Source organism: Cavia porcellus, unplaced genomic scaffold (assembly GCF_034190915.1).
Source record: "Cavia porcellus strain 051 isolate PalLab524CR breed Dunkin Hartley unplaced genomic scaffold, mCavPor4.1 scaffold_16, whole genome shotgun sequence".
Lineage (NCBI taxonomy): Eukaryota > Metazoa > Chordata > Mammalia > Rodentia > Caviidae > Cavia > Cavia porcellus.
Genome location: NW_026947499.1, coordinates 10838514 through 10905541, shown reverse-complemented (window position 1 = coordinate 10905541; position 67028 = coordinate 10838514). Strand labels below are relative to the sequence as shown.

The window sequence follows — 67028 nt, the reverse complement described above, 5'->3', positions numbered from 1 at the left end:
GGGAGAGTCACCAAGTCTCTCCTGCTGTTATAAATTTTTCTACCCAAGGGGTTAACGTGCCAGGCATCTGACTGCCCAAAACAAAAATTTCAAAACTAAACCCTTGGCTTCTTCATCAGGATAAAACCACAGGGCAGAATCGTGGTGTTCATTGTGGTTAATCCGGTTCTTCTTAAACACAAACCCCAACTTTCTGAAGAGTGGAAACAACTACACGTTTCTCTTGCAATGTCCAGTTACAACAAACCTTTATTACAGCATCTATATGAGAAGGGAGAGATCGTTTTTAATCAGCCGCCACAGGTCTGACACGGGCTCCAAGGCGAGGCAAAGGAAAAAAGAAAAGAAAAAGGGAAACAAACGCGTAAAAAGTCAGGGGTCACCGTGAAGGAGCCCTAAGAGGGGAGAAGAGACCGCCTGTCCCGGGACCCCTCCTCGGCCTCCCCGCGGGTTCAGCACCGCGGACAGCTCCCGCCTTTGTCTTGTGCGATTCCCGCCGCCGGGTGCGAGCAGGTACCCAGGGCTGTGTCCACCGCCTCCTGCGACAAACCTGCTTGGACAGAGAAACACAGAGGGCAGAGCAGAGCAGTCACCGAGTGCGGAGCAGAGCGGTACAACTGTCCTATTTTCCCCGCATCCTCCGAACTTGGCCCTGATCCCACCCCATTACAACTGGTTTCGCTTGGGACCTCGATTCTGTCTAACAGGTCTTGGGGCGATTGTTGAGGGCCGGAGATAGTCGCCTTGACAAGCTCAGATTGGATTTGGGGTTCATCTCACTGTCAGTGCCCGAAGCCCCAGCCACCCACCATCTGCCCTCAGACTACATCTTGTCTTTGACAAAACTAAACATAAAGTACACGCAAACAAAAAAGAAAAACACAAACCACACAAAGAAAAGAAAAGAAAAGAAAAGACAGGGATGTTGAATGCTTGTCGGGGCCAAGTCCAAGGCTGTGGACGCACAAGGAAGGCCAGACGCAGAACCTCAGCTCAGAGGAAAGGAAACCAAAACTCAGACCGAGAAGCCGGAAAAGATCAGGAAGCTTTTCTTCACTGCAACCAGGAACACACAGAAAAGCAATAAAGCAGGATCTGAGTGCACACAACCCAGTTCACAAGTGCAAGTGTGGAGGGCGCCGCTTTTCCTCTCCTTGACCAGGAAAAGGTCTGACTCCGAGGTCAGCAGCCTGCACCTGCCCCGGCCACTCAAAATACTGTTTTTCTGGGTTCTTTCTCAGGAGCCAGGATAAAAAGGGATTTCTTCTCACGTCCTGCTCAGCCAGAAACCTTACTCCAGGGCTGGTGTAGAAAATGCCCAGTGAGCACGGGAAGCTCTCTCTCTCCAAATCCTACACACACACACACACACACACACACACCCCACAGCCTGGGGTCAGTAAAGTTACGGGCTTCCTCCAAGCTTAAGAAAAGTAGGCCAACCAAACTGCAATTTCATTCTCACACAATTTTATTCCAAAGTGGGGCCTCGGGCAGGGTTAAACTGGTAAAGTAGGTTTAAGAATGAACCTCCTGGTCATTGTGGGCCAAGCGCTCAGTGCTGAGAGGAAAAAGAAGAATCCCTCAAGACTCCTTCAAGCTTGGGGTCTAACTTGGGCATGGTGGTGGGGGGCGGGGAGAGACCGCCACCAACCAACCAGCCGAGAGACCCAGAGCCACTTCGGAGAATCTGTGTTTGCCTGTAAAACAAACAAAAGTATCTCACCAACCCCCACCCCCACCCCTCACAAATATTCCTGGCTCTTTTTTTTTTTTTTTTTCAAAACAGCATTCTGCCCTCCCCCCACCCCGTTCCTTCTCCCCAAGGAACCTGGGAGAGAAAGACCCCTGCTCCTCTCCTCTGAGACCAGCTCAGAGGTGTTTTGGAGAACGCACGATCCCTGCTGGGGTCCCCGCAAAGCATTAAGGGCGCCCAGCGGGGTAAACATACTCGCCTGGCAGGAAGGAGCTGGGGTCGCCTTCCCTGGTCCCCTCCCCCCTCCCGGATCCGTGGGGGTGGGCGCCCGAGGGGGTGGGCTGGGGGGTCGGCCTCCCACCGAAGCCCGCTGTGGCGCGCAGTGCTCAGCCGGCTGCTGTGTAAACGGCCGCTTTCCCATGCAGATTTCCCTTTTAACACCTTCTAAACAAAGGCTAATGAGGCCACTGCATTACTCCATCAACACACAATCATTAGCAACTGAGAAATACACACACACACACACACACACACACACACACACACACACCCGCGACGCACGCGCGCACGCACACACACTCACAGCTCGGGCTGCCAAAGTCAGGGGAATTCTAAAGGAACCCATATTAGGCTAACAAAAAGGAGGTGGGCTGGGGAGGGTGGGGAGGGAGGGGAGCCAACGGAGGGCGGAGGGGAGAGGAGAGAGACCGAGAGAGAGGGAGCCAGAAGCCATCAAAATCAGGAGGGGGGAAAGGCCAACAGAAAAGGAGCAGAAGCAAGATGCAGACTGAGACGAAGCCCGGCCAGCCAGTCACGGGGACAATGATGGGAAAGTCTGGGGACCCTAATTTTGGAGGTTAGGGGTGGCTGGCAGGCTTGCTCTTTGGGCTTCAGGGATGACGGGAACTGCAGGCATCACAGATACAGTGCCCAGGGGCAGGGAGTGGTCTCTAGGATCAGAGACACTCTGCAGGGCCAGAGGGGTATCGGGGACCACAGCCAGGCCTTGACTCCCCTAAGAGGGACCCAGGCAGCCTCCAAGCCTGAGCCCCAGGGCCAGGGTGAGGAGAACCCCCACCATGCTCGACTCAGACCCAAGGCAACGGTGCCTGGTTCACTTGAGGGGCCGCAGGCTGCTCTGCTGACCCCAGCAGCTGGAAGACCTCGGTGGTGCACTCCTGGAGTGGGGTGGAGAGGACCTCACACCCCGCCCTGGGCAATTGGGGCATTCCTGGGAATCACACAGACCAGACAACTCCGGAGCTAAATTTTAGGAGATACATTCCACCTGCTCCAGCCTGGAAATGTGGGGCCCCAACCTCTCTGTCCCCGAACCCCTCTTAAAGTTCCAGTCCAGCTATAGGGCTGGGATCGAGTTGAGACTCACAAATCCCCCTCTGGCATTGGAGGGAAAGTCTTGGAGTGTGGCGAAGCCTTTGTGGGGGGTGAGACACAAGGCGACCATTAATTCCTATCCCCAGCATCTCTCCCAAGGAAGAGAGGGGATGAGAAAGAAAGGACAGGAGGGAGGAGAAGGGGGAGGAAGCAGACCAGGGATTCCTTGCCTTTTTGATTAAACGTCCCGGGTCAGGCCTGCCCAGTTAACCAGACCGTTAATTAAGCCATGCACCATGCAACTGCCAGGCAGCCCGCGCCCCGCTGAGATGTTCCGCAAACACAGCGTCGCGCCCGCCCCCCTGGGTTCCACACAGGCAGGACTCTCCCTGCCCGCTCCGGGCTGTCCTCCAGCCGGCCACTCCGGTGTGACCCGGAATCCTCACCGGCTTCCAGCCCACCCACCCCAGCCCTCGCCGGCCGGACGCGCGGGCCTGAGCCAGCGCCCGCGCGCACCGGGGTCCGCACTCGGTGGGCAAAGCCGGGCCGCGGAAGGCAGCGGCTGCAGCCCGGGAGCCCACGCGGGCTCGATCGCGGAGCCAGCCGCGCTTCGCCCGCCTCTGGGCGGCCGGGCCCCGCCGTGGGCCGCTCCTCCTGGGGGCCGCGTCCTCTTGTTGGCGGGCCGGGCGCGGCGGGACGCTGAGTGTGTGTGCGCGGCGCGGGCTATATTTACACCCCAAACAAAATAATTACACTTTTGTCGGAGGGAGAAAGCCAGTGATTAGGCGCAGGCTCTTTGCGGCAAAACAGTTTCTCAGTGGTACACCAGTATAATTTTTCACGGCTGGCTGAAATCAAAGAGGGGAGGTAATGAATCCGGCGAGCAATTTAAATTTACAATTTGTAACGCCGCCGCCGCGCAGACCCGGCCGAGAGCGCAGCTCCGAGGCCTCGCTGCGTTTGTTTAATGTTAAAGCCGCGCGGGCTCTGGGGGGCGGGGGAGGGGATGAGATGTGGGGGGGCAGCACTGGTCGAGATCTGGAAGAGGCCGGCTGCGGCGCCCGAGATATTCGAGGGAGGAGAGGGCGAGGGGTGCGCTCCCGGGCGGCCGGGCGCGCACGCCTTCTCCAAAAAAGCCAGGCACTGCAGGCCGTGCGCGGGGCGGGACAGCGAGGAAAGGGACCAGAGCACTGCGGGCCGCCCGGGAAGCTCCTGCTCCTAACCCACCGCTGAATCCTCCGGGCAGGTTGTCCAGGAGGCGGCGGAAAGTGAAATCCTCTTTGGCCTGCGGAAAAGGCAGCTCCTAAAGCCGCAAGAGCCCTCTCTGCTGCTGCTGGTGCCTGCCCGGTGTCCCCGGCTGCAGACGTGGCCCAAAGCACCCCCACACCCAGCTCTGCTCGCCTCCAAACTCGCACTCCGGGTGGGTGCGCACCTCCTCGGCCGTAATTAATTACCGAACTCAAGGGGGAATATGCAAGCCGCATATTACTAACTCTGCGGGGCTTAAGTGATCGGAAACAGATTATTATCTTGTTTGTCTTTTGTCTGTTTTACTTATCCCGCTGCCGTCTGTTGAGTTGTAATGCTGATACTCTTTCCTCTAGGAGGAAGGTTTTTATACAGTAAATTCCATCAACATCTTGTATAAGTGACATTGTGTCTCCATGCATTACCCTGTTAAGACACAAGCGGTTTATTAGTTACATATAGGAGGGGATTTCACTGCCTGGTCGCCATCTGTTAGCGCTGTAGGGCGGAATAAAAGCTGGCAGCTTCCGAGGCTGGGCACCCTGAAGGTGGTGAGGTGTGTGAATTGCCCGGCTGCCCGGCTGGCAGAGGGGTGTCTACCGCGGGAACTGGGCGCGCTGAGAGTGAGGCCCTGGGTGAGAGGATGACAAGAGATGGAGGGGTCAGTCCAGGCAGGTGGACTCAGCCTCAGGTCCAGGGAGGCCCACACCGCCCACTCCAGGCAGGAGACCTGAGGCAGGTGGGTGCTCCAGCTGCTCCCTCCCGGTTCCTGCAGCCTCCCCGGCCTGGCATCGTGGTGGCCAAGGCCTGGCTGTGCTCTGACTTTTAAGCACAGCCAGAAGAGAAGAGAGAGTTTCTCAGGGAGTCAGATGGAACTGGGTGCCCAGGCTGCCAGTGCCCATCGGGGGACAGAGCCTCCGGCTGGGGACACGCACTGCTTTGGTTCCTGGAGTCCTTGTAGGGGATTGAAGGAGGATGGGCTTGGTGCATCCATACTGGAGCAGAGGGGCCACCATGTGGGGAGATCCGGGCACCCCAGAATGTGTGCGTGGGATGGAGCCTTCTACCTGCACCCCCAAAGTCTGCAAGGTGCACAATGAGAAGCATTGAGCCAGATGCTGGACCCCAGTGCCCTGGCCGAGAAGCAGAGGGAGAGAGACAAAAAGAGAGAGTGTGTGTGTAAAAGGAGAGAGAAACAGGGCAGGGGAACCAGGAAGGGGACAGATGCTGGGCGTCAGCAGGAAATCGGGCCGGACCACAGAGACTGGGGAGAACTCAGGAGCCGGAAAAGCCTCCCAGAGACAAAGACTGAGCGGACAGCGCGGTTGCCTTTGCCAGGAGCAGGCGCTGCGTCTCTGTCCCCTGCCTCCGAGGTCCTTGTCTGTCCACCTCTGCTCTGCCCCAGCTCGGAACCATTCACGCTGCAAGCAGGCAGCCAGAAACAGTTCCAGGCCAGGCTCTGGGCGCTGCTCTCACCGGGCCTAGGAGGCCAGGTGCGATCCAGCCTGCTTGTTCTTGGCTGAGCCGGGCTCTGAGGGCTCTGACTGGCCTGGCCACCATGTCCTGTGTCCTCTTACACCTGACCCCTGACACACTAGAGGCCAAGTGGCAGCACAGAATAGGAGACTCTGACCAGGTTGGGGAAGCCTATGCCTCATCAGAGACCACCACCCATGGGTTCCCTGTCCCCAGAAAGACCACCTACGCCCGAGACTATCGCCAGGTCCGACAAGAAACAGGGAACCAGGGAACATCTCTGCCCCAATGGAGGCCCCTACAAATCTTGCTCCCCACAATCCTGGCGAAGGTAAACACTGCTAGAAGTACGTGTCTGAATGTAAATATATTCCTTCCCTCAACCTGCAGGAGTCACATAAACAAAAATGGGTCTGAACAAATACATACAGGCAGGTGCACAAACACAGACCTACAAAATTCTGTGTTCTCAAACACATCAACCCAGCGCAGTTACACACAGCCTCCAGCATGCACACGCTCAGTCACACACATGCACACATGTTCAGATTTTTAAAGAACATTTCCTCATCCATGTTAGCACACACATGCACAACCTTACACATACGTGTACACACTTATGCATACAAACATCCTTACACTCCCACTGTCTCAAGCAAGTCTACTCACACACCAACGAAAATTAAAATGCACACACAAACAGCAGAATCATATGCAATTATAAGCAGGCACATTTGCATGCACACACACACAAAATATACACATCATGAACACACTCAAAAGATTGATTACTAACACAGTTTAAGCAATGAAACACTGTCATTTTCAAATAGCAGATATTCACAGAAAAACTCAGTCAACAGACCCAAACAAACACCCACAGCCAAGGCCTGGCACCAACGTGCTCTGCACTCCGCTCCAATCCTTGGGAGGCCCCAGCCCATCGGCACTTCCACCAGCAGGGGAACAAATAGCCTGGTTGCACAATCCCAGACTTGCAGCCCTTGTAGTGGCCAGGCTGAGCCCCAGGAAAGAAGGCCTGGTCCCTTCGCTTCCTCTTCAGGCCTGCACACTTCCCACCACACACACCTGTGAACCCCACAGCCTCAGCACCCAGCCCAAACCCAGACTCCCCAGACCACTCCTGCACTGCATAGCCATCCTGTCAGGGCCAGTTCCCAGTGAGCCTGCCCACAAAGTGAGTGTGAACCGTGTGCACCAGCACTGGCCGCTGCCCCACCACTACTGCCACGGCTGTGCAACCCGCTCGCCACAGTGCCCACGCCAGCTTGCCTGAGACCTGGAAAGTGTGGCCAGGAAAGCAGAGACAGGGAGGGCCCTGTTCCAGCAGCCTCAGATCAAAGTAGATCCCCCCCCCCATTTCCACTGCTCCCCCAGAGCTTGGTGAGCATGGCTGCAGGCCGAAAACTGGAGTTCTGGACCAGACTGGCTGACCCCCGCCCCCTCCCCAGCTTGGGCTGGACCTGAGTCCTGCAACCAGGCAAGGAAACCAACACAAGCCCAGCGTGGCCTCCGATGGCTCCACGAGAAGGGCCTGGCTGGGCCCAGCCCCGTGTATGACAATAGAAGCCAGGGACCCGGGAACCACGACACTGGAGTCGCAGCTCCGGGCCGGGTCCCACAGGCACCAGGGTGCAGAAGTCCAACCTTGGGGGGCTGGGCAGGGGAGGAGACAGACACAGCACTCGGCCTTGGGCAACTTCTGTAAGTTCCGAGGATGGCAAAGGGAGTTGGGGTCCCTCCCTGACTAGGCCTTGGAACCCTGGCCCCCAAATATTTGCAAAGAGAGAGAGACAGGAAGAGCTGTGGTTTCCAGCTCAAGCACCCCCCGCCCTATCCCCAAACTGGAAGGTAAATACTTACTCAGCCCCCGGACCAGGCACAAGCTAATACTCAACAATACTGATGCCTTGTTTTTTTTGCTCTGTCCGGACCACAACGCTGTAGCCAATTTAGATATGCTATAAATTTAAGAGGTTGCCATGGCTACGGTGCGCCCATTGGCCGCCGGGCCCCCTACGTGCAGTGCCACGTCACCAAATCTGAATAAGGATGCGCGAATTAGGCGGCGGCCAGACAAAGATGAGGATCCGGACCGCTTGAAAGTGGGGGAAAGTGCCGGCGCCTCGCCACCGGGGAAGGGCGCTTGGCAGTGCAGAGGCCGGCAGCCACCAGAGACACCTGCGGGGGCCCAGAACCGACGCCGGGGTGCAGGACTCGCGGCACGAGGTTGTGAATGCCGCCACCCCCCATCCCACTCTGGGGAACCCAGCTCCAGGCCAGAGATCGTCCGAGGACTTGACCAGCTGAGTCTCGGTCTGGACCAGACTCGCTCCGTGGCGGCGGCGGCGGCGGCAAGAGGAGGAGGCGGCGGCGGAGACAAGAGGCAGAGAGCGGCGGCCGGGCCAGGAGGCCCAAGGGCCGGGGCCCCAGAGGGAGCCGAGGCGGCCGGGGCCGCCAGGGCGCGCGGCTATGATGGTGCACTGTGCCGGCTGCGAGCGGCCCATCCTCGACCGCTTTCTGCTGAACGTGCTGGACCGCGCGTGGCACATCAAATGTGTCCAGTGTTGCGAGTGCAAGACCAACCTCTCGGAGAAGTGCTTCTCGCGCGAGGGCAAGCTCTACTGCAAAAACGACTTCTTCAGGTAAGAGCCCGCTCCGCGGCGCTTCGCGAGGGCGCGGGGAAGAGAACAGGAAACCCTTCGCAGCCTCCAGCGCCAGCACTCAGCTGGGAGCGAGCGGGTGCTCTCTGTCCTCCTCTGCCCCTCTGCTCGCCTAGGGCCCATGCCCAGGCGGAGGAGGGAGGATGCTGCTTTTCGGCCTCACCTTCAGCCCCCCGGAAGTCCCAGGGGCAGCGGGGCAGGGGAGGAAGCCTGCCACCCGGCTGCAAACCTGGCCACACAGCTTCCAGCCCTGCTCTGGGGAAGGCAAGATTTTCCCTGGAGTTCAGGGCACTGGAGATTTCTCCTGCAGAGCAGGATTCGTGAGTCCTGAGGTGCCCTCTGAGCAAACAGAAACTTCCCGGCTGCAAAGGGGGCCTGGCCCCAGAGAGCGTGAGCCTCCCCTCCCCCACCTCACCCCTACCCTCTGAGACATTTTCTTCCCTGCTGAAAGCCCAAATGGGTGGAAGGTGGAAATAGGGACCTTTGAGGGGCTGGCCTGGGCTGTGTCACCTATCCCCAGTCCCTCCAGCTCTCAGGACAGACCATCCCTCTGAGCCTCAGTTTCCGCATCTGGGAAAACCAGGGTTCAGCCTGGAAGCCCAGGGGTTTTGCCAGCAGCTTAGTTAGCACTGTCTGTTCCCCCAGGCACCCAGAGCCCACTTTGTCAGTTAAAATTCCGGGTGCTGAGGGAAGGAGGAGGGGTGTGATCCACACCACAGAGGAAATCGGCCGCTGGCCCAAACACTAGGGAAGCCTAAAGGAGAAAATGTCACCGTGCTTTTACATGTGTAAAGCCCCTGGCCCAGAGGCCCGCCGCCTTAATGTGCCAGAGCTCGCAAAGCGCCTAATGATTTTTGATAAGGTGCATATGGCCAATTACGCTGCCGGATAAGGCCAAAAGTGACTTATGGTCCCTAATGCCCTCACTACATCAATGTCACCAAAATTCACCCTGTTTAAGATGTGGGTGTGAGGAGATGTGGGGTCCCCAGAGTCCTCATCCCTCTTCCCCCCCCCCCCAAACATGTACCTCGTATTCCCTTTGAGGGTCTGCACACCCAGTCTGGGAGAGGCAGGTTTCTCCCTGAGCCAGAGGCAGAAAGAATAGGGAGCTCACCTCAAAGGAGGGGACCGGAGTGATCCCACACCTTGGCTGTGCAGGGATTGGGGTGCCTTCTGCTTACAGTTTCCCACTGACCACCAGGGCCAGGTTTTGGGGGGCAGTTGCAGCTCAGTCCCTGCTTGTCAGACTCTCCCTCTGAGGCTCTGCGGGGGTCCCACACCGGAGACCAGAAAGGCTCCTCATCAGTGGTGGCAATGAGGGGAAGCCCCCCTCCTTGGGGTGAAGCGTCTCCATCCCAGTACTAGGCCAGCAGCCAGGCAGATGGGCCCTCCTTGGGCCCCTGGCAGACAGGAAGGGTGCAGGGAGCAAAGCCCAGAAGTGGCCCAAACCCACCCTGCCTGGCTTCCAGCCCTCCATGTGAACCATTCCACTAGAAGCAGGGCAGTCCCCATCCCAAGAAGAGCCCTGGACATTTGTCCCTCTTCTGTTCTGGCCACCGAGGGCAGAACCAAAGTTCCAGCTGACAAATGTCAAAACAGAGGCTTCTCAGAAGCCAGGAGGGATGGAAAGCGGCTGGAGAGGACTGGACTCTGGGTCCACCTCGCAGTGACAGGCCTCTCTTGCATCGTCCGCATCCGCAGACGCTTCGGCACCAAGTGCGCCGGCTGCGCGCAGGGCATCTCCCCCAGCGACCTGGTACGCAAAGCCCGAAGCAAAGTATTCCACCTCAACTGCTTCACCTGCATGGTCTGCAACAAGCAGCTGTCCACCGGCGAGGAGCTCTACGTCATCGACGAGAACAAGTTCGTGTGCAAGGATGACTACCTGAGCTCCTCCAGCCTCAAGGAAGGCAGCCTCAACTCAGGTACGCCGGCCTCTCCCGCCTTGGCCTCCAGCCCGGTGCCCGCTGCTTCCTTCCCGTGCCCGGTCAACGCTGGGCCCCGAGCTGATCTCCCGGGTTGCTCTAGCAGGGCACGGAGAGGGGATTTGAGGCCAGGGAATAGAGAGCAATTGGAGCCACTCCGTGTCCCCCGCACCCCCTCAACTCATAAGCCTTTCCCAAGAGGTCCCCGCCCCTAATTTAGACCTGCTCCACTCATTTTTCTGTGTCATTTGAGGTCCTGGCAATTTCCAGGTGAACTGGGATTTGGAGGAAGGAGAAAAGGGAACGGAAGAAAGGGGTACACTGTCCCCTCTACGAGAAGGCGGCTCTCCGAGGCATGCCCTCGCCCCCGCTCTCCCCCCGGCCCAGCTCCGCTGGAGGTGCAAAGGGGGTTGGAGCAGGGCCCTTTCAGAGGCCGCCCCGCCTGGAGAGAGTGGGCGGGCGCCCGGTCCCCAGGGGAGGGGCTGTCGCCGGTTTGGGAAGGAACCCGGCCTGGTCGGTGGTAGCGTGGGCCGGCTGGAACCGGCCACTGAATTGGAGAGGGATCGGAGCGCCGCTGACGCCGCTGTCCCCTTCCCGATCCGTCCGCCCGCAGTGTCATCCTGTACAGACCGCAGTTTGTCCCCGGACCTCCAGGACCCACTGCAGGACGACCCCAAGGAGACAGACAACTCGACCTCGTCGGACAAGGAGACGGCCAACAACGAGAACGAGGAGCAGAACTCGGGCACCAAGCGGCGCGGCCCGCGCACCACCATCAAAGCCAAGCAGCTGGAGACGCTCAAGGCCGCCTTCGCCGCCACGCCCAAGCCCACGCGCCACATCCGCGAGCAGCTGGCCCAGGAGACCGGCCTCAACATGCGGGTTATTCAGGTGCGGGCTGGGCAGGGAGCGGAGCGCCCCCTCGCCCGCGAAGGCGCGCCCCAGGCCAAGGCCCGCAGGGCACCCGCCCCGCCCGAGGGCGACTGAGAGTTGGCTCAGCCCTGCTGTGCCGCTGCTGTGCGATTCCGGACAGGGCCTCTTCGCCTCTCTGAATTCCGTTTACTGCCCTGTTCTACGAAGGTTTTAAGCCTCTCTGAGTTCCGGGACCCCACCTTCCCTCCCATCTTCCAAGCAAAGAAAGAGGCGAGGTCCGAGCCCGCCGGCTGCAGAGCCGAGGCAGGAGCCTTGCAGGGCGGGAAGCCTTTATGAAGCCGTCAGGCCGCCGACAAGCCGAGGACCAGGAAACCCAAGTCTTTATGAGTCACCCCACGGGTCCGCGAAATCCTTCACCCTTGGCTGGTTCTCCGAGGCCCCTCTCCATCCTCCCGGCCTAATCCCGCCCGGCCCCGCCTCGGGGGCGGCCTGGTGCGCCAGAGGCGTTAGGACCCAGCAGGGGCAGCGCGGGTGGGGAGCAGAGGGGAAGGCGCTCCGGACCCCGAGCTCACGGCCCCTCCTCTGTCCCAGGTGTGGTTTCAGAACCGACGGTCCAAAGAGCGCCGCATGAAACAGCTGAGCGCGCTGGGCGCGCGGAGACACGCCTTCTTCCGGAGTCCGCGGCGCATGCGTCCGCTGGGCGGCCGCTTGGACGAGTCTGAGATGTTGGGGTCCACCCCGTACACCTACTACGGAGGTAAGAGGCAGCCCGGGACGCGCCGCTCTGCACCTCGCCCGCGCTGCTTTGGGTGACCAAGCGCGCGGGGGACCCAGCCTTGCGCGTTTTGCCCTACTCTGGGACACGCTTCGCCCTCTCCCATTCACGCGGACATACACACCGAAGGACACACCTGAACGCGCATCACACTCATGCACACTCACCGCGGACACAAAAGCAGAGGCGCGCGCCCATACAGTGGTACCCGTAAACACACGAAGGACACCAGGGCGCACGCACACGCTGGTGTTCAGACTTCCAGGGTACACTTTGAGACGCTGAATGACCAACAGCCACACGCAGGTACACGCCGCTGAGACACAGCCAAAAGGCACATAGAAGGGCCACTGTTCGCGTGTCTCTCCACTACCCCTGACAGCGTCACGGCCGTCTGCGCCCTGGTGCCTGGGGTACTGGGCAAAAGCTGGAACCGTTCTTGGGGTCTGGGATGGAGGGTCTGGACTCGCCGCGGGCTACCTGCTGGCTGGGCTGACTTCCAAGGCTACCCCTCCTACTTAGCGGGGACCATGGGCTGTGGCTCTGGTGCTCTTAGCCTAAATGGAGGTCACCGCAAGCCCACTTTGCAGCCCAGTGATGCAGACGTTCATGCGTTGGAGCCGGCTCATTGCACCCGAAAGGTCCATTTCCCATCTTTGAGGCTGGGGCACAAAGGGGGCGTTCCGAGGTTGGTTATCATGTCCTCCACCCGATCACCCTCTTTTCTCCTTTCTGTCCCTCACCCCTCGTTTTCCTCACACTGAATTTTCGAGCTGGCCCGGCTTTCTGCTGGGTCTGTTAGGCCCTTGCTGGGGCCCAGCAGCCCTGGCTCCCCTTTCTGGAGCTGTGGGCCCAACAAAGCACTTCCCCCTTTTGACTCCTGAATGTCTCAACTTGGGGGGTCGCCAGGAAGCCCTCACCTGAGGGACACGTGCATTTCTGTAGGGCTCTCTGCCTGCTCGGGGCTGGTAACCTAGTTAGAGAGGCTGACTTCCGAAGGACTCGGGGTGAGTGAGCGGGGAGAGCGCAGGGGCCAGGTGTCCAGCCGCTTCCAACAGGGAGGCAGGAGAACCTGGCACTGCCCGCCAGCATCTGGAGACAGGCGTTCATTTGGAGACGAAGCCTGGGCCCCTAGAATTTGTGGCACCGTGGAAAATTGTTCTCTGCAGTGGCAAGGTCCAGGTGGGGGAGGCACAGCCGCTCAGCCTGGATGGTCCAGACTCCGGGGCTGCCCCTCACCCACTGTCCACCTCGCTTGGCCTCCTTCCCCACAGATTAGGCCCTGAGCAGCGAGATGGTGGGGCGGTATTGGCCCGGAATGTTCCCGCCCGAGTAATTAACCAAGGTTTCCGGGAGGACCTGTCAGCCCGCCCCGAACCCGCTGCGCACTGTCCCTGCTCCTGCTGCGTGAGGAGGGACGCTGGACGCCCGGGTCCCTCTTTCCCCGGAATTTGGGGGGGGGGGGCTACTCCCCAGCCTCCAGCAAGGCAGCCCCGCCTAATCCGCGCTGGGAGATCCTGGCGGCGGGCGAGAAAGGGGCCGGGCGGCGGGGCCGGCGGCTCCCCGTGGGAGCGCGCACAAAGCCCCAGCTGCGGCTTTTGTGCCCCTTTAAGACGGCGTTTGTCCCAATTACCTCCAGCCCGGCCGCCATATGGGCGGAGGCGGCGCGCACGGCGCCGGGCCGCGGCCTTGGCGGGCATGCGGGCTCGCTTCGGTCCCCGGGGGCCCCAGCCCTTACCCTTTGGGGCCCCAAATTCGCGTCTCTCAAGCTTCTCCTTCGGTTTGGAGGAGAATGGAACCCGTAGATTTTAAGCATTCTGGGGCCGTTTAATCTGTTACCTAAACTGTGTCCAAGCCGCGCCTGCAGACCCCTATTCGGACAGATTTGGGGGTCCGGAGAAGAAAGGGGGGGGGCCAAGAACTCAGCCCTGACTGAGCCCCCAGGACTGAGCCGAGCGCTGGGTTTGCAGGAGAGACTGGCTTTTCGGCCGTGCAAAGCAGGTTGTGGTCCCCCATCTGAGCTCCCAGGTGTGGCTTCTGTGGGGTGTCCTCCCTCGAACCCTGAGGCTCCCACCTGCACGGGGGCAGCAGTCTGTCCCACCAGGCCTCAGGGCGAGGCTGTGGGAGGAGGACAGAAGGTTGATGCAGAAGCGATTTGTGGAGGCAGGTGGCCCCGCACCCCCTGAATCTGTGGGGAAATGCGCATCTGTGCGTTTTACTCGGGAGAGAGCTCTAGAGCCGCCACCAGCTTCTCAGAAGGGCTCCGTGACCCAAACGGGATCCTGGCAGAGCCGTCCAGCGCGGGGGAAGGTCAAGCCTCTACCCGAGCGCCGCGGGTGTGCGTGTCCCGCTGCCCCGCTTCCAAGTCTTTGGGGCTCGGCTCCCCTTTCCAGGTCAGGCCCTGCATTCGCGCAGCCGGGCAGTGGCAGGGGCTGCGCGGGGTCCTCAGGGCACAGGGAGGGGAGGGTGCTGAGGCTTCCAGATTGTGAGCAGCCCAGAGCCCAAACCGGGGTTCCTCTGCGCTCGGGCCGCCACGACGTCACCCCCTGTGCGCTCTGCCTGGCGGCCGAGGGCTCCTCTGCCCGCCAGCCCCACGTCTCTGGGTCTCCTCAGCATCTCTGTCTCGGCCCCCGACTCCTCCATCCACCCCAAGCGTCGTCCGCGGGTCTCCGAGGCGGCCGTCTGGGCTCTTTCTTTTGGTCTCCTCCACTATATTTTACTGGATCTCCGATCTCCGGGGCTCCGGCGGCGTCCTTGCTGTGGGGATCGACATCTCGGGACTGGCTTTCACGCCCAGCGCGCCGGCCCCTCTCTGTCCACTCTGTCCGGGTCTCCGCGCTCTCGTCACCTCTGAGACTCCGAACCCCACAATCTCTGCTCGCGCCCCTCATCGTCCCCTCCCAGCGCTCCGCGGGGTCCGCTGCGCCCTCACCGTCGGGGGGGGGCCTCTCCCTTGGTCTCCGCGGCCGCCTCGAGTGACCCCTGTCGCAGGGTCCGCCCTCGGGCGTGGCAGCGTCTCACGGCTCCCTGTCCCCCTTCGCTCCGCAGACTACCAGGGCGACTACTACGCACCGGGAGGCAACTACGACTTCTTCGCGGCGCACGGGCCGCCGTCGCAGGCGCAGTCCCCGGCCGACGCCAGCTTCCTGGCCGCCTCGGGGCCCGGCTCGACGCCGCTGGGCGCCCTGGAGCCGCCGCTGGCCGGGCCGCACGCCGCCGAGAACCCGCGCTTCACCGACATGATCTCGCACCCCGACACGCCGAGCCCCGAACCCCTGCCCGGCGCGCTGCACCCCATGCCCGGCGAGGTGTTCGGCGGCGGCGGCCCCAGCCCGCCCTTCCCCATGAGCGGCTCGGGCGCCTACAGCGGGGCGCTGCCGCACCCCAACCCCGAGCTCAACGAGGCGGCCGTGTGGTAAGGCGCGGCGGGCGCCCCCTGCAGCCTCGGGAACCAAAACGCCCGACGCGGACTCGGCCGGGCCAGGGGGCGTCCTGCGTGGTTCTCTCTCGGGTCCGCACCCAACCGGCAGCTGCTCCCCGCGGGGCGCCGGGGGACCCGAGCCCCGTCCCCAGCCCGCGCTCTGCCCCCGGCACCGGGAGCGGTTTCTTGGGACCAAAGTCGACATCCTGGAGGTGCAGAGCCGCAAGCGCCCCGACCCCGCCCGCCACCACCGTCTCCCCAACTAGGGGTCGAGGCGAAGGGCTGGAGAAGATGTTTTTTTCCCTCTCTGCAATCCTCGTGGGTTTTTTGTAACCTTATTTCTCGCTCTGCTTTCCCCATCTTTAAAAAAATGAGAAAAAAAACCAGATCGGAAGGAAAATATGAGGAGAGCAAAGATGGAGAGAGGAGAGGCGATGGGGAGACTCGCTGCGACCTGGCGCCCCCTGGTGGCCGGTCTCGGGCTCAAGGTCAGCCCGGCCGGAGCCGGCCGCTCGCCCCAAGGACGTTCTCCGCTAGCCCGGGGTCCAGGCGGGACTGGAACTTTGGCCCACCCTGTTCTGCCCCTGGGCGGGGCGCCCTCCTGCCCGGGGGCCTGGAGGCTGGGCCGTCAGGGTGTACAATATTATACTTTTTTGGAAGTTGAACGCTTCTAGTTTCCTTATTTTGTATAAAGAAGAAAACAAATAAAGTATGTTTTTGTGTTTACTGTTTATTTATTGTACTCTAGTTATCCGGGGCTGGACATTTTTATATTTTTAAGAGGCGGGCGGGCAGAGTGCGGGAGGGGAGGCAGAAAGAGGTTTACCTACAAAAAACTTTTTAAAAAAACACAAAAAAAATCAACTTTTTTTAAAAAGAAAGATTAATAAAAAAATTCTTTTTTCCCTCAGCACTGTGTAGTTTTCTTTTTTCGTTTTTTCGTCCCTACGTTGATAGAGTGAGATGAAATCAGTATTTTCTCTGCTTCTGTCTCTGAGACCAAATGCACCCCTTTCCCCTGTGCTGGGGGCTCCTTCACAAGCCTGCCCAGTAACCGGGAGGCCTTCACTATGCTTGAGGAATGAATGCACTTGCGATCTATCTCTAGTATATTAAAAACAAAAACTAACAACCAAGCACCGCTGTGCACACATCTAATCCCAGTTCCTGGGGAGGCCCAGGCAGGAGGACCAGAAGTTTGAGGCCAGCTTGGGCGATTTAGTGGGACAGTGTCTTAGAATAAAAGGGGGAGGGGCGTGGTGCGCACCCCTGGGTGGGTGGGTTGGCTGGAGACACGGTCCCGGTATCCCCTGGGCCTGATTCCTAGAAAGGGAGGTAGTTCTGGCTTTGCTTTATGCCCGGATAATTCCAGGTGTTCAGAAACAAAACAAAGGGAAAGGAAGAGAAGGAGCAGTTCCGTCAGTTGGTTATCTGTGCCCCGGCCCCGGGGAGAAAGCTGTGGCGCGCCTGGATTCTTTTTTTTTTTTTTTTGTCTTTTTCATTTTTTATTGGTACCAGGGATCAAACTCACCACTGCCTGCTTGCAAGGCAGGCGCTTATGCCGCTGAGCTAAATCCCCAGCCCCAACGCACCTGGATTCTTATGCAGCGCAGGTTTGTGTCATTAGGTGAAGGCCTAGCAGAAAAGTGGGCTGGGGATTTGGGGGGCCCGGCACCGCGTAAGAACAAGCCCCCCACATACACACCCCCCCACACACGCTTTAGTTCCCTTGCGTGGAAAAGTGGGGGTGAAGGGACCGCTTCCCAAACTCCCCGCCAGCTCGGGCTCCGCCCCGTAGGGTTAGGAAAGCAGATGGAATGAATGAAAAAACTCGGGAGCCTGGTCCCCCGCCGGGTGGGGGTGCAGCCCCCTCGGGCCAGGCTGGACAGGGCCGGGAGGGCAGGGGGAGGTGCTGCTGCCCTGTGGCAGGGACGCGCCTGCTTGGTGGCCTCTCCAGAACAGAGTGGCCTTGCTTTCTTTTTTCTCCTCTTTCCTTCTCTCTTCCTCCAGCACATTTGTGTTTATCAGACTGACTGTTTTTTGCTCAGAGTAGAAATTTTAGAAATTTCAGACAAACAAAAGGAAGAAACGGTCACCACGCAGAGTGTCCAGCACCGCGATGCTTCTGCTCCTGGACTGCTTTCTCCCTGTTGCCCTTTCGCTGGGAACCCGGAGAGCCCGTGGCAAGGCCCACGCACTGTGGGGCCGCCCGCCCCGCCCCTGCTGCAGCCTGGCCGCCTCTGCAGCTGGGAGTCTCCTTAGCAGGGTGCTACCTCCTCTTTTGATTTGATTTAATTTTTTTTTTTTTTTGGTCTTGTTTGCTTGCTTGTTTGTTTGTTTGTTTGTTTGTTTTGACGATTCTATTGCTGAACACTTGAGTTCGGTCCCAGTTTTTCTCCACTTGCAGTCATGGCAGAATAAATACCTTGTAGCCGGATCTCTGCACCTGGTCCAGGGAAGGTATCATTTGTCCCATCAGGGTGCTCACAGAGGTCGAGGGATTTGCTCAAGGTCCCTCAGCTGGAGCTGGGAGCCCGGATTCCAGTCCGTGGGGGGGTGAGGGAGGGAGGCGCTCTTCCACTAGGTGCCCTGGTTGCAATGGATTCCAGCAGCCACAGAAGCCCACCCCAGCTCCCCTGGAGAAGAGTGTGACACGGCAGGGAAGTGGGAATAGGTGGACTCCCCCTCTGTGACCCCAAACCAGGCTGTGACAGGTTGACAGAAGAGGCAAAGGAGGGAAGGACTGGAGGAGGACAAGGGAGGCATGGGAAGAAGGAAGGTGACAAATGTCCAGGAGAGAGGCCCCCTGCTAGTGGGCCAAGTCTGGTGGTGTCCAGGTGCGCCATGGGACACAGCCTGGAGGGCGCAGCCGCAGCGGGGGCACAGGGCAAGAGCTCCCAGGAGAACCATGCCCTCCCCCTGCCCCTCCCAGGTGCAGGCACACATGCTGCGACACAGGCACACACGGGGCAGGCGCTCGCCCACGCGGATCCATGCATGCACACAGAAGCAATGCTCAGGTGTGGCAGACACACGATGCACACGCACACACTCACTGCTGGACACACGCCTGTCTCCACGCAGACTCACAGCCGTGTGAATGTGCACAGTGCCGTGGCTGCAGTTTGCAAGAGCCCGGAGCAGGAGAGGCCACCTCACACCAGGGCTGCTTAAATAATGGGGCTCAGCAAGCTCTCTGAGGGTGGCTCGGGACAGAGGCTGAGCAGGTCATTTTCTAAATGACATGGCCTGGGGACCTGGAGGCTGATCATTATGTCATCTCCCTGAGCCTCGGTTTATACTACTGTGAAATGGGATCATTGCCTCCTTTTACCCACAGGATGTGGTGGGGATTGGGGAAATCTGGGTCCTGGGGGCTCAGTCCTCATCCCATGCACCCCAGCTGGGTGAACAGTGACAACAGGAAAAGGCCAATTCAGCCCCAGTGCACCCCAGGAGCTCCTGGCAGCTCCCCAAGAGCCTGCTGGGCCCAGGGCTGCTGGGCAGAGAAGACCCATTCCAAAGTCTGATCAGAGGAGCAAGGAGGCGCCAGCCTAAAGTGCAGGAGCCCTGGCCCCCCATGGCGACCTCACGGCCACCCAACGTCTCTCTACACCTCAACCCTACCAGAGGAGGAGCCTGAAGAGCTCCATCCCTAGCCCATTTTCACATTTTGTACTTAGAGAGGGGGTCTCAGTAAGGCACTGACTTGCCCAGGGCTGGCCTCAAGCTTGTGATCCTCCTGCTTCAGCCTCCCAGAGTACTGGGATGACCGCCAGATCTCCAATGAAAGATTTCTCCTTCTAAGCCCAGCACAAAGCCCAGCTCAGCTGACTAGTGACTACATAGACAGACGGATGGATGGATGGATGACAGACAGATGGAATTTGGCTGCCATAACAGGGGATTCTCTAAGACACTGTCCACCAAATGCTAATTCTTTCCAATAGTGGTTTCGCTAGATTGCATTTAAAGCCTCTCTGCGGTTAAACCAAGCCAGCAGGAGGGCAAAGGGCAGGATAAAAAATCGCCAAGATCAAGGGCGTCAGAACCTCCGCCTGGCTGTGCGCGCCCTTGGGTCCCTCTCCCCGCCTTCACGTAGCTGCTCATCTCTTTCTATCTCTTCATCGCCTGTATTTATTATCATTTAAAAATAAAAGACTTCTGGGGAAAGAAAATATGCCAAGGTGCATGGATAAGGCAGCCGGCCAAACTGTGGCCGCGCTCTGGGGCTCCAAGAACCGAGGTGGCATCTTTCTGTCCCCTGCTGCCCCAGGCTGTCTATCCTGGTGACGCTGGGCAGCTGGACTCCATGGGTTCCAGTCCCTCCAGACCTGCTACCCTCCCACCGAGGCCCTGCGCCCCTGCCCTGAAATGCAGCCCCCAACCCCCCCGAGCACCAGGCCCAGCCCCCTGCGCCCAGGACTAATATTTAACATGCAGAATGGCTGCGGCGAGCTCCGGCTCTCAAGCCCTGTCATGCCGTAAAAAGATATAAACAGAATAAATTACCTCTCCAGCTCCGATTATGAGAATACCCATCTCCTGACCGGAATTTTAAGTCCTGCACCGCGCACGGCTGATTTATGGAAACCAGAGATCCTCTCTGCATATTTCTCCTGCTCAGCCGAGTGGCCGAGTTTACCCTTCCTGTGCCATTAGCGTTATTAACACCTGGGCCACCGATCACCGCAAATGGGCCATTTCCGTGATGAACGCAGAAGCTTCCCGCCAGCCGCTGCCTCTCCAGACCACACCACCTCTGGTCTCCTGTTTCTGAGTCACAAAGGGCTCGGGACCTGCCCCACCCACCGCCACCCACCCCATGGCACCTGCTGGCAGGCTCCTGCAGGCCTAGGGCACGAGTCTCAGCCCACAGGGGCAAGGCGTGCCATATCCGGCCTGCTCTTCCCTTTTGTTCTCTGGGGCGATGTTCCCACTGGCCAGGGAGAGAAACTGAGGCTCGGAGAGGGCCTGAGAGCAACCTGAAGTTTCACAGCGGTCACAGCGGAGTCTGTGGCCAGGTTCACACCTGCCGGGCCCTTGCTGTTCAAAGAGTGGTCTGAGAATCAGCAGCAGCGAGGTTAGCAATGCAGCTTCTCAGGCCCTGCCTGGGGCCCAGTGACCCCCTTTTCACTGGAGGAGAAGCCTGGGGTGTAGACTGCCAGAAACAGCCGGGCCCCAGCATGTGACTGCGCTAAGCCTGGCAGAAGTGGCTGGCAGGTCCTGGGCCCCCTGCCCCTTCCCCCTCTGCAGTGACACCCTTCCTAGCTCTGTTCAGGCTCTTCCAGGGAGGCTGTGAGCAGCTCGGCACCTGAGGCCACGTGACCTGGAGTTGAGCACCCATCCCTGTGTCCTCCACCCCCTGGGGGGACCCCGTGCTGTTGCTGCTCGGAGCTGTGTCCCCCACCTGTCCCTGAGTTCTGGGAGGTGACCCTGCTTCTCCATGCAGGCTTTCCATCCCTGTAGCCTTCCAGGAAGCGATGGCTTTGGGAATGGGGCTCAGCCATGCTCCTACCCAAAGACAGTGGCCCCCAACCAGCTGCTCCCTGTGACCGGGGCTCCCTGCAGGGATGGCACAGCCCTTTGGGATGCCCAGCATGGGACTGGCTTTGCCATGGCCAAGCTGAGGGACGCTGATGAGGTCACTCCCCATGTCTGGGCCCCAACAGCCTTCTCATCTGAAAACGGGTCAGAGGAGAACTGGAATCTGGGGGACCTGTGTCTGGCTCCCAGACTCTCTTCTCTCATCATCCGGCAGCTGAGTGAATGTTTATTGGTGATCCAGCATCTGCTGGGCACTCCTCCACCCTCTGGGTCCCTGAGCTGACCTTCTACTGGGAGAGACAGACACCAGCCACAGAAAAAACTGAGCAGTAACTGCAAATAGCAATGATTTTTTAAAAAGAGCCAAGCTGATATCCACTTCTGTAATCTCAGCACTCAAGAAGCTGTGAGTTTGAGGCCAGCCTGAAATATATACATACTGAGACCCTGTTTCAAAAAAAACACATGAAATAGTGCTGGGCATGGTGGCACACACCTGTAATCACAGCACTTGGGAGGCTGAGGCAGGAGGATCCCGCAATTCCAAGGTCAGCCTGGGCTACACTGCAAGTTCAAGCCTGGCCTGAACCACACAGTGAGATCCTGTCTCAAAACAGCAAAACTGCCAAAACACAAAAAATTTTAAAAGAAGGGTAGAATCAAGAAAGCCTTGGTGTTGCACAGAGCTCAGCTGGCCCAGCCGAGGCCAAGTCAAGTGAGACGCGGGCTTCAGTGCAAACCGGAAGGGAAAACAAAACTTCAGCATTGAGCGCCACGTGGCTGTGCATGCTCGGGATCCCAGAACTCTGGGGGCTGAGGCAGGAGGATGCAAGTTCAAGGTAACTCTGGGGACCCTCGCGACTCAGGGAGACCCCGTCTCAAAATGAAGAGTCTGGGACACAGCTCAGTGTGAAGCCCTGTATTCGAGCCCAGTACAGGGTGGGGGCCAGGTATCCTCAGGCAAAGGATGCACAGGGCAGGCCTCCTGGGGCGCCATTGCAGGCCTTCTGCCGGGAGCCTTGAGGGTGATCACCTTGCAGAGGAAGAAACCGAGGCTCGGGGAGCTTCACCCACATACTCAGGGTCTTAGCCAGCAAGAGGGAGAGGTGGGATTCAAACCCAGGTCTTTAGATACCCAGCCTCACCCATTCCCTGTCCACTGCACCATCTTGAGAGAAGGCGCCAAACCTCGCTCCTCCCAGTGAGACTCAGTTTCCCTCACCTGTAACATGGGACCAATTGTAAACCCCCCCCCTCTGACTGGCAAAGGAAATAACCAGGCCCCCCCAAGTCTTTGCTCACCTTCACCCTAAAAGAAGAGGAAAGGACCCTTGCCTGGCTCCCCGATTCGTCGCCAGCTCCCCTTGAAGGGAGAAATGTGACGATTTGTTCTTCAAACATTTATTTTATTCTTTAGATCTTTTTGGTAGGGGGAGGATTGGTGAAGGTAATCAGTTTTCGGACTTAAGATAAAAAATTGCAGGAAAGGGTCGACTTGACTCCGGATAATTAATGGGGCGGCCTGTAATAGGATTCTCCTGCCGGGGGCGCTCCCTGGAAACACCTTTTTACATAAGATATTGCCCACGCCGGAGTGGCAGCGGGGTGATTTATGAGGTTCCCTGCTCCAGAAAACCTCTCCTGGGTTTGCCCTGCCAGGCGAATTTATCAGGGAGTTTGGAAGCAGAGCCAGAAACCTGCCCTGACATTTTTGGTGGAGTTTAGAAAGCGCAAACACTGGAGAAGGGGTGGGACAGGGGTGGGGATGGGGTCCCCGTAGACCAGAGGAGCTGAGGCCTGTGACTGACCAAGGAGGGGCACGGGGCAGGGCAGCAGGAGCAGGGGATGGAGACGAGGAGGAAGCTGCAGACTCTGCCTGGCCATAGGGCTGCCCCTGCCTTGAGACCCGGGGCTCTGCTTTTTATTTATCTGCTCTTGAAGTCACTCTCCATCCGTCTTCTACCATCTTCTGCCATTCTCTGCCCTCCTCTGCCCTGCAGCCACTCAGCCCTCCTCACACCATCCTACCTCAGGACCTTTGCACAGGCTGCCTGTTCCTGTTGCTCCACCCCTTCCAGCCTCCAAGTGTCAGCTCACATCTCACCTCTCCAAGAGAGCTTCTTGGACCATGCTGTCTCAACTAATTGTAATAGACTGAGACTTAAGCAGTTGGGCCAGTGCTGCACAAAGAGGATACTACTTCTAAACAGGTAAATTCTAACAAAGCATTTTCATACCAGGCGTGGTGGTGCACACCTGTAATCCCAGCACTCAGCAGGCTGAGGCAGGAGGATCACCCTGAGTTTGAGGCCAGCTTGAGACTAGCAGAGACTCTGGCTCAAACAAGCAAACAAACAAAACCACCAAAGAAAACTGAATGCAAACTGGGTATCAGATAGTACTAAGCAATTATTTAATTGTAATGGAGACAGCAACAGTATTGTGCCTACGGTTAAAAATCTCTTGTGTCAAAGACTCATACTGATACCCTTTTATGAGCAGAGCAGTGTAAAATACTCCAGTGTAATAAACAGCCAAGTATTACCCTGTGAGCGTCCCCCACCCACCTTCCTGTGCGTCCCCATTACAAGGAGGCCCCAAGAACCCCGGGTTTGCTGGGTCCCCCTCCCTTAAAAGGAGCCTGACCCAACCCAGGTGCTAAGTAATGGAACGGGTGGCCGCCTGGCTTCATGCCCCCTCCCCAAACTCCCTGCCCGAGGCGTCTACACACAAGTCACCAAAGCCACCAATCCAGCGGCCAAACTCGCCCCACCCTCCAAATGGCCCCACATGGGTCAAGTCCAACCTCCTCAGGGTGCCTCCAAACTTCCTGCCTCCACAAAAACCGCAGGCCATGGACGTCCAAGGCACCGGGGAACCTTCCCCGAGGCATCTGGTCCCACTGAGCCCTGCACACCGTCCCCCATGGCAGATGACCCCAGCCTGCTGGAGTCCCACTGCCCGACCACGTCCCACCACCCCGTCCCTCTCCTTCCCCCTGCAATTACCCCAGACCCACAGTGCCCTTCAGAAGCCCGGAACGTTAGCAGGGTGAGCATCTGCCCAGCTCAGACTACATTTCCCACAATCCCTTGATGCTGGATGTGCCCTGATTAAATCTTGGCCTCTGACCCTAGGCAGGGGGGCAGCACTTCTGTCTGTTTCCTCTGCCCTCTATGCTACCTGCAGACAGGCCTGGTGATTATGAGTCAATTCTGACCACGTGGGTGACAATACTTTAAGAGATAAAGAAGCAACAGCATAGGAGAAACCTGAGAGCTCCTGACCTGACACAGCAGAGCTGCCTACTTGACTGGAAACAGCACTGTAATTTTAGGTCTTTTTGTTATAGCAGCTTAAGGTGTACCTGCACACATTTACTCTGCCTAGCAAATATTTCTTGTATGACAGTACCTCTGGTTCTATCTGGGTCCATAGCTGCCTTCTACGGACTACATTTCCCAGCATCCTTTGCAGCTAGTTATGACATGTGACTATTTCTAACCAATGGTCTTTGAGGAGGGTGTGTCATCTACAGGAAGTAGTCTCAAAAAGAAGAGCCATGCCTTTCTGCATTCCTTCCTCTTTCCTGCTGCCTGGAATGAGTATATAATGGCTCCCTCTCCAGCTTCCATCTGGGACCATGAGTTCACCTTGGGGATGGAAGCATCACGGCAGGGCCTCCAGGAAGCTGGGGCAGGAGGCTTTAAGAGTGACTTCCAGCCCTCCGAGGTGGATGGAGAATGAGGGAACATCTTCGTACAGAGCTGGAGTGAAATGCTAGTGAACCCGGATTGCCCAGCCCGAACCACCAGTCATTCCCAAAGGAGACCGCTACACACAGTGACTGAGGACACTCTCCCGCCTTCCTCAGATGCCAGCCGCCTGTGCCAGGAAGGCACAGTGAGCGTGCCTTTGCTGTTCTGCTCAGGACAAGCAGCTGGGGCCCCCAGATGAAAAGGGGATCCCAATAGAAGATGGCCCTCATTTTACAGAAGCACAAGCCCAGATAAGGCTGCAACCTGAGCGGCTGAAGGCCAGTCAGCCCTGGCAAACCGCCTTTGTTTGTATTCTTTTGTTGGGGCGGTCCTAAGGATGGAAACCAGGGAGCTCAGAGCTTCCTCGTCCTTTTTAATTGATTGATTGGCTGGTTGATTACAGTCCTGGAGATTGAAACCAGAGCTTCCCCTTCTATTTCGTGAGACAGGCTCTTGCAGTCACTAAGCTGCCCGTGCCTGCACCCCCTCGTCCAGCCTAGATGTGTGTGCCTCATGAAAGAGGCCTGAGGGACCTTCACTTCCCCGCCATCCCATCAGGTGTGCAAACCCAGATGCGGGTCAAGAAGCGCCCTCAACCCATGCTGGGACCTCTCGGCCTCCAGAAGCACGGGTCACACCTCCTTGGTGGCATATGGTTACAGCTGCTGGAAGGGACCAGAGGCCAGCCGGGCTGCTTCTCTGCAGGCTTGGGCCATCTGCCCAGTCTGCCCTGTCTTGGTCCTGCCTGACCCCGACTCTGGGCTGAGAAGTCCCCGTGTGTCAACCACAGCTGGAGCCTCCCTGTGACCTGGGAACAAGGATGCAGATGGGGTCTCCAGAGGCCACAGTGCTGAGGATCATCCATACAGCAGTCAGGGGCTCAGCTGTGAGAAGCCACCAGCGGGAAGCTGCAGGTGAGCCTGCCCAGCACCCCCAGTGACTACCTCACAGGGTCAACAGTCCCTTATCTGCAGCCTCAGGGACCAGGAGAAGAGCAAACAGCAGCTGACAGTTGTCCCAGGGCTGAGGGAGGCAGGGAGAGCCACCACAAACCAGCTCAAGGCCAGGGCAGGCTGCATGCCACACAGAGCACCTGGGACCCGCCACATCCCTAGGGACACAGTGCTGGCCAAGGCAGCCCAGGAAGGCTTCTAGAAGGAGGCTGCCCTCTCCGTGGGTTTCAAAGACTGTATATGACCTGGAAGCAGAAGGGACACAACGGGCAGGGGACACAGAGCATCGCAGTAGCCTGTAGCACCCAGCAGATGCTTGAGGCAGGAATAAATCCCAGTTCTCTGCTATTGGAGAGGGATGTCCAGGGGACAGTAAACAGGTGTTTGTTGACAGAGGACCCATCCCGGATCCATAGTAATAATCCTCAGCCAGCGGGAAGATATCAGAGGCCAGCAGGTACCACAGAGCCAGCCTCAGGTCCGGTTGCATCCAGCTCACAAGGTCTTGGAAAACCAGGGAAGTCACAAAGGGAAGCCCCATGCAAGCAGAATAGGGGAGGGGAGAATCCCTGGCAATCGAGGCTACTTCTGGGGTTAAAAGGAGCCAGATGAGGGGGAGGGAGGACACCATGCGCTCTAGGCCTGCTCTTGGCAAGAGGAGGCGCTTTGAGAAGGGGAGAGCCTGGGTACATCCAGGACATGCAGCCAGGCCCAGCCAAGGGAGGGCACCTGCCCAAGGTAACACAGCCCCGTGAGGCAGGAGCTGGTTCTGCTGTGGGCTGTGACGCTGGGTGGGCCCCGTGCTCTCTGAGCTTTGTCCCCTGGTAGGGTCAAGAGGTGGGCAAAGGTGTCTGCATGCAAACTCCAGCAGGGTGGAGCAGGGGACCCAGGGCACAGGTCCCCAACACGGGCGCCTTCCCCATAGGAGACGCTTTGCTGCCCCCTTGTGGCCAAAAGGAGTAGCACTTCCGTCCGTTTGCTAAGTGCTGCTGCCCGGTCACGCAGGTGTCCAATCCAGGCCCAGCGCCTGCCTCTCGCTGAGACCCACAGGTGCGTGCAGACGACCTGGGGTCCCACTCCACCAAGTCCCACACTGCATGTTGCGCCCAAGCAATGCAGAGTGACCCTGAAAATCGCTTGTGAAGACGCGATGGACCTGTTCTTCCAGGTCTGAGAAGCCACAGACAGCTGGGGTGCCCTCCTTCCGGACTGCCTGGCCTCCAGCCACAGGGACACCTCCTAGGAACTTGGCTCTGCTGGCCTTTTTTTTTTTTTTTTTTTTTTTTTTTTTTCTTTAAGGAATTTGAAGTCTGTCTTTTGTTTCATTTCGGTATTTTCGTTTATTTTATTTTTTGAGGCCAAGTCTTGTTTGTCAATCTCTAGCTCAGTAATCCTCTTGCCTCAGCCTCCCAAGTTCTAGGATTACAGGTTGCCACTGCCATACCCAGGTTCCTGCACCGTGAAACCTTGAGTCACTTTTATTAGCAGGACTGCAGGGAGCCACAGGTAGCGGGCCTGGAGGGCTTCCCACAGGAGGAGGCTTCACGGGTGCACACACACGGCCACTGCCATCTGCAGACCCGAGGCCCCTCGGCCGCCGCGGGAGAGTCATACAGCTCGGGAGCCTCCGCTCTGGCCCAGCTGGGTCTGCAGAGCCTGCAGCTGCTGGCTGTTGATGTTGTTTCCTCCACACACAATGACCACGATGGAAGCCAGCGAGGGGCACAGGCGGCCCTCAGCCTGCAGCTGCCCCACGAGGCCGGAGTAGATGGCAGCCAGGGCCGCCCCGCAGGCGGGCTCCACCAGCATGCGCTCGTCATCTGCAGGGGAGGGCGGTGTGCAGTCAGTGCCCAGGAGGCTGGGGCACTGCAGATCCACCTGTCCAACCACCCAACCATCCATCCATCCATCCATCCATCCATCCACCCACCCACCTGCCCATCCATCCAGTCATTCATCCACCAATCCACCCATCCACTCACCCATCTATTTGCTCACCCATCCATCTAGTCAACTACCTATCCATAACCCACCCACCCAGTCATCCGCCCCTCCATCCACCCACCCACCCATTCATTCATCCATGCATCCACCATCCATCCATCCATCCGCCTATCCCTCCTACAGCCCATCATGCTTGACTCTGTCCATCAAGCTGACCATCTATCTCTCTAGCTGCCCACCTTTCATCTTTCCATCCATCTATCCATTTCTCTGTCCACTCATCAGAGTGGCCATCAGTCAACATATCCATCCATCCCCACACCCATTAATAAATCCATTCATCACTATGTCTGTCCACCTATCCATCCACTTGTGTGTCTTTCATTAACCATGGCCCCGTCCGTCCATCCATCCCTTCACTATCCATCTGTCCATCACCAGCCTCCCCACTCACTCACCCATTCATCCATCGGTTCCCTGCACCAGTGTTTACAGAGCTAGGCCCTGTGCTGGGAGGACCCTGGAACACGACCGTGAAGAAACCCCCCAGCCCCACCCTCATGGCGCTCACAATCTAGTCATGAGTTCAGGGAAAACCAGGTATGAGCAGAAAGCGGGGGCGCAGGGGTGCCCAGCCCCCGCGTATGTAGGTGGATCGGGGTGTCTCCTTGGAGGAGGCTCCATGTGGGACGCCAGAAAGTGACGGAGCATGCGCGGATGTCCAGAGGAGAGAGACTTTGCCCCTCCACCTCCTCCCCAGGCACAGAGCGGCTCCTGCGAACTGAGCCCTGGGGTGCCGCCTCGAGACCAGGGGCTCGGGGCTGGGTGGGGTCGCTCACCCAGGAACCGCTGCACGGCGCTCACGGCCTCCGCGTCCTCCACCACCTGGGACAGGATGTGGCACTGCCGCGCGCACACCAGGGCCTGCGCGGTCACCGTCTTGGCTCCCAGGCTCTTGGCCACGCTGCGGGATGGCACCGGGAGAGCCCCAGGGGTTTAGTCCCTGAATGCTGCGCCTGTCTCTGCTGCAGCTAATCGTTCCTAAGGGCTGTACTTCGGGGTCCGCCATTTCAGTACTCGCACCCACACTTTGGGTGAGAAGAAGCTGACATTCAGAGAGGTGGACTAGCTCAGGGGCGCACAGCCTGTGGGCGCGAGGCCCTGGGTGCCCTCCCGAAACACGTTCAGGATACAAGAGCTGGAGACGCGGGGACCACTTTCCGTGCTGCGCGCAAACTGGGTGTCTGCGTATTCTCTGCCGCGTTTGCACCGCTGCAGACCAGCAGGAGCCTGCTCTGTGTATTGGGGAGGCTGAACCCCAGTATGACCCTTCACTATGGGAACTCCAGTGACAGCGGGACCCTTCTGAGGGTCCCTGCCCCCGCGGGTTGAGACCCAGAGCCCCCGACCAAGCCCACCTGGTGATGTCCGGCAGCGTGACCAGCCGGCCGGCCTCCAGCGCCGCGTGGAAGCTGTGCGCCCCGCGGGTCTCCATGGCGATGATGGGCACGTGCTGCCAGCCCACCTCCAGCAGGCCAGCCGCCACCCCGGCCAGGAGCCCCCCGCCGCCCACGGCCAGCACCACGGCACCCGGCGGGGCCCCCAGGCTGGCCTGCAGCTCGCGCACCAGGCTGGCGTTGCCTTCCCTGCAGGGGGAGGTGACCGGGTCGCTGGGCTCCGTCTTCCTCTCATTTATTTAGCCTCCACCCCAAGGTGCTTGCTGGAACCCTAGCCACTGAACCCCCCAGCTTGAGAGAGAGGCGGAAGTTAGTGTGTTTGGTCACGAGGGGACCCCACACCACTTAGAACCAGCCTGCTGATGTTCTGGGGTGGGACCCCTGGGACTCTGCAGCCTGCATGCTGTGTGACCTTGGGTGACTCACTTGGCCTTCCTGAGCTCCCTAAACCCGGCATAACGACTCCCAGCACCTGGCCCTCGGGGAGAATCAACACAACAGTGCATGGAGACCTTCAGCCTGAGCCTGGCCCCAAGGCACACAGTTCATAAAGGGACCTTGTGTTACCATCCCCTCCCTTTACACATGGGGAAACTGAGGCACACAAGTCCCATCATTCTCAAAGGGTGGAAGTGGGGTCTGAACACCTGTCTGTCTGGGTCTGAGGCCTCTTACCCCCCCCCCAGGGCCACCGTAAGGTCCCCAACCTTACCATATCAGAGGGTGGTCAAATGGGGGCACATTCACCCAGCCGTCCCTCTGAGCCAGCTCCTCAGCCCTCAGGTTGGCATCATCCCAGACCTGCAGAGAAGCGGGCGGGGAGGGCCCTCAGAGCACTCGGGAGCTGGGCTTCGTGGGGATGGGGTACAGGCAGGGCCTCCAAGTCACCACCCCCAGGCCAAGACCAGACCTGTGTGAGCCCAGCAGCCCCTGGACAGGGATGGATGTGGGAGAGGGGAGCACATGCTGCTGTGATCCCCAAGGGTCCCCTGCTCACTTCTAACCAGTCAGCAGGAGCCGAGCATCTCCCTCCAAGCGGTCACTACAGACTATGCTCGGAAAAACCATCGATCACAGCCGGGTGAGGTGAGGTGGTGCACCCCTGCGATCCCAGCACTCTGGAGGCTGAGGCAGGAGGATTACCACTAGTTCAAGGCCAGCATGGGCTCCATAGTGAGCTCAAGGCCAGCCTGAACTACAAGACCCAGTCTCAAAAACACAAAGAAAAAGAAAGAAGAAAAACAAACTAGATTCCAAAGTGTGCAGCCTGTAGCCTCTAGCCCACCCGCACCGTCCCTCCCCTGAAGACAGGCAATGATCCCTGCTCACCCCACACCGCACCCCAGCCCGCGGGCCTTCCTCCCTCTCCCTCCTCCCTCTCCCTCCTCCCCCTGGGCGGGGTCAGATTCTCCTTCAAGATCAGCTGGCTGAGCATTCCTGGGGGGCTTTCCTGGATCCCCTGCCTGAGTCAGGCACAGGACAGATAGATGAATGGATGGGTAGATGGGTGGGTGGAGAATAAATGGACGGGTGGGCGATGGACAGTGAGTGGAAAATGGATCAACAGGAGGTAAGGACAGATATGGAGGACGAGGGGCGGGTGGACAGTGGGACCACAGGTGGTGGGGATGGGTAAAGGGTGGGCGGGGATGGACACTGAGTGGTGGGCGGGTGGAGGTGGATTCGGGGCTGACGGATCTGTGGATGGATGAAGGGATGGATGGATAGAAGAAGGCAAGGAAGGGAGAGATGGGCCAGCTACTGGACTGGACGGAAGGATGGTTAGAGATGGAGAGGAGGAGGAGGAGGAGGAAGGGAAGGAGAGGAGGGAGACATGTGCACAGTAAGCATCTGCCGGCCACCCTGGTGGCCCATCCTCTGGCTTCTACTTTAATTCTGAGAGGTTTTTCAGACCTTCTCCGTTCTTTGAGGATGTTTTTTGAAAGCTTTATGCCCGGATCTCTGCTTCTTTGATAACGGTGGGTCAGTGACACTGTTAGCCGTGGCTTCTGTCACCCCATGGAAGATGCTGCACCCACCACCCTCAGACTTTCTTTAGCAGGGGGAAGGGAGGCAGAGCCTTCCTACGGAGCCCAGGCTGGCCTTGAACTCCTGCGTGCTGGGCTCGATCCCAGGCATGTGCCCCACACCCAGCTGCCCTCCTTCTTGTAAGTGGCTCATTCTACAGTCTGGAGGGTGGAAGGGACACTCTCCCACTGGTCGCCAATGTCCTGGTCTCCTGGGGTTACGTGGGACAGGCAATGGGGTGGTCCCAGCCCATGTCCACCCTCCGCTCTGCCTGCCTGAGAGCAGGGCAGGCCCTGGCCCCAGTTCCTCTGGGAAAAGGAGCGGAGTCCCCAGGGCGACAGCCCAGCCAGCCAGTCCCCCCACTCCGGGCCATACCTTTCCAGCCAGCAGCACCTCGGCACCCTCACCCTGCAGCCTCCTCACCACCTGCTGGGAGGTGGCCTCGGGCAGCACGATGGTGGCCGGGAGGCCCAGCCTCCGGGCACTGTAGGCAGCTGCAATGCCCGCGTTGCCTCCTGGGGAGCAGGAGCCAAGCGAGACCGAAGGTCAGAGCTGGGGCACTGCCCCTACCCTTCCCAGCTCCTTCCGGAGCCACCCATATGCCCCCGTGACTCCGCCTTCCGGGCCACGTGATCTACACTGAGCCAATCAGAAAGCTCAATCATGAGACTGTGATTGGCCAAGGGGCAAGGCTGTGAAGATTCTAGAGCAGAAAGGCGCCACCCCTGTTCCTTGGACTTGGTGCGTGGACAGGACACAGCCTGGGCCTCCTGGCTGACATCTGGCTACCATGAAGGCTGTATGAGAATGAAACCAGGCCAGGGAAAGAAAACTCAAGAGGTAAGATACCAGAGAGACCTGCTGGATCCATCCATGCCTGAAGGCCTCTTCTCCTGGGAACTGTCTATGCCCGAGGCCTGTAGCTTAAACCTGCGTGAATTCAGTTTCTGTCACCTGCTGCCACCACTCATCTTAGATTGGAGGAGCAAGATGTGCACAGTGGCTATCGAAGCTGTGACCTTGACAGGCTGGCCCTTAAAGAGAAGCCCAAGCCCAGCACACCGTATCCCTGCCCCGACCCCCGCCCAGAGGACCCCAGGAAGCAGAAAGGGGGTCACCTGAGGAGCACACGAGGTGTCGGTACCCCTTCCGGGCCATCTGGGGAGAGAAGGGCGGAGCTGGGGCTCATCCGCACTGGCTGTCCCGGCCCGCGCAGCGTCACAGGCCGCCGGCCTCACCTCCTGGCAGAAGTGCCCGATGCCGCGGATCTTGAAGGAGCCGCTGGGCTGCACGTTCTCGCACTTGAGGAAGACGGTGGTGCCGGCCACCTGGGACAGCGCCCAGCTCTGCAGCAGAGGACTGACCCTGTAGAAGGGCTCGCTCTGTGCCCCCTCCATGGCGACAGCTGTGGGGACACGAAGGTCGCAGCCAGAGAACCCGGCAGGGACCCCGATGTGGATCCGCCCTCAATCCTTGGCCTCAGTTTCCCCATTTGCACAAGGAGGATGGGACAGGGCGCCTTCAGTCTGTAACTGCGGCTGCGCACAGGGCGGGGGACGTAGAACAGGACGGAGGGAGAGGGAACTGGGTCATCCCGTCCATCCACCCATCCACCCATCGGCTCGCTCACTCTGGACGAAGGACTTGCGGGGCGAGGCCAGGCCCAGGCGTGGAGAAGGCAGGGGAGGCCCTGCTGGCCGGGTTCACTTCCCAGTGGGAAGGTGGACCCGGACAGAATCTCAGACCCGGACAGGCCTAGCGAGAGAGCCGGGGAAGGCCTCCGGGATATCTTCTTCTTCTTCTTCTTCTTCTTCTTCTTCTTCTTCTTCTTCTTCTTCTTCTTCTTCTTCTTCTTCTTCTTCTTTTTTCTGATTCTAGATATTGAACCCAGCTACTTGGCACTAAGCTACATGCCCAGCACTTATTTTGTGTTTTGTTTTGTTTTTTGAGACAAGGTCTCGCTTTGTATGGGCTGGCCTCGAACTCACATAGATTCTCCCGCCACAGCCTTCCAAGTAGCCGGAATTACAAGTGTGTGCGCCGTGACATCCAGCCCAGAAAATATACTCGAAAATGTTCTCTTATGAAAATGTAAGCACGCCAAAGGCGTGGGGACCTGGGGATCCACCTCGCAGCCAGCCCCATCGGGCTTCATCTCCTGGTCTAATCGGTTTCACTCATATCTGTGTCCCCCCTTCCTTCCTGTGTGATTGGATTTTTTCAGGCTGGACATGGTGACGCAGGCCTGAAATCCCAGCACTCTGGGAGGCTGAGGCAGGAGGATCTCAAGTTTACATCCATCCTAGGGCTACTCAATAACCAGGCCCTGTCTCAAATGAAACAAAACTAACTGTAGCCACAGGGTTTCACAGTGCCATGCATTTGTCCAGATTTTTTGAATTCTACACCTAAAGTGCAGTGATTATGTAAATTATACTTTAATGAATAAATTATACCTCAATGATACCACTTTTAAATGTAGTCATTGCAATACCATTATCATGTTAATATTAGCACATTAATAATTTTTCCTAGTACAATCAAATGCCTGGTAATATTCAATTCAAAAGTTTAACCCTCTCATTAAATTTAAGAAGTGGCTGGCTTTGTGGCTGGTGGTAGTGACTTGGAGTTTTTTTTAAATTTGATTCTGCAGTGGTGATGGCCAAACCTGGGGCCCCACACATGATGGACGAATGCTCTACCTCTGCACTACGCCCTCCCACCCCTGGGGTTGATTTGCTTTTCTTTTTGAGCTAAGGTCTCACTAGATAGGCCAGGCTAGGCTTCACCTCGGGACGCTCCTGCCTCAGCCTCCTGAAGGCTAGGATTCTAGACAGGCACCACCTCAGCCTTTTTTCACAGCTTGGCTCTGGATACAAATCACATGTGCCACTGTGCGGGCGGGGGACCCCTGTGGTTTGATCTGAGACAGGAGACAGGGCGGGGAACCCCGCAGAAAGCAGTTGTGCAGGGGTCAGGAGAACTGAGGGAGCAGAGAACCCGTGGGAGGGCCTGGCTGGAGGCGGGACCAGCAGTCCCAGCACTAGCCGCCAGGGGGCGCGCCTCGTGCTTCTGCCCTTAGTCGGGAGAACCAGGTGCATGGGTCACCTCTGGTCCCCAAGTCTAGTGTAGTCCAGCCCGGACCGGACCTAGTCCTGAATCCAAGAGCTCGGGCTTTGGGGTCCTGTGGGGCCAGTTAGAACCCAGCTACTGTTATCTGGCTGTGTGACCCAAGCCGGGGTCTCAGCCTGTCTGTGCCCATCTCCCCTTCTGAAAAATTGGGCTCAGTCACAGCCCCCAACTCACGGTGGGGGTGCGGACGCATAACAATCCCACCGACCGCCGGGTGGACCCCTGCTGCGTGGCACACGCGGCTGAGCCCTTCCCCTCCTGGGGACCCTGCGGGCCACCCGCGTGCAGGCCCGGAGCTGGGGGCGGGGACACCCACCGCAGGGCAGGACGGGGTGTCCAAACCGGGCTGAGTCCGCGGGGCTGAGTCGGCGTCAACAGGTGACTGCAGACGCAGGAGAGCCGCGAGCGGTGAAGGCGCGCGGGAGAAAGCGCACAGACCAGGCTCAAAACGCGGGGTCCGCCCTGCCGGGCAGAGGCGGCCTCCGGGAGGAGGGCGCTGGGAGGGCCCGGGGGAGCCACTAATCCGGGACTGGGGGGTGCGGGGCCCGCGGGGAGCCGTTCGCGGCTCCGCTCCGTGCACCGGGAGCGGCCGGGCTGGGCGCGCGGCGGACCCGAACACCGGCCGGCGCTGGGCCTGACGCCCGGCGTCTCCCCGCTTCTCCCGGCCTCGCGGCGCCGGCTGCACCCCGGAACCTGCCGGGGGACTCGGTCATCAGGAGCACGCCACCCCCTGCACCCTGCACCCCGCACCCCGCCGCCCCGACCCCGGCCCCAGGGCCTCCCCGGAGCAGGCCGGGAGCGGGGTGGCCCCGGCTGGCTGAGCCCCGGCGCTGCTCCTCCCGCCAGCTCACGCTGCCCGCGCGTCCCTGGGGTCCCCGCCCCCCACCGATGGCGACTGTCAGCCACGCGGGCCTGTGAACCCCCAGTTCCCCCCACGGCCCAGCCCTCACCTCGCGCTCGGCGACCCCAGCGGCGGCACCAGCTCGGTCTGCACCGCTGCCCCGCCCCCCAAGTTAAAGGCTCCGCGCCCGGGAAGGTGGGGGGGGAAGGGGCGGGCCCAGGCCAAGGCTCCCCTTCCCTGGGTCACCCGGCGGCGGACAGAGGGCGCTGAGGCCCAGAGAAGGACGCGCGCCTGGCCAGGGGCACCCAGCCGGCCTCAGCCCCCGCCTCGCCCTCCCAGTTCGCGACACTGACGGCGGCGCCAAACCCTACGCCACGGTTAGGAAGCCAAGGTGTGGCGCAAGGGGAAGAGGGCGCCCCCACCTGCGCGTCTACACCCGCGCGGGAGCCCAGCGCCTCAGGGCCCGCCGGGTCGGGCACGGAGCCTGTGAACAAGAGGCACCCAGGCGAACTGAAAGTGATGACAGCCAGGCGCCGTGACGCAGGCCCGAGGCAGAGGAGGCTGAGGCAGGAAGATCCCAAGTTAGATCCCAGCTGGCACAAGTGAGCAAGACCTTGTTGCAGAATTAAAAAGGGTTGGGGATGTGACACGGTGCAAGGCCCTGGGCTCCACCCCCAATACCACAAGAAAAAAAGAGAGAGAAAAGAAGGGAAGAGAAAGGACAGCAGAAAGTGTTTGGCAATGCTGGGGTGCGGAAGGCAGGGCCAGAGCCTGAGACCACAGCCTGTCAGTGCCAGTGCAGACTCTGACCTTCCCAGGGGCACTGGGGAGCCACAGAAGGCTCTAGGCAGGGGAAGGACACCAGATTCAGGTCTTCTCTCCACCACTGTCTCTCTGGGTGAACCTGAGCTGCTCCCATCAACTGCTGGGCCTCAGTTTCCCAATCTGTAAAACAGAAGGTGAGGTCTATGTGGGGCCTGGCAGCCCAGGTGCCCTGCATTCTTCCTGGACTGTGCTGGGCGCCCCGGGTTTGATGATTAACTCCTGGATATGAGGTCCAGGTGCACCTCTTGGCCAGGACCCGGGAGGAGGACTCTGGCTAGATGACCTCTGCCCGCACAGTGACACACCTCTGTCCCAGGACTGGGGACACAGAAGGGGCGAAAGGGCAGAGCAGGACACTGCATCTGGTGACAGCCTAACACCCTGAGGGGAATGAGGTCCCTATGGGGACAGAGCAGGGTGGCAGCCAGGAGGGCTTCCTGGAAGAGGCAGCCTCATGTACAGCTCAGCCAAATATCAGAAGCGCAGCTGCTGTGTATCGCCGGCTGCAGCTGCCAGCCCTCCTGCTCACCAGGTGTCCCGGGGGCTGTAACAGCTGGGCATTAGTTTCTGTGTGCATTTGAACTCATGTCTCACCATAGTATTGCTTACGGAGCTTACGTGAAAATTTTAAAACTCCAGCATGCAAGGAGGCTGGGCAGGAGGATCACAAGTTTGGGCCCAGCCTGGGCGGCTTAGAGATTTAGACACACCCTGTCTCAAACAAAAAAAAAAGTAACCCAAGGAACAGTAGCAAGCGGCAGCAGGCTCCTGCTGCCACAGAGGCCCTGGGCCAGCTGCCCTGCGGGGTCCAGCGCTGGGGCTTCCGGCTGCTGACCTTGGCTGAGTTTCTTAATCTCTCTGTGCCTGAGCCCTGCACCATGACTCCTGTGCAGTGCTGATAGCTGTGGCTCTGTAGTCATCAGCGCTATTGTGAAGAAGTCAAGTCAGCAACGCGGCAGAAACAGCAGCGGGTGACGTGGGCGCTTGGCACCGGGACGCAGTGCTGGCCGGGAAGACGGTGGTCCCACAGAGGACGGGGACTTGGAGAGGCCAGCTGCTCCCCAGGTCACACAGTGGCGTGGAAAGGAACGGTGGAAAGAGGACACCCCGGCCGCCCCGCAGCCGTCGCCCTAACAGCCCTCCCCCCCCCCCCGTGTTGTCCATGAAGCACCCCTCTCTCCCCCAGTGGTGAAGGAACAGAGGGGCCACAGCCCCTGTGCCTGCCACCGGCTCTCCCCATTCTGCAAGCTGAGGAGGCTGACCCGGAAGGCGACAGGGCTCAGGGACCCACGGTCTGCTCAGACATCTCGGAAGGAGGGACCCAAGAGGAGGATGCCATGAAGCACCTCTGCCATGTCCAGGGATGCCCAGGCCCAGTAAGCAACGCTGCCTTCTGGAGCCACACCTCCCACGGCACCCGGACCAGCTGCCTGGAGGGCGAGACCCTGGGACAGAGCCCTGCCACCCTACCTGGGAGGGACAGGGCGCCGTGCTCAGGGGGCCCAGCGACTGGGCCAGTGTTTGGACAGTCACCATGCTCCTGTCAAAAGGGTCTTCACTAACAGCCCCAGCCTGGCATGGTGGCACACACCTGCAATCCCCGTGCCCCGGAGGCTGAGGCAGGTGGTTGTGAGCCTGAGGCCAGCCTGGGCTGCGCAGCAAGATCTTGTCTCCAAACAAACAAACAAAAATCTCCATTTCTCAGTGAGCCTTGACAAAGGTGCTCCCAGAACATTTGTCCGAGCCACCTCCACCTGTCGCATGTTGCTGATGGTGGTGACACCCCCAAGGGGGAGTGCAGGGGTCCCGACCTTGGCCACGGTGGCCATGTTTAGATACCAGGCTGTTTGTCACTTTCAGAGATGACGCAGAGCTGGGAGCGGTGGCCATCCAATCGCCCAGAGAGGACTTAGTGAGATGTTTACTAAATCGATCAGTGGCCCGGAGCTAGGTGACGGCAAATGAGCCAGGTGACGGCCCAGGTGCCGACACCACAGTGAGGGTCACAGGAGTGACACGTAGGAGGTCCAGCACAAGGGACACCCTGACTGCCCGGGGCTCCTTTTCGAAGACAACAATGACATAACCACTAGGGGGCAGGTTGCATAGAGTGTAGCACTCCAAAAAAGAAAAAAAATGGCTTTCTGGATAAAACCCAAGTCCTGGTCATATCAATAGAAGTAGCAAAGATAGTGCCAGGGAGGCGTTAGTATCTCCCTGCATCACCCTTGAGCAGGGCTTCCAACGTCACTGCTGGACTTCGCTGAGGGCTGGGGTCTGCAGGCCGTGTAGGAGCTTCTGTGTAGGGGTGCATTCATAGAGACGGGGAGCAGGGATCAGCCCGGCTGAGCGGGGCTTCATCAGTCACCTACTGTATACCTGGCCCTCTCTGGGCCAGTGGGGGGGATTTAGCCGTGAAACGGAACAGGCAAAATCTCCAGCTCAGGGTCGGCAGGGGGGATCATGGGCCACCCCCTAAGGGAGGGTAGGGACCACTGTGTGACAAGTCCTGGAAGAAAATGAAAGCAGGCTGAACAGTTTTACAAAGAGGGAGCAGGAAAGCTGGGGGTAGTGGCACACACACCTGCCATCCCAGAACTTGGGAGGCTGAGGCAGGAGGATAGCCCTGAGTTTAAGGCCTCCTGTGCTACACAGCAAAGCCCTGCCTCAAAACAGATTCCCCACCCCCTGCACTGCCAAACAAAAAGTTTGGCAGCTCCTACCCTCCAGCCCTAATTTAGGGCCAGTGCCAGTGCTGACTCAGGCCCTGGCAGCTGCAGGGTAAACAGAAAACAAGCGTTGGCTTCCTGCCCAGGACACAGGACGAGCTGATCCCGCCACCAGGGACACCCGGCATGGGCGCTTCCCAGGAAGGGGTGATGTAACGGCTGGAGGCTCCCCAGCCAGGCCCTGCATCCTGTGGTCCCAGCAGGTGGGAGGCTGAGGCAGGAGGATGCCGAGAGTTTAAAGCCAACCTGAGCCTCACAGTGAGTTCAAGACCAGCCTGAACTGCATAGCAAGACCCTGTCTCAAAAAAAAAAAGAAAAACACCAAAACCCCACGATGTGTGATTCCACGCATGCGGGATGGGAAAAGAGCAGACAAAGCCATGGATGAGCTCGGTGGCCCCCCAAGAGGGGAGGAGGAGGACGGCAGCAATCGCTCATCCGTACAGCGTTTCTCTGGGAGGCACAGAACGCTGTAAAACTGACATGGGTGGATTGGGTGACATGTCAGTCATATCCCAAGCAATGTATCCTTTCAGAAAGACTCGTGTAGACAGAATGACAAAGACAGCAACACATATTTTGTCTTTTCTCCTCTTTTTAGTTTAGTTTAGGAGTTGCACTATGTTGCCCAGGCTGGCCTTGAACTCCTGGGCTCAAGTGATCCTCCTGCCTCAGCCTCCCAACTTGCTGGGACTGCAGGCATGTGCCAGCGCCCCTGGTTATGATCTAGTTTTCATGCTTCGATGTTTTCCACATTTTTGGAACCAGAGAGAGATCTGAAGAAAGTTCCCTGTCGCAGCCACACACGTGATCACGGCCCTGCCGGGAACATCACTTCATGTCCTGGGACCCCTGTCACCCCCGCCCTGACTGCAGGACGGCCGCTGGTGGAGACAGCACCAAAGCCGAGTCAGGGACAGCTGATGCCACCAGGGTGCGGCAGTTGGGCACCAGCCGCGCACACCCAGGCCCACCTGAGGCAGGAGCGCTACCTGTGAGCTCCAAGGTGCCTGCATCACCCCAGCTTTGGCACCCGTGTCCCCGCCGCACACCCCACGGTGGCGCATGGGAGCCGTGGGTGCCCTGCCCACCGAGGGTTACATCGCCATTGCTGGCTGCAGCTGACAAGAGGGCTTTGTGAGGGAGACCAACCGGGCGGTGCGTGTGCATGCACATGGACAGACAGACAGGGATGCAGGGACAGGCCAGGTCGGGTAGGGGCTGCCACCACCTGGTTAACGGGCCCCACCAGGGTGTGAGCCGTGACCCCACTGGTCCTTTACACCCAGAGCCAGGAGGGCAAGAAGGGCGCTGAGCGCTGCCACCGCCTGCCTCTCATAGGCCCCATGACCTGGGGCACGGACAGCCTCGTGCCTCAGTTTCCCCTTCTGGAAATCCATAGTGACAACAGGCAGCCAGCTGAAAACTCAGCGGCAGTCACCCGTGCGGGCAGGCTGCAGTCGTTACTTTAGGACTGCTCTTCGGGCCCCTCGGCCCCCCAGGCCCGTGCCCGTGTCCGCAGGGCCATCGTCACCTGCGCCCCTTCCACAGCCTCCTGAGGTCCTCGGAAGGCGGCGCTGCGCCCTCTGCAACCTAAATGCGGACGGAGCAGGGGCCGCGCCGCGCAGGGGTGGGCGAGCCCCAGGGTGGACGGGGCGGGGCCGGCCCCGGAGCCCCATTGGCTGCCCCGAGGCACCCGGGGAATAAAGCCGTGAGCGCAGCCGGGCAGCGCCCAGAACAGCGCCCGCGTCCCTCCCTCGTCCAGCTGCCCCTGCTGTTCACCCGCGGCGGGTAAGTGGTCCTTTCTCAACCTCACCCCGGAGCCGCATTGCCTGCGGACAGGAGCCGCCTCTCAGAGGGAGGAAGAGGGACAGAGCGGGTCAGGAAGGCAGGGCACCTGCGCCCTGGGGCCGTGCGCTGTGCCTCCATTTCCTCATTTGTAACATGGGGGCGACAGCAGAACCTGCCCACTAAGGGTGGCTGTGCCCCTCATATAACAATAGGTACTCTGTGGGACACTCCTGTAACCCCAGCACTTGGGAGGCTGAGGCAGGAGGATCACAAGATAAAGCCCAGCCTGGGCAACTTGACAAGACCCTGTCTCAAAACAAAAATTTGAAAGGGCTAGGGGTGTAGCTCTGTGCAAAGGTCCTGTGTGCACTCTGCAGCACTTGAAGCACTCTCCAGGAATTCTTTCACGCTTTGCGTAAGTAGATGACACCTGTATCCACCCCGCAGCTTATGGGAGCCAGCCACCACTCTAACCCCACCCACCCATCGGGCCAGGGGCATTTCCGGTGCAGGAGTGGGGCTGAGCATACACTGGCCGTCAGTGTCACAGGCGAGCAGGTGTGGCCCTGCTCAGGAGGGCAAGGACCCTTCCCTCATCTCCTGGGGAGTGACGGGAGGATGGCGCTGGTCCCAGGGGACCTGTCCATGGTACCTGGGCCTTGTCCTGAGCCTCTGGGCTTCCTCCTCCCAGCCATGGCATCTGGGGAGCCCCTGCACCTGAGGACCCCCCTCCGAGAGAGCATGGCCTTGTCCAAAGAGGCTGGCACCACTGTCTACCTCAAGATGGACAACGCCCAGCCCTCTGGCTCCTTCAAGATCCGGGGCATCGGGCACTTCTGCAAGACGGTACAGGACAGGGTCCCGGTGCCCTTGGCGGGGGTGGCAGGGCTCCTCCTTCCACAGGGCGGGGCTGGTGCTGTCACTAAGGAGCACCAGGGAGGTCCTGTGACTCTACATGAACCAAATACCCAAATCAGGGTATTTGGCTGGAGGTGCTGATCCATGAGGTCCCCACCGGGTGACCCCAAGGCCAGGTCACCTGCCCAAGCTGTGTCTCGGGGAGGAGGACACATCTGAGGCGAGCCAGCTCCTGGTGAGGGCAGGTGGGTGGGTGGAAGACATGGGAGGGGCCGGGTGGGGCGGGAGGCAGGCCTGACCCACTCTCTCTCCACAGTGGGCCGAGCGGGGCTGCAAGCATTTTGTCTGCTCCTCGGGTGAGTGGCTGCTTCCCTCCTGTCCCCAGCTGTGTCCAGGGCTGGCCCTTCGGTTCTCCAGGCCTGGTTTCCCCGGAGACAAGCGGTTGCACACATTTCCAGCAGCCCCAGAGATGCCAGGGGGTGGGGAGTCCAGAGCCACCCAGAGCCCCCATCGGACCCACCATCCTCTCCATCCCGACAGCGGGCAACGCAGGCCTGGCTGCGGCCTACACCGCCAGGAGACTGGGCATCCCAGCCACCATCGTGGTGCCCCGCACCACGCCGCCCCTCACCGTCCAGCGGCTGAAGGACGAAGGTGCCACCGTCAAGGTCGGGGGCGAGGTAAGTGCCAACCTGGGCAGCAGTGGAGAGGACAGCTGGCTGGGCCCAGGGCCCCAGGGCCTCACCCCTGTCGCCCCCTGTGACCCCGCAGGCGTTGGACGAAGCCTTCGAGCTGGCCAAGGCCCTGGCCAAGAACAACCCGGGCTGGCTGTACGTGCCGCCCTTCGATGACCCCCTCATCTGGTGAGTGGCGCTCAGGGCCACCCCTCGGCTGCTGCGCGGACCCCAAGTCTGGGCAGCTCCCGCGAGCGCCATCTGCTGGCCCGCCGCATGTGTGCAGGCAGCGAGGGTCGCCCCAGCTAAACAGCTACCACTAAACCCCAAAACCCGCCCCAGCCCAGGTCGCCCGCCTGGTGCCCCAGGGAAACCCAGCCCTGAGCTGCCACCATCCCTTGCCTTCCAGGGAAGGCCACACATCGGTCGTGAGAGAGCTCAAGGAAGCGCTGAGCGCAAAGCCGGGCGCCATCGTGCTGTCGGTGGGCGGCGGGGGCCTGCTGTGCGGCGTGGTCCGGGGGCTGCAGGAGGTGGGCTGGGGGGACGTGCCCGTCGTCGCCATGGAGACCATCGGAGCCCACAGCTTCCACGCCGCCACCACCGCAGGCGAGCTGGTGACGCTGCCCCGGATCACCAGGTAAGACTGTGGGGGAGGAACCCCACTTCACAGGGAAGGAAACTGAGGCCAGGGAGAGACTGGTACATAAACAGCTCTTGCTCCCTATTTCCAGGCTTGTCCCAGACCTTAGAATTTAACACTCCACACAGGAGCTCACAATGTGACTGAACTTCATTTCTGTCTTCTGGGAATCAGTCCAGAAATAGGCAGGCTAGAGGGAATTCCTTGAAGTCGGGGCCCCAGGTTTCTTGATTAATTCATCATCCTTATGGCCCAAAGTGGCTGCTGGAGTGCCAACTAACATCCACACTCCATCTGTTAAGAAAAGGGGAGCAAGGAGCAGAAGAATATGTTCCAACCTTTAAGGACAGACAGAATAAAGCTACTCCTTGACTTACAATGTGGTTGTATTTCGATAAATCTATCTTTCATAAAGTAAAGAATGACCTGAATACATCTAACTTCACTTAGCAGGATAGAGTGTGAGTTGTTTCCCTTTGTGATCAAATAACTGACTGCTGCTGTCCAAGCTGCATGTGAGAATTACACAATAAATCACCAGCTTGGGAAAAGGTCCAAATTCAAACTCGGAAGTACAGTTTCTACTAAAGTCATGTCACTTCCGCACCATCATACAGGTGCTCATAAATGGCAGGCAAAGCATCCTAAATCAGGGGCTGTACTTCCTCCTGCCTCTCATTGGCCAGAACCTAGTCACACTGACCACACCTAGCTGCAAGGGATGCTGGGAAGTGTGTCTACCAACCATGTCCATGTGTGGCTAGAACAGTCCCTGCCACAGATAGGGAAGACCGAGTCCAGCTAAGGACATCTAGATGTGTGAGCCCAGCACCTGGAACCTGCCGTCCTGACCTCACACCCCCAGAGTTAGGACAGAAGCCATTACTAAGCATCTGCTGTGAGGCACAGGCTACCTCAGGACTGAGGTGAGGCAGGGCCTCCCTAAGGAGATGAACTGGGCATAGGACTAGTGTCACCCTGGGGAGGCCACCAGGCCTTAATAGGACTTGGAGCTAAGGACCCTGCTCGAGGCCCGGCACTACTATTTCCTTGGTGAGTCACCTTGAGTACATTACATTTCGCCTGCTTCCCCTTCACGAAACCAAGCCGATTCATAGCAGGAGAGATGGAAGGAGATCACGCCATGGGAGGCGTGGCACCCAGGGCTTCAGGGAGCACCGGCCCTGTTAGCTAGGACGGGGAGGCCACTGGAAAGTCCCTCTGAGTGTGAGGAGCTGGGTGACCTCTGAAGGAGGTGGCAGGCAGACTCAGGGAGCAGGGGCCTGGGGAGGTCTGGGGGCAAGGGAAGGGGACCCTTGGGGGCCTTTGCTCCAGGTTAGTACAGAGCACAATGCAACGCCCTTTACCCAGGTCAAACACTGCCTCCCCTGACCCCAAGTGGCCAGGGGCCTAGAGCTTCGGCTCGGACAGCTGCAGAGGCTCCAGTGCCTCATGAGGGCCCAGACACCTTGGCATTCCCCTCTCCACCCCCCTGCATCCCCCTGTCCACCCTCCTGTCCACCCCCTCTCCACCCCCCTCCATCCCCCTCTCCATCCTCCTCTCCATCTCCCTCTTCACCCCCCTCCATCCCCCCTCCATCCCCCCTTCACCTCCCTCCATCCCCCTCTCCATGCCCCTCTCCATCCCCCTCTCCATCCCCCCTCCATCCCCCCCTCCATCCCCCCTCCACCCCCTCTCCATCCCCCCTCCACCCCCTCTCCATCCCCCTCCCAATCCCCCTCCATCCCCCTCTCCATCCCCCTCTTCACCCCCCTCCATCCCCCCTCCATCCCCCTCTCCATACCCCCTCCACCCTCCTCTCCATCCCCCTCTCCATCCCCCTCTCCATCCCCCTCTCCATCCCCCTCTCCATCCCCCTCTCCATCCCTCTCTCCATCCCCCTGTCCACCCTCCTCTCCATCCCCCTCTCCACCCCCCTCTCCATCCCCCTCTCCACCCTCCTCTCCATCCCCCTCTCCATCCCCCTCTCCACCCTCCTCTCCATCCCCCTCTCCATCCCCCTCTCCATCCCCCTCTCCATCCCCCTCTCCATCCCCCTCTCCATCCCCTCTCCATCCCTCTCTCCATCCCCCTGTCCACCCTCCTCTCCACCCTCCTCTCCATCCCCCTCTCCACCCCCCTCTCCATCCCCCTCTCCACCCTCCTCTCCATCCCCCTCTCCACCCCCCTCTCCATCCCCCTCTCCACCCTCCTCTCCATCCCCCTCTCCACCCTCCTCTCCATCCCCCTCTCCACCCCCCTCTCCATCCCCCTCTCCACCCTCCTCTCCATCCCCCTCTCCATCCCCCTCTCCACCCTCCTCTCCATGGCCCTCTCCATCCCCCTCTCCACCCCCCTCTCCATCCCCCTCTCCACCCTCCTCTCCATCCCCCTCTCCATCCCCCTCTCCACCCTCCTCTCCATGGCCCTCTCCATCCCCCTCTCCACCCTCCTCTCCATCCCCCTCTCCACCCTCCTCTCCACCCTCCTCTCCATCCCCCTCTCCATTCCCCTCTCCACCCTCCTCTCCATCCCCCTCTCCATCCCCCTCTCCATCCCCCTCTCCACCCTCCTCTCCATCCCCCTCTCCATTCCCCTCTCCACCCTCCTCTCCATCCCCCTCTCCATCCCCCTCTCCACCCTCCTCTCTATCCCCCTCTCCATCCCCCTCCCCATCCCCCCTCCATGGGCCTCTGCACATTTCCATCCATCTCTCTTCTCTCCCCTCCCCCACCAGTGTGGCAAAGGCCCTGGGTGTGAACAGGGTGAGTGAGCAGGCCCTGAAGCTCTTTCAAAAATACCCCATCTTCTCTGAGGTCATCACCGACCAGGAGGCTGTGGCTGCCATTGAGAAGTTTGTAGGTATGTTCTGAGTCCCCAAGCCCAAGTCCACTGCTCTGGGGACTGAGGGCTGCTCCCCAAGTGCCATGGAATCCTATTGCCCCAAGTTTTCCATTCTGATACATCCTGCCTAGGACATCCCATTAATGGGGGACAGTGCTACCATGGTGAAAATAGAAATGCTAGAGCTGACAGCAATAACTGAATGTTTAAAATGTTGATTCTGAGCTTCCTGGTGGCCAGGGTAAGAAAGGAAAGGGTAGTCTATGGAGTTAGATTTGGAGGTGCTATTGAAACTAAACTGTTTCTGAGTTCAGCCTAAGAAAGGGATAGCAAAGGAGAGAGAGAAAGGAAGCCTGGTGTGGGGGCACACACCTGTAACCCCAGCACTCAGGAGGCTGAAGCAGGAGGATCACTGCAATTTCAAGGACAACCTGGGCACTGCAGTGAGTCCAAGGCCAGCTGATGTACAGTGAGATCTTGTCTCAAAAGAGCGGGGAGGGCGGGGATTTAGCTCAGTGGCATACGCGCCTGTCTGGCATGAGGCTATGAGTCCAATCCCCGGTACCAAAAAAGGTGTGGGGGGAGGGGAGCGGTGGCTGGAGACGTAGCTCAGTGCAACAGCCCTGGGTTCAAATCTCCTCCCACCAAGAGGCGGGTAGTACTCTCACTCCCCTGTGCTTCCACTGCTCCGGCAGCCTCCGGGGCTAATCAGTTCTGCGCTGTCAAGGCCTTTGCGCGGCCCAGGCTATCACAGCCATCTTTCTGCTTCTTAGCTTTGCGCCTGGCCTGTGCTTGAGGGATCAAGAAGGGCGCTTTAGTCCAGGAATTCAGCCTACCGCAAGAGCTCGGAACTGATTGGTTCATGGCACCCACGTTCTGCCAATGGCCTGACAGTTCTCTTGGCTATGCTCGAGTTGATTGGCTCGTGACCTCCAGCCCCGCCCATGGCCTGACGATCCCCACCCCCGTCCCCCCCCTCCTTCCTTGCAGACCACGAAAGGATCCTGGTGGAACCCGCATGCGGGGCTGCGCTGGCCGCGGTCTACAGCCACGTGGTCAGGAGGCTACAGGCCGAGGGCAAGCTGCAGGCCCCGCTGTCCTCCCTCGTGGTCATCGTCTGCGGGGGCAGTAACATCAGCCTGGCCCAGCTGCAGGCGCTCAAGGAACAGCTAGGCATGAACAGCTGCCCAAGGGAGGACCCGGCCCGGTGCCCGCACCCTGAACAGGACTTGGGGTCTGGGGTGCACCTGTCTTTGGCGACCCCTTGTCCCCAGCGAGACTGTGAACTGGACATCTTGGGGGCCGCATGAGCACTCTGTGAGCGTCCTCGGTCACAACACACCAGGTTCCCCAGAGCAGGGTGGCACAGGGGTCCCCCAAGCGAGGTGACCCCATCGCAGGCTTCCCGCACCCGACGTTGAGGATCTGCCTCATCCACCTCATCCATTCCTCTGGAAGCCCGGCTTCATCCTAACTCGTTTTTCTAGTGTGCACTTTTTCACTGAGAGAGAAAATACCTATTTATGAAACAAGATCCTTGGAGAATTTTCTTTGCCATTTGTCTTCCTCCACGCCCTCTGCTCTCACTGTGGCTGGCACCGGCCCTCAGCAGGAGTCCACGTCCCACATGCAGTGCTAGAGACCCAGGAAGGGCGAGCTGTGAGGCTGGGGCTGGTGGTTGGAGGAGGCAGGGGGCCAGGGTAAGACACAGGTCGACTGCACTGGAGACAGCCAGCTTGGGGCAGGGGAGGGAGACAAGGCCGCCTCACTCGGACTCAAAGCCCTCCCTAGAGTATGGGGGAGCAGCACTTCGAGCCCCCATCCAAGGAATGTGTGCACCGAGTGGCTCCCGTCCGTGTGATAGGAAGCGGGGTGAACTGTCACACAAACCTGCTTCAAACATGGACCTCCCTCTCCCAATGAAATACACGTATAGAACCTGCAAAACTGGTTTGGCGGTATGTGCCCTTATTCCCAGCGACTTAGGGAGGCTGAGGCAAGAGGGTGGCATGTTTAAGCCCAGCTTGGTAACTAAGATCCCATCTCAAAACAAAAAAGGGGGCTGGCCATCTGGTTCAGCAGCAGACTGCTTCCCTGGCAAGTGCAAGGCCCTGGGTGTATGGATCGTACTGCAAACACACATGTACACACACACACACACACACACACACACACACACACACACAGAGTGTGGGGCTGAGAGAAGTCTTCTCTCCCAATTTGTGAGGTGGAGCCAGCCGAAGTGTCTAAAACTCTGTGTTAATATCCCACAATGTAATTAATGTGCAGCAAATATGTACTAAGTTTGTAAAAAATTTTTGTTTTTTTTTATCGGTACTGGGGATCGAACTCACAACCGCCTGCTTGCAAGGCAGGTGCTTATGCCGCTGAGCTAAATCCCCAGGCCCCAGTTTAAAAAATTTGTAATATTGCGGGGCATGGTAGCATACATCTGTGGAAAACAGTCACAGACGTTCTCGATCACATCTCACAAACACAGTGAGAAGTAACAAAACCCTGGCCTCTAACTTGGTTTTTCTCTGTGGAAGGGGCGCTCACCAGCGCCTTGCACACCTCGTGTGTACCGACCCGGGCACCAGCTCCTGGTGTAAGTCTGAGCTTCACTTCGAGCCTCTCTTCGGCCAGCTGGTACTCAGGGATGTGCCTGTGAGTGAAGGCTGGTCCTGAGGCCCCCCGAGGGCCGTGTGAGGCATCACTGCATGGAGCCCTTGGCCCACACCCAGGGGCTGGTCTCACACCCTCACCCCAATTCACAGATACTCGGAGGGGTTGCGTCCACAGCTAGGAAGAGGTGGGGAGCACAGGGGAAGCCAGGCCAGGCTCCTGGGCCGGGCACTCTGCTCCAAGCACAGAGCACGAGGATTCTGGCCCTCAAGGAGGGCTGTGTGTGGGGCAGGCAGGGAGGGACTCTGTCAGTCTGTACCCAGTGGTGGGCAGGAGGAAGGTCTGGGTGTCAACAGGCCCTCAACTAGGACCAAGAGCACAGGGGGTGCTCAGTGAGCACTGGGATGCATGGGGGAGTGGACGCACAGGCAGAGGTGTGCATGGATGAGCGGACGGACAGTGGATACGGATGGGCAGACGGACGAGTAGGAAACAACAGGGAAGGGGATGGAGTGCGGGGTGGTGTGGATGGATGGACAGAAAGACGGATGAGTGGACAGATGGATGGGTGGTGTAGATGCATGGAAAGATGGATGGATGGAAAATAAATGGGGAGATGGATGGAAGGGGTGACTGCAGATGGACAGTGGTCCATGAGTACAGACTGACGGACAGCAGGACGGACAGGCCGCCGGGCAGACGGCAAGAGCCCATGCGAGCGAGGAGCGGTGCCACCCCAGCCACCCCACCTCCCCAAGAAGCACTCAGGGTCACAGCCTCCCGTGTTTAATGTGGCACAGCCTGTGGTTTGGCTCCTACAGCAGGGGCTGTGGGCGCTGCCCAGAGACCAGGGGCAGGCCAGGCTGGGGGGGGGACGTGAGGCAGGAGCGCAGGGTGACACTCCCGCTGGCCCTGCAGGGCACTCAGGACGGGCACTCAGGACGGGCACTCAGGACCCTCCAACCACGAGTGGCCAGAAACTTTGGTTTTGGTTTTCAAGTTTCTGTCTTCAAGGAAGCTGCCAGGGAGGGGCGTGGCCCACTTCCTGGGGGGCAGTGGGGCCCCGCCCACAGTGCCCTGGGGACGAGCAGAGCAGGGGGACCACGGCAGAGACAGTGCAGATCGGGAGACAGGGCTGGCGCCTGCGCTCTTCAGGAGTGATGCTGAGTCGGCCTCTCCCTGCCCTGGCTCCCAGAGGGCGGACGGAGGCTCCGCGAGGGCGGGCAGGGGAGGGAGGCCCTGCCCGGGCTCCACAGCGGCAGCAAGGCGAGGGGGCACCTCAGCCCCACGACACCTCCACAGGGGCGAACTTCCAGAGGTCAGGGTGGCCCATGTGCAGCATGTCCCGGAAGGGTGAGGTGCTCCACTGGAATGCGGGCACCTGGTCCCACGTGGGGCCGCTGACGGCCTGCAGGCTCAGCGTCTTGGCCATTGACATGCTGGTCACCTGTTGGGCAGGAGAGCAGGTGGCTGAAGGGGGACCCTGCTGGCACCGTACTTGACCTCGGAACCCCATGCTTTCCCCGACCCCCAGCGGGCCCCTGCTCCCAGGTAGGGGCGGCACCTTCACGTCGATACCCCCGTGCGAGCGCTGGCGCAGTGCCGGGAAGGGGTAGGAGCCGTTGGCTGGGTTGAGGTCAGAGCGGGCAGAAATGGCGTTTTCCCCGTTGGGCTTCGGGCTGCAGGCTTCACACCGGGACAGGGGGTCGTGGAGGTAGTCGTTGTACCTGGAGGAGGGAAGGACAGTCACCGGGGAAGGGGCCTGGGGAGGGCCAACCCCTCGTGGTGGTGCAGCACTGTGACCCTGACAGTGCGGCCTTGACCCTGGCCTTCCTCCACGGCCCCCCCTCTGCTCCTGCAAGCAGCGCTGTCCGGGTGGGAGGGGGAGGGGTGAGGCGGACGGGAGGGGGGGAGAGGGAGAGAGAAGGGGGAAGGGAGCCTCGGCCCCCACCTCATCAGCCGCACCATGGAGTCCACGTTGTGCACCAGGGAATGGTTCCGCAGGAAGATCTGGGCGCGGGGGCTCTTGCTGTAGGAAAACCAGTCCCCGTACTGGGCCACCAGGGCCTGCAGTCCACTGGCATTGAACACAGACTCGAAAGACCTGTGAAGACAAGGTAGTCCCCCAACTCAGCTCACCTGGGCCTGGCTCTGGTCAAGTCCGTCGGGGCAGCAGCTTCGATGGTCGGGCTGGCGACAACGATGCCTTTCATTGTGCTGGGGGTGACTTGGGGGCAGCTGAGTGGGGCTCCAGGGTTTGCACCCTGGCTTTGCCGGGGCCCAGCTGGGGACCTTAGGAGAGCTGCCCCTCTCAGTTTCGGCCTCCAGACATGCACCATGGCTTAGGGCCAGGGCTCGGCCATCCCATGCCATGGTCTGCTGGGTGCCAGGACTGTGAGGTCACGTGAGGCTGGCCTAAGCCACCGTCTACATGCTTTCCTACGTGGCCAGGTGTGCGGCGGCAGCGTCAGGCACGTACGGGATGTTGTAGCTGGCCCAGTAGGTCTTCTTGTAGAGCTCCTCCGTCCTGTCTGCCACCACCACCATGCCCCTGCCAGGTAGGAGATGGGCACAGCGCTCAGGTGGGAGGGCACCCCAGCTCTGAGCCCCAGCCCCTCTGCAGCCCACCTCCCGGCACCCTTCCTGGCCGGCCAGCCCCTCTGCCCCAGCCCCTGCTCCCAGGGACTCACGGGATCTGTTCCAGGACGGTGAGCACCTTGCTGCCGGGGCCGGTCCTCCCGGGGGTAAATGCCTTGTAGTCCACGACCATCCACTGGTTATTGTACCTGCCATGGCCAAGGTGGGGACTGAATGGTACCCGGGCCCTGCCCCGGCCTCTCCGCCCACTGTGCCTGCCCTGGCATGTGGCCAGGTGTGTGGCCAGGCAGCCCTCATGCTGACACGGCAGCCTGACCAAGCCCTCTGTCTCCAGGCTGTCTGTCTGTCCTAGTGCACTCTATGGTTCTCTCAGGCTGGTCAGCATAAAAGTCAGCTCTACTGCCCAATGCCCAGCTCCAGCGAGTCTGTGCCAGGCCCACCTCTCACCCATAGCCTCCTCGGTGTGCCCCTCCCACTGTCCCCACAGCCTCAAGCACCAGGTGCCTCTCCTGCCCCACCTCAGGGTAGGAGCCTGCATGGGGTAGGAGCAAAAGCCTCCGCCCTGAGCCTCAGTTTCCCACGCACAGAGCAAGAACAGGGCTCTGCGGAGGACACGGGGCATACGACCCTGGCGCCGTCGGGCTCCCCGGGCCCCAAGTCTAAAGGAGGAGGCCGCAGGGCCAAGGCCCACTCACGTGCCGCTGTTAAGCCTCTTGAAGACATCCGCCCAGCTGGCCCCGTCCACCGCCAGGCGGTTGGCCACGGTGTTGCGCAGCCACTCGAGCACGCAGCCCTCGGGCTGCACGTACTTCCACAGCGCCGGGTTCCTGTTGCCGATGGTGGTCTCCAGGGTGACCTGGGGGCGAGGGCAGCGCTGCACCTCCCAAGCACACTGCCCTCAAGGGCCCTCAAGTGGGTGCTTCACACATCTTTCCTAAAACCTCATGTCCTAAACTGGATGTGGTGCAACCCTGTAATCCCAGGACTCAGCAAGCTGAGGCAGGAGGAGTGCGATGAGCCCAGGGCCAGCCAGGACTATAAGGGAGACTCTGTCTCAAAAACAAAAATAAAAACTAACTCCCTTCCTGATCCCGGCTCCTGGAGAGACTCAGGGCTGTGCACCCAGCTCCTCCCTGGGGACCAGCCCCTGAGGGAGTCCAGCCTGCTCTCCTGGGGGCCCCCTCCACCAGGCAAGATCAAGACTCTGCTGACCTTGATCCCTCTCTGGCATGGAGTAGGGAGGTGGGGGCCAGGCTGCATGTGAATTCACCCTGCACCACGGGTCTCCAGCCTCCAGAAAAGCCAGCATGTCCCCCAGGGCTACTGACCACCCCCGCAGGCCACTGGCCTGATGACACAAAGTAGAATAAAAATCAGGGCTGGGATGTAGCTCCCTGTGAACATTCCGGGTCCAACTGCCAGTGCCACAGAACAAAGAAGCCAAAAGTGAACGCAGCTAAAGACAGCGGTATTCACAAATTGATCAAGGACTGGGGATGCAGCGGACCGCGAAGGCCAGGAGTTCCACCCCCTAGCACTGGGAAAAACCCTATACCTGAGAAGGGGCCCACAGCCGCACAAAAACCATGGAAGACTCCGCTGCGAGGAAGCCCTGGCCAGCCCCTCCGGGGACTGCATGGAAGCGGCCCTGTCACGCCTCTGGGCTCTGCCAAGGGGCCCCTCACCCCCGCCTGGTCCTCTCAGGCCTCTTCCCACACCGAGACAAAAGTAATCAGCAAGGACAGGCTGAGGAAGAGCCCCTCCCGTCCTGGGAGGTTGCTGCAGAGAGCGGGGCTCTGCCTCCGGGCAGTGCTGCCCTGGCGAAGGCTGCTTGCCTCGGGGGTGGCGAGAGTGCCAGGAGCTGATTTCTAAGCGAGTCTGGACAGCAGCCAGGGCAAACAGCGGAACAACGGGAAAACAGCCACTCTGCAGAATCCTTGCCTCCCACCTCATGGAGGGGCTGCGGAGGAAGGACCAGGCTCTGGGCGGCCAGGCACGGGGGATGGCCTGCCCTTAGCACGGAGAAACAAAACAAGCGGCCATGGTGGTGCCTGCCTGCATCCCAGCACTCGGCTGCCGGAGGTAAGAGGGTCACCAGGAGTTTGAGACCAGCTTTGAGCACAGTGAGGTCAAGGCCAGCCTAAATTACTTAGCAAGTTTCTGACTTAACAAATATATAAACAAATTAAACAAAGTTGCCATAGTCAAGGATGTTTCCTGAGGTCGCCAAGGCCCCTGGTACCCCAGGACAAAGTTACAACTTAGAGGGCCTGGGCCAGATGAAGATTGGAGGCCCTGAAGGGGCCCAGACCCCAGGGTGGGGGGTTGTGTTGGGGCTGCACCCCCTTATTCTCCCCAGCTCCTACATGGCATCTAGGACAGGTCCCTGCTGGCCAGGTAACCTCCCAAGTCTCCCAGAGCCCAGGCGGGGGTGACTCACCAGCCCGCTACCCAGGATGTAGAAGTCGTCACCGGAGAGGATGGTGCCCGGGTAGGATGAGAAGACCACCTTGTTCCCCGGAGCCAGGGGGAAGTCCTCTGTGGGGACAGCGGCGGTGCGGTCAGGGAGGTCGGGGGACCCCTGCACCCTGCCCAGCGGGACTTGGGGCTTGAGGTGGGGAGGGCCCACACTGGGCTCCTTCTCCATTAGCCGACGGGGCCCTCGGGCTGTGGCTCTGAGTAGTGCACCGGCCTACAGGGGTGAGCCCTGGGTTCCAGCCCCAGCACTGCAAAATAAAACGAACAGAACAAAGACATAAAACCGCACAAACATGGTGACCACCAGTGTGAACAGCAGAGTTAGTTAACGATGTGTCCACACTGGTTTCTCTCCCATCACAAAGCTGCCTGCAGGACATGGCGCAGGGGCGGTGGCCCCAGATATCTGCAAAGCCACGGCTCTTCTAAAACCTGGGAGCCACTTATAAAACACCGTGTACATTCGGTGTGACAGTGCACCCTTCAGGCCCAGCCCTCTGGGAGGCCGAGGCATGCGGCTGCTAGCTCAAGCCCCGCCTGGGCAACTTCGTGAGACAGAAAACACAGAAAAGGGCTGAGGATGTAGTCCAGCGCGCAGGCCCTAAATTTCACCCTAGCACCTTAGAGGACGGTGAAAGATACATACATACAAGACAGCCAAAAACTCCAGATGGAGCCAAACCAAGCTGGCCACACTTTCCCCTTGGTGAGGAGAAGCCTGGGGGCCGGGGCGCCCCCCACCATCCCCATTCCCCACAGCACTCATACTGAAGCCGGTTACAACCAAAATCAAAGGGACTCTTTTTCCTTTGTGCTACCAAGACTTGAACCCAGGGCCCTCGTGTTGAGCCACTTGACCAGCCCTTTTATTTTTTGAGACAGGATCTCTCTAAGTTGCCAAGTTGCTCAGGCTGGGCTTGAACTTGTGATTGTCCTGCCTCAGCCTCTCAGACAGCTGAGATTACAGCTGTGCACCACCAAAAGTAATGTATTTATAAGTAAAACGTAAGGGGCTGAGGGTGCAGCTCTGTGGCTGAAGACCTCATCAGCACATGGGCTTCAACCTCTAGCACCCACAACACACTACAGACATCGCACGCACACGTAACACCCAGCAAGCAGGCCCGGGCCGCAGCTGCACACAGAAGAGGACAGACGCCAGGCACCTGTGGAGGAGGCAGCCAGACACCAGGGCACAAGCCAAGCGACTGCAGTGCTGTCCTGTCCCTCACCATCCTGCTGAGCGTCCCACACTGCTGGACCTCAGGTAGAGACCTCAGGCTAGGGCGCAGGCTGCGGCTAGCGTAGGGGCAGCAGCTCAGAGCTGAGCACCTGGGCCCCAGCTGACCTGCGCAGTGGCTGCCCTGCTCAGGTGCTGCCCCAGAATTCACGGCCATAGGGTCGTCTATAAAGCACCTTCGCTGTGATGATCTTCATGCTCGCCCAGGCAGAAGCCGGGATGTTTCTCAGTCGCGGCCCGAGCCAGAGAAGCTGGGTCACGGGAGCGACGCATTGTGAACTTTGCTGCCAGCCAGGTCCCTCTTTAGAGTGGCACTGCCAAAATGTCCTCCAGGAGGGGCGGAGACTTCGCCACGCCCTGCCGCCTCCGCCACCACCAAGTGCTAATTCGGGGGCTGAGGCAGGAGGTTCACCTTGAGTTCAAGGCCAGTCTGGACTGTATGCCAAGACCCTGCCTCAAGAACTTAAACTATGGCCAGGAAAGAGACACTGCAAATGTTTGGCAACAATGTTTCGGGGGCTGGGGCCCAAGGGAGACCAGTGGGGGGGGGGGGGCTTGAGCCTGAGCTTCCACTTGTCACCAGGACAGGCGGAAAGTGTCCATGCAGCATTCCTTACAAAGCCAGTTATTGGCAAAATGGCGAGCACCTTCCTGCGCCAGCATCCGCACCATCCGCAGTGTGACTGAGACTCAGAGAACCTGCAGCAGGATGGTGGCATCTACCCTTCCCCCTTGCTCTGGGCATCAGAAGGTGCAGTTTCATCCAGGCCCCAGCAGGCCTTCCCCTCCCTGTCAGATGTCACATGAACCAGCCTGGGCTCACCTGCTGGGTTTCTGCCCCGAGCTGAGGGTCAACCACAGACATGGGAATGACATCACCCGATCAGCAGCTCCCCCAGGGCACAACAGGATCCCTGGTGAGCCCAGCCCTACTCAGCCACATCTGGCCCAGAAGAACAAACTGCCAGCTGACCCCAGCCACAGGAGCAAGAGCTAGATGGGGCTGCTTTAAATTTGGGCTGCCTGATTATGCAGCAATGGCTAACTGATACAACTTATAAAAACGGAAACACATAAAGCGAAAGCAAGAGGAGCTCAGCATAGCAGCACAGCCTGTGACCTCAGCACAGCCTGTGACTTGGGAGGCTGAGGCAGGGGGTCCCAGTTTTGAAGCCAGGAGAGAGACCATGTCTCAAAGAAAGCACTAAAAGCCCTGGGGGTATAGCTCAGCAGCAGAGCATGGATCTAGTGTGCACCAGGCCCTGCTTCAATCTCTAGCACCCCCCAAAACGATGACGTGTTGGAATGGCTCTCACGTGATACCCATTGCCAAAGGAGGGGACCGGGCTGCTCACACGGGCGGGTGCACCGCGTCCACCCACCTCGGGGGCCCACCCGGAACTGCAGCTGGTACTTCTTGAGGACGCGCAGCATGTACTGGTAGGCGTTCCACGTGTTGTGGGCCACCAGCAGGTCCCGCTGGCCGGGCAGCAACTTGAGGAGGGCGGAGCAGGAGCCGGAGCCCAGGGTTGCCCTGGTCTTACTCTTGTTCAGGGCCAGCTCTAGGTCCTCCAGGTCACCTGAGATCTGCAGCAGTCTGGGGAGGCCGGGCACAGCAGGTCACTAGGTCTGCTGCTTTGCACCCCTTTCAAAGCTGGGCCACCAGCCACAGGGCAGGAAGGGGCAGGGCGGTGAGCAGGTGGCACTTACAGGAACCCCAGAGGCTTGATGGAGAACCTCCCAGTGGGGAAGCTCAAGTGGCCCTCGTAGCTATCCTCCAGGCCCTTCAGCTGCAGGAGGGTCAGCCGCACCTAGGGGAGGGGCAGAGGGAGAGTCACGATGTCCCCTGAACCCAGGGCATGGCCCAGGCATCAGGCCGAGTCGGGCAGGCCCAGCACACCCTCCGGGCTTCTGCCAGCCTTGAGTCCTGCATGCCAGGCACCTCCCTGCTTTTAGTCACCTCCGCTAAAGAGCCCGGTTCAGAAATCACCTCCATCTGGAAGCCTCAAAGCCCACCCAGGCCCCGGCCGACAGCAGCCTGTTCTGGGGCCAGGCGCTGGCACAAGGCTGCTCTGGGTGCCTGCCTCCTGCAGCCAACTGCTCCCCACGGTCACCACTGTGCCTCACCACCCTGGACCCTGAGTCTGTCACCACATCCTTCACAGGCAGGTGGATGAAGGGGTGGTGGATGGAAATGTGGGTGAGCGGGTAGACAGCCTGCCCTGGGGAGGGCATAAGCAGCAGCACGGACAGTGGAAACTGTCCCAAGCAAAGGAAATGGCACAAACGTAGCCTAAGGTGCTGGATGTACAGCCTGGCACCCACAGCAATAAACTGTCCTGGGTAATTCGCTGTTAACCCCTTGAGGTTTTAAGGGATCTATAAATTAACCGACTTGTTGACTCATGACCAAGCCCACAGTCTGAGAGCAAAGCATCTGACCCAGACTCTGTTAGCCGCGGCTCCCCCAGGAAAGGCAAACACAGTTCCCTAAGCCAGAACTTTCCCGGTGCTGCAGACAGATCCCCACAGGCACCGCAGCCGCCCTGCCGCTCAGGCTCCGTAGCACACAGTACACAGAGTTCTCAGGAGCAGCTGTGTTTCCAGTTCTTCTTGACAGGAGCAAGGCAGAGGGCTGGTGAGGCCGGCGGGGATGGGGAGGTTGCGCTGGCGGGGAGGGCGGGTGGGTCCACCTGGTGCCAGTAGGGGCAGTCTGGGTGCAGCTCCATCTGCTGCTGCATCCACTCCAGGTTGGTCTCCAGGAAGCTCTTGAGCCGCTCGCAGTAGCCAACCTCATACTCAAAGGGGCCGCAGTAGTTCACCATCGTGTTCATCCAGTGCATGTAGATGAGCTGCAGGGCGAGGGGCCGTGTTCAGGCTCAGCCCCACCGTCCCCTCCCTGCAGCCAGCACTGCCCAGCCCCCAGCCTCAGCAGGGCCCAGCCTCACCAAGCTCTCCTGCTCAGGAAGCCTTGTCTACAGCACCCTGCACCTCCTCTCGTAGTACGGGAGCCTAGTCTACCTATGTGTTCTCTTGCTTTTTTTGAGACAGTGTAGCCCAGGCTGGCCTGAGACTTGCAATCCTCATGCCTCAGCCTCCTGGGTGCTGGAAAACAGGCATGCCCACTGCACCGGATTCCTAAGTAATGCGAACCCTAACCCTCCCATTCTGCTCTAAACAGCAAGGCCAGGGCAGGGAGCAGACAGCAGGGCCCCTTGCTGACCCCATGAGGTAAGACACACTGGCCTCCACTGGGCCTTTGGAGGCCGTGGACATTTTCTGCCAGGCATCATGTGGGCGAGCCTCAAATGGTCTGTGCAGAAGGGGGAGACCTGTAGTCCTGTCCTGCATGTCCTTCAGAGGTGACAGAGAGCTGATCCCAGGCCCAGGAGCAAGGCCATCCCAGCCATGCACCCTGAGGCCAAGCGGCCTGGCCATGGACTGGGACTGGCTAAGCTGCTGGTAAGTTAATTCTCTTGGGTGCTTCATTATACTGACATGGAGCTGATTTATGCCCTCATTTGATAACTGAGGAAACTGAGGCACGGGCAAGTGCTTTGCCCAAGCTTGCCTAGGTAGTGAATCTAAGGACTAGGATTGGAACCTATGTCCAGAGGCACATCTGTGATTCTCATGCACTGAGCTCACCAGGCAAAGGGTTGGGGGACTTCTGGTCACACCCCTACCCCACTGAAATTCAGTCATGTGTCACTGAGAGAGCTGTGACAGTGCCCACTCATCACTGCACAGGGACACATCCGAAACCTGCTTAGCCACTGGGACTCCAGTCCTCCATCAGGCTGGACTCGGGGACACAGCTGGGGTCCACTATCCCCAAGCAGGCCACTGCCCCTTAGAATCGATCTCTTCCACCTTGAGCAGCAAGAGCCCAGTATCTGACTCTTGGCCAGACACAAGGACCCCGGGCCAGAGCCATCTGACACTGTGCCCAGCTGCCAGGTCGGCATGTATAGTTTACAAAGGGGTCACACTGGAGACAGCCCTCATCCTCTCCCCTGGTCCACCTCACACCCACCCCAGATGCCCTGCAGGCTCCCTGCGTCTGCGCCCCACCCCAGTTCCACGGTGCTTTGGGCTGCTTTGAACACTTTGCCCTATCCCTGCATCACCTCCAGCGGGCACACCAGAGCAGGGACAGCTGGTCCTCAGGTGCATGCCAGCTGCACTCCTTAATGCCCACTTATTTTCCAGTCCACAGCCTAACCCACTGCACAGGAGACGGCCGCCACCTGCAGCCCTGCCCATGCTGGACAGTGTGTGACTGTGACAAGTATCAGGATCAAAGTCAAGTAAAGCAAAACATACTGCTTTAAGATTCAGACACACACAGCTAAAATCAAGTGACGATGAGCCAGCTGTGCTGCACACCTGTCACCCCAGCACTCAAGAGGCTGAGTCAGGAGGATCCCAGGTATGCACCCAATCAGACTATTCACAATGAAACTCTGTCTCAAAGAGCAAACTAAAATCAACCCTCCCAGGGAACCGCTTGGCAGGGGAGGCACCAGCTGTGTCCCAGACGCTCAGTGCTGGCCTCACCTCCTCTGACACGGAGGCCTCCACCACACCAGCTGCGTAGGCCTGCAGGCTGTCATTGTAGTCGCCGCTGGTGCCCAGCTCCAGGAAGGCCCACCTGGAGGACAGGAGGGACATGGTCAGCGCAGGGTCTGCTCGACACTCCCCAGAAGGCCCATCTGTCACCTGTCTGTGCACCATCTTCGGGTACCTGTTGGGCTAAGTCCCTAAAAGAGGAACTGCTGGGTCAGAGCACAAGTGATTCTATTTTATTTGACCTTCTACGGTACCAGGGAGTTGAAAGCGGGAATCCTGTACCACTGAGCTACATTATCGTCTCAACCCTTTTTATTTTGAAGCAGGCTCTGCTCGTGTTACCCAGGTGGACTTGACCTTGGGAATCCTCCTGCCTCAGTCTCCCCAGCAGCTGAGATTACAGCTGTGCATCGTGGCGCATGGCTTTCTCAGCAGCACCCTGGGAATACCAGCGAGGCTGGACCTGCAGCTGTAATGGTGGATGGGCTGACTCTGCAAAGAACAGACTCCTGTTCTTCTGCTTTTCCTTATTTCTCTCTCTCTCTGTGTGTGTGTGTGTGTGTGTGTGTCCTGAACCTGGGGCCTCAGATACACTGAGCAAGCTCTCTTAACATTGGGCTGAACCCCACTTCCTACTCCTCATTTAAAATGCTTCCTAGCTGAGGCAGGAGGATCATCACAGGTTGCAGGCCAGCCTAGGATACACAGGGAGACTCCGCCTCAAAAGAAACAACAACAACAAAAAGATCCCTATCAATATTTTTGGACTAGCACTCAGGAGGTTGAGGTAGGAGGATCATGAGTTCGAGACCAACCTCAGCTATAAAGTGAGCTCAAGACCAGCCTCAACTACAGAGTGAGAACAAACAGATATACTATAAAGCTCAAAATCAAGTAAAATAAAATATGTTGCTTTGAGACTCAGACTCAGGCAGGGAAAATGAAGTGAGCCATGAGCTGGGTGTGCTCACATGCACCTGGAAGCCCAGCACTCAGGAAGCTCGGCTCATGAAGGTGACAGTTGCAAATTCGAACAGGGGAAAACAGCTTATGTGCTTGCTTTTGCAGTTCTGAGGAGCCAGTTTGTACAGAGCTATATACCCAGCACTTTTAAATGTTGAAACAGGATGCTGGGCATGGTAGCACACTCCTGTAATCCCAGTGCTCAGGAGGCTGAGGCAGGTGAGTGATTGCAAATTTGAAACCAGTCTGGACTACAAATTGAGCTGAAGGCCAACCTGAGCCACACAGTGAGACCCTGTCTCAAAAGACAAATAAAAGTTGAAACAGGATCTCTTAGTCACTAAGCTGCCAAACTTGCAATCCTCCTGCCTCAGCCTTGCAGAGTGCAGGCATTACAGGCATGCAACACCATGCCTGCCGAAAATATTTTTAAAGGCCATTCCTATTAGGAAAGCAGGGCAAAAGAAAGATTTGAGAGACCTCCAAGGCTCCACCCCCTGGAGGCTTTAGGACAGAGTCAAGCTCAGATAAGACTGCTCCCGGTGTGACCTAAAGTCACCAAAAAGTTCAAGGGCAGGGACAACGCTTCGAGGATGACACTCTGGAGAGAAGATTCAAAGGATCTACAACTGTCCTTCAGCAAGTGAGCCTTTTTTTTGCACCCTCAGGTGCCAGACAAAAGGAATACAAGGCCCAGAGTCAAAAGCTATGGCTACCAGGGTAAAGGATTCCCAGAAGAGGTAAAGCTGCTCTGGGTTTTGAAGCTTAATTAGGAATTTGCCAGGTAGAAAAATGGAGGAATATAAAAGAAAGCCTATGCTCTGGATGTTCCAAAGCAAAGAATGCTGCCGGGGCCAGCGGGAGAGGCCGAGTGCGAGGTATCAGCGAGGCCGGGTTGGTGGATGGCAGCCCCAAGGGAGTGCTCAGTGCACTCCACACCCACTTTTCTCTCGATGTTCTCAAGACCTCATGGTAGAGCCTTACACTCCTCATCTTCCAGGTATGGGAAACAAAGCTCAGAGAGGTGCAGTCACACGCTCAGGGCCACACAGTAAGAAGCAGAACTAAGATTCTAAAGCTTGGCTCACTGCAGCCGGTGGAGTTAGAGCCTGACTGGAGGTTAGAAAAGGACCAGGCCAGGGATCAAGTCGGAACAGAGCTGAGGCCAGCTGGGCCGAGGTGGAGGGCTGAGAAAGAGGTAGGAGGGCTGAGCCTGGGAGAGGAGGGCAGCTCACAGCAGGGGCTGCAGCCAGCAGGCCCACAAGCCTGGGGGGGGAATGCACACAGAAACACTGCAACAGACCGCAGAGACACAACGTAACAAAGAAGCAACTTGAGCATAATACAGAATTGCAACAATCACTAGGAAGAATGTGGGAACACAAAGAAACAATGTAACACACAGACCTCCATAAGATCTACAGGAATAAGTAGCAAGGACATAGTCCCTATAATAAGCACACAGACACAATGTAACAAGTGCATAACCACTGAACACAAAGAAACAAGCTGGCAAGGAAGAGGCATTCCACACAGAGGACCAGACTTCCGCCCCTCCCCTTCCAGAACCGCCCTTGCTGTCCCTGGCTGTGCACCCTGTCTACTCCCTTCTTTCTCCAGGTTAATATTAGCCAAGTGGCTGTACTTGGAATCCTGTAGGCTGGCTGTAGCTTGGCCCAAGGTAACCTGTGGCACAAGCACAAAAAAAACTTCCTACTCTTAACCTGCTTTGCACTCAGCTCCGCTCCTGTGCCTCAGTGTTCTGAGACTGGCACCTCCAACAGGTCAGGAGTTTCTTCCCATTACAGAATCAGTTACGTGAGTTTTTAGGGGAACACAGCGCCCATCAAAGAAAAATATGAATCATGAACTCAAGCTAATGACTGATGTAATTATGAGTAACAGGAGAAAAACAAGCAAGGAAATTAAGATTTTAGATTTCAAGGAAGGCCAGATTGCGGGCCCGTGGTCCCAGCTACTATGGTAGCTGAGGCTGGAGGGTTTCAAAAGTAAGACCAGCCTGGGCAACTTGGCAAAAACCTGTCAGAAAAGAAAAGAGAAGAGAGAAAGTCAGTGAGGCTTCCTCTAAACTGGGTAGAAAGGAGAAGCGTAAATGAAAAGTGGTTTCCGCCACCAATGCTCCTGCCCCCAGACACAGAGCCATGCATAACGAACGTAAGGACAGTCATCACCTGTTCCCCCGTCCAGACTTACTCTAGGGAGTAGCAGTGTGATTTGGCCTGTGTGGGTTTTATGCACTTTGCCTGAGTCCTCAGAAATAGATGTAGTGGTGCCTGTGATCCCAATACTCAGGAGGCTGAGGCAGGAGGATCACCATGAGTTTGAGGTCACCCTGGACCACATACCAAGTCCCTGTCTCAAGAAAAAGAACCCCAAAGCCGTGGCACTTGTCCAGCTGTAAGTTTTTTGGAAGGTGGGCAGAAAGCGCTCCCTAGTGGGGTTCATTTAGCTCTGAGCTGCTGGTTGCCACCCCAGGTCATCATGGGGTCTGAATACAGACACAGGATATTAAACTCAAACCCCACTCCTGCAACACACCCTGTCTTCTGACTACAGCTCCCCCGACTGCAAATGGGAAGATTCTGACCTCAGCAATGGCCACTGGAATCCCTCTCAGCTGTCCTCAGTGAGAACCTAGAAGCGACTCTAACCCACTCACCAGTCCAAAGAAAAACTGCAGCCCAGGTGCGGTGGCACACCCCTCTAACCCCAGCCCTCCGGGAGGCTGACAGGACGATCACGAGCTCAAGCACAGCCTGGACAATTTAGTGGCTTAACAAGACCGTCTCAAAATAAAAAGGGCTGGGGATGTGGTAAGGTGTGAAGATCCTGGGTTGCACCCCAGAAGGAAAAAACAAAAACAAAACCACAAAAACACCCCCACACATACCCTGGCTGCCACCAGGGGTGAACTGCTAGCAATTGGGAAGCTGAAGCAAGAGGAATCGCTACATAGTCAAGGCCAGCCTGGGCTAAAAAGTCAGTTCCAAGGCCAGCCTGTACCATACAGTGAAACCCTGCCTGAAAAAAAGAGCAAGGGGGGAAAAAAAGAGAGTGTTTCTGTAACTTGATGTTCTTGCTGACATCTGCATTTTATTTGGAGATGACGTGCTTTTTGCCTGCTAGCTTCTCAAATTACTGACCTCAGGAGATAAATATGGTCAATATAGTTTTGTTTGGTTCTTAATGCACTTGTCTGGCAAAAATTAAAAAGCTGGCAGCACTGCATCTCTCTCCCCAATAGCGCCCCCAACCCCAATCATCAGGGCAGCTAATGCTCTCAGGCAACTTGAGGGCCCAATCCTGGCACCTCATGAGAAACAACACGTTTGAAAAAGCCAGACCAAGCTGGGCACAGTGGTGCCTGCCTATAATCCCAGCACTGGGAGGCCGAAGCAGAAAGATCTCAGACTCACGGCCGGCAGCAGTCAGGAGGGTTGAGGGAGAGAAACGTGGAAGAGCCCTGGATTTAACTCTCAGGCCTCTGTTTCCCCAACTATCAAGTGGGAACAAGGGACACCTGCTCCTTCCTTCCTTCCTTCCTTCTTTCCTTCAGTGATGTTTTCCAGGATTCCACTGGACTTCCCTGCCTTCTCAGCCCCACTGGGAGGTGAAGAAACAGGAGGCTCAGAGAGGTAAAGGAATTCACCCAAGGTCACACAGCAGTGGACTTGACCCACAGTCAAGGAATGTTTCCCCAGTCCTATGGGTCCCATGACTGAGAGCCACTGGGCCCGGGAGCCTCCCCCCATTGGCATCCAGGCAGACTTCTGGCCTCTTGGTTCTGCAGATGGGGCCAAACCATGTGGTGAGTCAGCAGGGAACAGCTCACCACATTCCAGAGCTCCACCACCAGACACATGTGCTGAGGTTTCTTGTTTCTTTTCTTTTTCAGTCCTGGGGATTTGAACCCAGGGCCTTCACAATGAACTACATCCCCAGCTCTCCCTCCCCCTTTTTAAAAAATTTAAGTCACTACTTGAACTTGCGATCCTCCTGCCTCAGCCTTTGTGAGTGCTGGGATTACAGGCGCGTTTCACCAAACCTGGCCACCTGCCACACAGCTCTGGTCCCTCCACAAATGTGAATCTACTCTGGCCTCCTCTCCTTAGGACCCTTCCCAGATCAGCCCCACCCAGTTCGCATCTGCACCAGCCTGTAAGTGCCACCACCAGAATGGGGGTGTCCTCAGAATTCCAACCCTGATACCTGCAGGAATGAATCAGTGCGTGCCAACACCCTGGTGCAGCACTGGAAGGCTACTCCTGCTGCATGGGACAGTGTCACCACCTGCGCCCTGAAATATGCCCGGGCGGGGGGGGGGGGCCTCACGGAAGACTCACAAAGTTCCCCTGGCACAACCTGGATCCAGACTTTGAGTAAGACCCTCCCCTGTCCACTTGTTCCACAGAGTAAGCACTGCCCCTAGACCTGATCAATCCTAGGTGCCTAAGCCAAGCACCAGGACTGTGAACCCATGTGAGTAAGCCACTCACAGCTTTTAGGGGCTGTCAGCCAGCCACCCACGGCCACCCAGCACCTTGGCAGGATCTGGGGCACAGATGGTGCAGTGGGCGCCCAGCTGGGCAGAGAGGTGAGGTGAAAGACGCGTCGGCATGACAGCCTGGGTCCTGAAAAGGTCGGTGGTGGGCACAGGCAAACCAAGGACTTCACCGTGGCCCAGGGCAGAGGAGGGCGCCTGTGTGACTCCGGGACCCCGCAGCTTTGCGAGCCCTGGCACGGGACTTTCCCCGCCATCCTGATTCTGCTGTAGAGGCTGGGGTGGGGGGCACTGGCTCCCCAGCCACGCGGGTGCGCTCTGGCGTCCCGGGGAGCTGTCCCCACTCCTCGGGGAAGCTGAGCGTGCAGAGCAGGGCGGGAGCACCGCGCGCCGAGGCAGAGGCAGCGCTGCGAGCTGCGGGCTGCAGGGACAGAGCTGCCGCCGCCGTGCGTGCGGGCGGGCGCGGGACGTCCCGCCTGTGGCGCAGGCCCCACTGCGCACGCGCGCTCCGGACCGGGCCGCGGGCGCGCCAGGCCTTACCCAGTCTCGGGGATGGCGTTGGTGAGGTTGGCCCAGGCCACCGCCCCGGGCTGGAGGCCGTCCACCAGGCGCAGCTGGCCCGACGCGGCGTCCAGCAGCACCGAGCGGCAGGCGGCCGGCACCGGCCCGTCGCGCGCCCCGCGGGGCCCCGGGGCCGGGACCGCGCCCGCCAGGCGGCCGAGGGACAGACCGACCAGCAGGCACAGCGCTGGGGCCAGCGCCAGCGCCCGGGCCCGGACCGGGCGGCCGTCGAGGGACACGTACGTGGGCGCCGCCATGACCGCGCCCGCCCGCGCCTCAGCCCGGACAGCGAGACGCGTGCGGGTGGGCGGGGCCGGGGCGGGGCCTGGGAAGGCCTTCCGGGGTGGGCGGGGCCTGGGCGCCGTCCGGGGCGGAGCACGTCTTAAAGGGCCCCGACGCCCCTTTGAGCACAATCCAGCTTCTCTCCCTTCCCCTCGCACTTTTTACTTTCACACATCATGCCTCGAGAGTTCTTGGAAAAATAAAGCTCGTATACTTTTTATCGTTTGCTAACGTTTTGTTATATTTAACTACTCTTTTCTTCTTAGTACTAGGGATTGAAACCTGTGCTTGTGAACCAAGCTACATCGAGGTCTTGCTAAATTACCAAGGTGCCCAGGGTGGGCTCAAACTTGCAATCCTCCTACTTCAGCCTTCCGGGGTGCTGGGAACTGAATAAATTTCTGACTATGGCTATGCCCACCCCCGTGATCCATCCGGGTATTGTCCTGGACAGAGTCTTTTCCTGGCCAGCCTGTGTCATGAGTGGCCCCTGATAGCAGGGACATGCTGATCTGCAGGGAAGCCCCGTGCCCCTAGGTGTGGGGGGCAGGGGCCAGACTGCCTGGCATGCAGGACCTTGTGGGGACTGAGTGATGGTGACGGTGACAATGGTAACAGAACCGAAATGAACTGCACATCTACTGTGGACAAAGTCTGTCCTAGGCCCACGGGAGGGGCAGCGAATGAGACGGACGAAACTGCAGCCAGTGTGTGGCCCTCATCCATGCCAAAAAAAAAAGGCGGGATTAACCAGTGACCAATTTTCTCTTTTTCTTCCTTTTTTTTTTTTTTTTCCCGTGGTGCTGGCGATCCAACCCAGAGCCTTGTTCATGCAAGGCAAGCCTACCACTGAGCCACATCCCCACCAATGGCAAACTTAAAAAAAAAAATTATTTAAGTAATATTAAATAATATTAAATTTATTAAATAATAAAATAAAAAATAATAAAAGATGTCAGGTGGAATAAGGGAAGACAAGCCAGAAACCCTGAAGGAGGAGGAGCCTTGATCAGGTAAAGGGGAAGAGCCCGCCTGGAGGAGGGAGCAGTAAGTGCAAAGGGCTTGTGGCAGGAAACAGCCTGGCATCACTAAATCCTAGACCTTTTCTTCCAGAGAGGCTTTATGGGAGGAGCAGTGCATATGATGGTGATGGTCCATGATCTGCCTCTAAACGACTTTCTACAGCTTGGGGGGCACCCTCCTCCATCCCTGCACTTTTGATGAGCTTATTCCCCCTCCCCCACCAACTTAAGGAAAACGTCACTCTCATCCCTAGCCCTTTGTTATTTATCTTTGAGGCAGGGTCTCACCACGTTGCTCCAGCAGGATACAGACTCAAGATCCTCCTTCCTCAGCCTCAGAAGGGCTGGGATTGAGGAGGTAATGTCCAGTTCAGTCCTTGATCCCTGGTACAAAAAAAAAGCATTCAAGGTCAGCCTGATCTAAATAGCAAGACCCTGTCTCAAAACACCAAATTAAACCAAATGAACAAAAAGACCACACAAAACAAAACAAAAAGTACAAGTTAGGCCAGGGTGTACATAGCTCATTGGTTCAATGCTTCTCTAGCATACACAGGGCTCTTGGTTCAACCCCTGCACTGCAAAAAACCCAATCTTATGTGGTGTGAATAGGTTCAAATCCTGCTTTGTTACTACTTTAAAAAGTGGTTTTTTTTTTTTAAGATAGGGTCTCAATATGTAGTTCAGGCTAGCCTTGAACTCAC

At 58.7% G+C, this 67028-nt stretch overlaps 4 protein-coding genes and 1 long non-coding RNA gene across 11 annotated transcripts; 3 read left to right on the top strand and 2 right to left on the bottom strand.

The window, feature by feature from the left end:
* The first annotated feature begins 7853 nt into the window (after positions 1 to 7853).
* Lhx5 (LIM homeobox 5) lies at positions 7854 to 16162 on the top strand. Of its 2 annotated transcripts, XM_063225698.1 has the most exons (5): positions 7854 to 8421; positions 10144 to 10367; positions 10981 to 11258; positions 11832 to 11997; positions 15064 to 16162. In XM_063225698.1, the coding sequence occupies exons 1-5, from the start codon at positions 8249 to 8251 to the stop codon at positions 15432 to 15434; spliced, it is 1212 nt and encodes a 403-aa protein (XP_063081768.1). In that variant the 5' UTR covers positions 7854 to 8248; the 3' UTR covers positions 15435 to 16162. The 2 variants fall into 2 exon arrangements, with proteins under 2 accessions (XP_063081768.1, XP_063081767.1); XM_063225697.1 differs by lacking the exon at positions 7854 to 8421 and having other exon boundaries at positions 9757 to 10367.
* Positions 16163 to 27009: 10847 nt separating this feature from the next.
* Positions 27010 to 37702, bottom strand: Sdsl (serine dehydratase like). Of its 6 annotated transcripts, XM_013151322.3 has the most exons (9): positions 37516 to 37702; positions 35910 to 36044; positions 32362 to 32528; positions 32242 to 32281; positions 31499 to 31638; positions 29808 to 29896; positions 29057 to 29284; positions 28478 to 28602; positions 27010 to 27514 (listed from the first exon to the last, which is right to left on the bottom strand). In XM_013151322.3, the coding sequence occupies exons 1-9, from the start codon at positions 37685 to 37687 to the stop codon at positions 27303 to 27305; spliced, it is 1308 nt and encodes a 435-aa protein (XP_013006776.2). In that variant the 5' UTR covers positions 37688 to 37702; the 3' UTR covers positions 27010 to 27302. The 6 variants fall into 6 exon arrangements, with proteins under 6 accessions (XP_013006776.2, XP_013006783.1, XP_063081766.1 ...); XM_013151329.3 differs by lacking the exons at positions 35910 to 36044; positions 37516 to 37702 and adding an exon at positions 35522 to 35538; XM_063225696.1 differs by lacking the exons at positions 35910 to 36044; positions 37516 to 37702 and adding an exon at positions 35209 to 35408 and having other exon boundaries at positions 32362 to 32997.
* A 2613-nt stretch (positions 37703 to 40315) lies between these two features.
* Sds (serine dehydratase) lies at positions 40316 to 47006 on the top strand. The gene is made up of 8 exons (XM_023564651.2): positions 40316 to 40444; positions 41136 to 41290; positions 41619 to 41658; positions 41843 to 41982; positions 42074 to 42165; positions 42386 to 42613; positions 45355 to 45479; positions 46452 to 47006. The coding sequence occupies exons 2-8, from the start codon at positions 41138 to 41140 to the stop codon at positions 46769 to 46771; spliced, it is 1098 nt and encodes a 365-aa protein (XP_023420419.2). The 5' UTR covers positions 40316 to 40444; positions 41136 to 41137; the 3' UTR covers positions 46772 to 47006.
* A 1850-nt stretch (positions 47007 to 48856) lies between these two features.
* Positions 48857 to 65306, bottom strand: Plbd2 (phospholipase B domain containing 2). The gene is made up of 12 exons (XM_003461358.4): positions 65000 to 65306; positions 58963 to 59056; positions 57096 to 57254; positions 56113 to 56213; positions 55785 to 55999; positions 53125 to 53222; positions 51380 to 51540; positions 50777 to 50872; positions 50566 to 50637; positions 50038 to 50190; positions 49651 to 49813; positions 48857 to 49533 (listed from the first exon to the last, which is right to left on the bottom strand). Exons 1-12 carry the CDS (start codon positions 65275 to 65277, stop codon positions 49366 to 49368), a joined length of 1758 nt encoding a protein of 585 aa, XP_003461406.1. The 5' UTR covers positions 65278 to 65306; the 3' UTR covers positions 48857 to 49365.
* On the top strand, positions 52069 to 63942 carry LOC134470636 (uncharacterized). The gene is made up of 2 exons (XR_010039638.1): positions 52069 to 52766; positions 58615 to 63942. It is a non-coding gene; the product is annotated as an uncharacterized LOC134470636 (long non-coding RNA).
* Positions 65307 to 67028: the final 1722 nt, after the last annotated feature.

What these genes read in the sequence shown, in the direction of transcription:
- Lhx5 (XM_063225697.1), top strand. Translation starts at nt 9,824, where the DNA reads ATGGGCCCTCCTTGGGCCCCTGGCAGACAGGAAGGGTGCAGGGAGCAA. An exon ending in GGAAGGCAGCCTCAACTCAG is followed by an intron (nt 10,368 to 10,980) that starts GTACGCCGGCCT and finishes GTCCGCCCGCAG; the next exon opens with TGTCATCCTGTACAGACCGC. An exon ending in CCCGTACACCTACTACGGAG is followed by an intron (nt 11,998 to 15,063) that starts GTAAGAGGCAGC and finishes TTCGCTCCGCAG; the next exon opens with ACTACCAGGGCGACTACTAC.
- Sdsl (XM_013151322.3), bottom strand. Translation starts at nt 37,687, where the DNA reads ATGCGACAGGTGGAGGTGGCTCGGACAAATGTTCTGGGAGCACCTTTG. An exon ending in TCCCCAGTGCCCCTGGGAAG is followed by an intron (nt 32,529 to 35,909) that starts GTCAGAGTCTGC and finishes GTGTCCCCACAG; the next exon opens with CTGTCGCCATGGAGGGGGCA. An exon ending in ACACCTCGTGTGCTCCTCAG is followed by an intron (nt 31,639 to 32,241) that starts GTGACCCCCTTT and finishes CCTGCTCCCCAG; the next exon opens with GAGGCAACGCGGGCATTGCA.
- Sds (XM_023564651.2), top strand. Translation starts at nt 41,138, where the DNA reads ATGGCATCTGGGGAGCCCCTGCACCTGAGGACCCCCCTCCGAGAGAGC. An exon ending in GCATTTTGTCTGCTCCTCGG is followed by an intron (nt 41,659 to 41,842) that starts GTGAGTGGCTGC and finishes CCATCCCGACAG; the next exon opens with CGGGCAACGCAGGCCTGGCT. An exon ending in ACGCTGCCCCGGATCACCAG is followed by an intron (nt 42,614 to 45,354) that starts GTAAGACTGTGG and finishes CTCCCCCACCAG; the next exon opens with TGTGGCAAAGGCCCTGGGTG.
- Plbd2 (XM_003461358.4), bottom strand. Translation starts at nt 65,277, where the DNA reads ATGGCGGCGCCCACGTACGTGTCCCTCGACGGCCGCCCGGTCCGGGCC. An exon ending in AGGCCTCCGTGTCAGAGGAG is followed by an intron (nt 57,255 to 58,962) that starts GTGAGGCCAGCA and finishes CTCGCCCTGCAG; the next exon opens with CTCATCTACATGCACTGGAT. An exon ending in TGGGCCAGCTACAACATCCC is followed by an intron (nt 50,191 to 50,565) that starts GTACGTGCCTGA and finishes TTGTCTTCACAG; the next exon opens with GTCTTTCGAGTCTGTGTTCA.